Here is a 63,161-nt window from a genome sequence, read left to right on the forward strand (position 1 = left end):
CTGGTCTGCTTAAGACGTTCCAGCAGGCAGCTGGTAAAGTGTTTTCCCCTAATGACTACAGAGATATGCCATTCCCCTGTTTGTACATAGCACTGTCAATACCCGCTGGCAGCCTCTTGATCTCCAGACCTTTGGGTGCCCCTGCTCACTGCAGAGAGAGGATTTGGGGCCTGGGAATCCAGGGACATCTGAATGCCTGCCGGGACAGAGGGGTTTGTGGGGATGCTTTCCTTAGCAACCCCAGGAAAACCAAGCAAACATCATTGTATAGGACACAAGGGAAGCTGGCTGGGTATTGGTGGTTAAAATGTAAAATGCTATCCCAAAATGGCTTCCCCTCACTTGCCCAAATTCAGGTTCATACTAGAATAAATAATAACAGAAATAATAAAAAAGAACCCACAAACTGAGCAATGAAACAGGGAAAATAAGGGAAGAGGATGTGAAAAGTGCTGATCAAACGCTGAAGCAAAACATCAATGAAGGGGGAAGTGAGATCCCTCATGACTGCTACCCAGGAAGGTGTCCTCCTTCTTTCCTCAGGGACCTCCCTTCAGTGTGAGGTTTGTCACAGCATAGGAAAAAGCTGCTCTGGCCCCATGAAAACCTGTAGTGGCGGTGAAGATACCTGCGGCATCATTCTGCACGAGGTCACGATAGGTAGGTGAGTCGTCCACTATGGCTGTGTGCCAGCGCAGCTTTTGGAGTGGGGCTTGGCGATGGGTCTCTCTCGCTACCTCTGTCACTGGCCTTATGGTGAGTCCTTGGGTAAGCTGTTCATTTTCCTTTTCACTGACAGAGGACCCAGAGATCAAGATGGTCTGGGGTGGGAAAAGCTCTCTATTCCTCTATATCTTGAGCAGCAGTTTCCTACTGGGAGGGCTTGGTTCTTAGTTGTGGAGGGGAGGACCTAGGCAGAATATTGGGAGGAGACATTGGCTTTTAATTCTGGCTAAGGTGAATAAGTAGTTGCGTCGAGAGGCTGGACCGTGAGGGACACAAGGCTGCTGGCATCTAGCACTGAGGGTGCACTGACCATGGGTGGAGGGAGAAACTGGCCTGCATCTGACTCCGTTCCTCGAGCAGGGAAGGGGACACCAGGCAGCCTGGTGGCACCACCAGGGCTGAGCTATCACCATGTCCCCATGGTTGATAAGCCAAAGATGGGTGCTGAGCCCTGACACAACTGCACACTTGGTTGTGTAAGTGGCACGTCCTCGGTCATTGCCCAGCTTCAGTAACGTGACTGTTGGCTTTTAGACTGGAGTTTATCTCATATCCTACCACCTTTGGTGCTGGCAGCTCCAGTGCCTGTCTTCCCCCTGCTTGTGCAAAGCGACCTTTCCTCCTCACAGCGCTGGCGGGGCCTCACTAGACTGCAACGTAACTGGTCTGCACCCCGTTACACCTTTTGGGTTTGGTTCATGGCAAAGACTAGTCTGTGTCAGGATGCTTGTGGCTGCGATAGACTGTGTGCTCTGCGGACTGTGCACGAAGCAGCATGGGCTGTGGGTCAGAGGCGCGTGGGTCACTCCATAAGTTCTGCGGCTGAGGCATTCTTCTGCAACAAGGCCAGCTGGCTGTGAGGAGTCGTGCTCTCCTCCTGCCTTTAAGCACGACGTGGAGAAGGAGAAATTCCTCACTAGTGGCTCAGATGTGATGGCACCCTCGTTCCTTGAGGGGATCACCAGGATCACCGGTGCTGCTTTTGGGGTGGCTCCACCGTCCCCAGACCCTTCTCAGGCCTCAGGACGGCTGCTTAGCAGTTGCTAATAGAAACTAATAGGAGGGGAAGGGAGTTACCTTGTGGTTAACAACTTGGTGCTGCCTTCCACTTCATTACAGGGGGGATGGCAATCCCTTCGTCCATCAAGTCCTGCCTGCCATCCAGCATTTGCCAGCTTGGCCCTATCACCATGAACTACGGGAAGGTAAAAGCAAGGAGCCACTTGGCTTGCTGCACAGGCAACGACTGTCGAACAATCTCTGTCTCGCGTAAGCTCCCTTTTTCCTTATACCCCGTCCCCTCTCTGTCTGCCCCGACGTGAGGTGAGGCTTTCCAGGCTAAGCCATCACCGGGCTCGTTCCTCTCCTTCCCTCGTTAAAACCAATTATGGCCCATCTCCTTCCTTCCAGTGCCGCCAGAGGACAACGTGCCCAATGGATACCAGTGTCCCGCCTGCTACAGCGTGGACTCCTTTCAGTGCGGTAACGAAATCGTAAACTGCACTGGATCCGAAACCCAGTGCGTTGACCTTGCTGGGTTAATGAATTCTGGTAACTGCCTTTTATTTGGGGCTGTCTTTCATCTTTTTGGTTAAGTGGGTGAAACCAGTCTAAGATGAAGCATCACAGAGAAATTAAAATGGGCAAAAAATGTGAAGGAAAAAAAGAGGAAGAGACACGGAACTGAAAAGGAACATGCTTAAAGCTGATAAAAAGGCAGGGGTGTTTTTTTCTTCTTCCTTCCCCATCATGTGTGGATAACTGTTGGGATTCGTCATAGCCTGGCATAACTGAGGTCAAGAGCAGAACTGGGCTCCTGAAGCAATCTGATACCTGGGCATGTAATAAATCTGATCAAGACCCTGAACCTGCTGGCCCTAGCTAGGATGCACGAGGATGAATCTGGATCTAAGCCAGTTGCCTACTTAGTGGAGGTTCAGGTGAAACTAATACAGAGTCATTGGCTTTCTCATGAGGTGACGCTGGCCACTGGGGACAAGACACTGTTTGTTGTAGTGGTGCCTCTGCTCCTAGAGAGCCAGGGGCAGGTCCCTCACCATGAACATTGCAGCTGAGCTTTTGGGGTACCCAAAGATCTTCCCTGTGAGGGAACTCCAGCCTTTGAACGGCTGGGGTCACCAGCAGCACATAACGCTCTCCTTCAGAAATCTTTTTCCCACCTCAGGAGCCATAATTAGAGAGAGGAAAGTAGACAGCAAGCTCCCTGGTCACTCCCCTTTCCTCCGCTGCTGCAGGTAAAAGATTTCCATGTTTCATGGCAGTCCCACCTGTGCTCCAGCAAGCAGGAAAAATAATGTGGAAATTAAGGGCAGCAGCACCTGCTGTAGAAGCAGACTGGAAAAAAATTGTCTTGTGTATGATTATGGATGAAGTTTCTCTGAGTTGATAATGTTGCCAGGTGATGATATGATGCCTGAAGGTCTTTGCTATACACTTTATAGATGTGTTGTCCAAACCCTGAATTAGAAGGTGTTTCACAGAGACAAAGTGAAGGAAAACAAGCATTTTTTTAGTCACAGCAATGGAAATAGAGTGGTGCAATTAATTCAGTGTACCACTGAAATAAAAAATGCTCCTAACTTGATTTGATTGACCGGCCACTGTAAATAGAGGAGACCTGTGCGATGTGATGAGCTATGCAGAGGAAACAGCAGTGTAGGGGAGCAAAGGAAGGTGAGGAACTAATGAAACACCCTTGTAAGTTATTTGTATTTGAGATAAGAACGTCCAGCAGAATATTCCAGACCTCCATAGCCTGTGCAGCAGAGAAACATGAGTAGCGTGAGCAAAAGCAAGCAACGGGAGCAAGAATATCTGAATGGGGAGTTAGGCACCCAGCATCTTCTCAGGTCTCCTTCTCAGGTAGCTGCTCCAGTGCTGGTAAAGGACAAGTTCAGGTTTCAGGCTCTCCCTCAGTGGGCATGTGAGTAGGGTTTCTCTGTTGGTTTGGCTAAATCCTGTAAGGCCTTAGATAATGGACTTATCTGAATAAATGGCTCAGCCTGTAATGTCTTTGAGACTTCTCACCCCCATGTCAAATTTGGCTGAGAGGTAGTCATCCAGTTCAAACGTGATGAGAGGGTCAGAGAGAGAAGGAGACAGTGAACACTTGGAGTACTGTCACACAGCCCTGGTTTCTTTGGGAAGCTAGGCAAGGTTTGAATCTTCAAATGACAGAAAGAAAACTATTTAAAAGTTTTTCAATTTTTAAATTTTAAATGTTTAGATTTAAAAAAAATCATCTTTGTTCAGCAGAAAGAAAGAAAAGACAAACCCTAAACCCTTTGTATTTCAAGTCAACCAAGGTGACCTTGCTGCTTCTTCAAATTCATTCAGGGGATGGGAACAGACAGGAATGGGTTGGTGGGTTTGGAGCCAACTAGATGTAAGGAACGGGCAGTTCTTGTGGTGGAAATGGGGATCTCATTGGCCAGGGAGTGAATAGGTATGGAGATTGATTCCCCTGATGCATGGTATGTACTTCTCCTGTGTAGGTGGACTGTCTCTGAAAGCCGCCATGAAGGGTTGCACCACCATTTCTGAATGCAGTATTGTAGGAGATGGAAAAAACAATCTGGGGATGATGGACATAAAGTTAAGGCGGTTCCAGTGCAAACCAGCTTCTGTCTTGGCCAGAGTGAGTTCTGGGTTTGCCCCTCCAGACACCCTCTTCCTCCCTGTCCTGTCAGGATTCATCTTGGAGAAGGTACTTTTCTGACTTTCTCTAGTACTGGGTTAAGCAAAGCTCACGACAAACTCCAGCAGTGGTTTGCACTGAGTCCTACTTGCTGTGGCTTCTCCTGTGTGGGGAGTTTGTTTTCAGATTAGCTCTCCTTTTATAATTTCACAGAATAAAGACGGTACTTACACTTCTTTTGTTTCCTCATTGATTTAATCTTATTTAAAGCTTCATAGGTTCAATTGTGGTTGGTTTCACGTTACATTCTCTGAGTGCTTTGTCTATACTGGGACCAGGGGAGACTGCACGAGGTGCCATACACTGCACAGGCAACAGGAGCTCTCAAGACAGCCTTAGAGTCTACAACCACTATCTCAGGATAAGCGATAAGTTTTAAAGCCACTTTTTCAGGCTCCCGAAAGGACTGGAGGTGAGTTCCTGGGAGGTTCGCTCTGGTTAGAGAGGTAGCTTGCCCCTTTTCCCCTCCCTTGTATCCTATTTGTCCATGGTGGGAGGAATCCCTCAGCTCAGAGGGCTGCTTGTGGCCTTTGGGCAGCCCTGAAGCAGTCTCCATTTCAGAGAAGAGTCAGTGACCCTTTGCTACAAGCAAACTGCTCCTGGCAAGAACCTTTCTCCTTGTGGTTGTTCTTCTTGCCTTACCAGACACTCTCCCTTTCTATCTTAGGTTTCATGATTATCTGGAATAAATGTTTACCTTAGGAAGGTTTAATTTCATAAAACAGGCAGTTTTCTATGGTGACAGACTGCTGGGAGTCCAAGTAATGGGAAGCTTTAGCCCAATGCCTATTTCCCTTCTGTTGGCAAAACTACACCCATAGCTGGCGTGGCCTCCTCTCTTCTACATTCACCACCACCTGTCTATTCTGCTCCAGCCACAGCCTGCCCTAATGGGTCTCCTCAGGCTGGTCCCACACAAAGGCACTGAAGAAAAACAACACATCGGGCAGCATCGCCATACCTGGGAGGTAGTATGGGATGTGGGCAAAAGGAAAGCAGTGGGAGCTCTGGGAGATGCTGGGTTGTAGAGTGTAGAAGGGGTGTTAGCAAACTTCAGTGTTTCACTATGCATCTGTTCCCAGATGAGTGGCCCATTTTTGGAAGAGACTACAGGATTATTAAGTGATGTGCATGATTGTGTCTGTCCTTAATAGCCCTGACTCATAGTGCAAGTGTGCAGTGCTTCAGACATGGAGGTACAGTGATCAAGCAATGCAATTTTATCTCCTAGTTCAATGCTGTGGCAGAAAGCACTATGGAAAGCCTTGGCTGCTGAAACCAGACCATAATGTGTGGCAGTAGTGAGATGACTACGCCTCCATATGTACGCATGAATATATATGTGATCAGCTTTTAACTTGCAGCATGGGGACTGAATGTTCTTGTAATTTCTATCTCCCCCAGACTTCCTTTTCTACCTAAACAGGCTGAAACTCCTTTCTTCCTAATATTCCCACCAAATTATTTGGGAGAGAATTTCACATTATCTATTATAATAAAAGGGTGTGGGTCTGAGAATGAAAATTAATTTTTGGGGTGGGGAGTGAACTGATAATACAGATTTAATTCAGGAAAAAGAGTCTGGTTAGGCTCAGTTAATTATTTGCAGAGGCTGCAATTACAGTCTGGATGTAAGAGAGGGAATACAGCTCCCCCTTCATGGTGTAGCAATAGACTGATACTGCAGCGACCCACTCGTTCAGCATTTTTCCAGATCTGATAACACCCTGGAATTAAAAAAATTCTCTACCTATACAAGTACATTATCCTTGAACACATATCCTGCACGTTCATGCAGAACATTACATTATTGTCCGTGGCACCCCCATGGCAGATCTCGATCCGCTTTGATGGCTCAACCCTTCACTTTCTGTTTGTTCCACTTTGACCTGTGATGTTATCAGGTTGGAAAAGCTAAATGGGTTTGTTCAGCCTGGTCAAGACTTGGGTGAGACACGTCCAGAGAGCCATGGTGCTGGAGTGGTATTTAGGGGAGGACAAGGAGGAGAAAAGCAGACAGCAAATGTTTCTGACAATGGTTTGTGGTGCAGAGAGGAGAAGCAGCTCAATTTTTACCTCTAATTCAATGTGGTGGCAAAAAAAAGCTGTTGCAATCTGTGGCTGTATAAATGGGGGAGTGACGAGTGGAAACAACCCTGCATCTTTATGACTGATACACTAATACTTGGTCCAGTTCCAGCATCCACATTTTTACAGGCTATTAAAAATGGAAAGCGTGAAATAAAATGCCTTACAGTGAAAGTCTTCAGGAGCATAAACCTGTGATTTTACTAAAAAGAAGATAGAGGGGTGGCTTGTTTACAGGCTATAAACACACTTATATGGAAATGATAAGATCTTAAAGGACTCTTTCATACACAAGAGCGCAGCAGAAACCTGACAAATCCGAAGGAGAGAAAGTCACACCATCACTGTGCACAGACTGCAGCCATTAGAGCAAAGGGGTCATCAGCTTTTGATGTCTGCAAATGCAGCATCCAGAAATGGATGCTTTAGTTGCAGACAGGTTATAGGCAGTTCAGGTAGAGCTGGTAGAAACGTGATAGACCGGGGTATGGAGGAAGGTGATGAGATGATGAGCCCTTCTGATCTCAAATCTGGCTCCTGGGGAGGGAGATGATGCTGGAGTGTGTTCAGATAAAAGCAACAAAAAAGACAGAAAAAAACCTCGTGGCGCCAATTTACAAAACCAAATCAAACAATGGGATCTCAGTGTCTTGAGCCAGGAGTGATGAATGAGCAACACTTGCCTCTAAGTATCTGCAGGGTGTGAACACCAGAGGAGGGGGCATCTCCAGCGATTCCCTGTAAAACAGCCACCGTGGTGAACATGGGAAGTCCCATTGCTCTGAGGGTTTAATCGAGGATATGCAGCAGGGAGCAGCTCTGAGCTCATAGGCATGTTGGGGAGGGGCAAGGAGAGATGTGGCCAAAACCCATCATAGCAAATGGAATGACTCCTGTTGATTTTAATGGGCTTTGAACCAGGCCTTAGACACCATACTGGGTTGTTTCCATCTGCAGTTTCTCCTTATAATATATACAAACCCTACTCCCACACAGACGCACACACGTAGACATGTAAATACCAGATCCTCCCTTAGATCTTGCAGACACTTCAGCTACCAGGTATGCGAGATACAGACGCTCGCAGCCCTGGGTGTCTGGATGCTGCCTTCCTTACCCGCAATGCCTACCATGTCAACAACAGCTTTGATCTCCCCCTTCATATAGCGAAGACGACTCAGACCATTGTCTTCTCTCCCCAGAGAGTGGAAAATTAGCCATCTCCTGCCATTCCCTCTCTCTCGTCTGAAGTTTCGATTCTTTCCCAAAACGCTCAGCTGGCCAGAAAGCCTGGTGGCAGCCAAAAACCTGTCGGTGATCTGAGATAGGGAGATGGACGTGCAGGAATTTTGCCCAAGAGGCTGGTGATTTTGTAGGGTGAGGGAAGGTGAGGATTTGAGCTGTCATTTGGTGGACGCAGCCCTGAGCTCTGTGGGTAGACTGGGGAGGAGCAAGGCAGGAGAAGCTGGGGAGAAGGGGCTGTGTCTCTGTGCAGCCATGCACCACACAAGGCAGTTCTTATCAGGTACTAAAACCCCTCGGCTCCTGCTTCCCAGCATATCTGGAGCTGGGAATGGTTTTACTTCCACTTTTTGGGAAGTGTTCTTGCCCCCAGCAGTTTCACACTCGGGACACTGGGACACAGTTTATCTGGCCAGAGCATGGCCTGGGGTTGTGTTTGCAATGGAAAGCAAAGTTGTTGCTGTGTTTCTTTTATATAATGACCAGGGCTCTTATAAGGAAGTTTGTCCAGCACCCTGGACCAGCAGGTCCAGTAGGTATTTTGGGGATTACACTTCTTCAAGGGCAAACTGAAGACAAACAGCGAGTGAAGAAGCAATCTTTCTTGCAGACAGGAAGAACATGTGTCCTGCTGCATACCAGAGACTAAACAACTTTTCCTGCCTCTTTCAGGAAAGGACAGCAGGACTGGGGCCATCTGACCAAATGTGGGCTTCTGCAATGGGTAGGTGTCTCCATCTGAGCATGTTATCAAACTCCTGAGGTGACTGAGTCAATACAGCCCTCAGAGATCAGGTTCCCCGGTTCTAATCACACTGCAGGTTCCCATTTGTACTGAGAGGCCCATCACTGACAGAGGCACCTCCACTGTAGACACATAAAGTTAGGTGGAGAGGATCACATCCCCAGGGTCCTGTCTTTTCCTTGGAGAACATATTTTACCTTAAAGCTGTGGAGCACAGAGAGCAAATGTTCCACAGCCCACTGCACTAAGGAATAGGCTAACCTTCTGTCAAAAGCTGCATGGTCTCATATCCTAACTCCTTGGACACCTCTACTGGATAAAAACCTGCTGTTCCCAAACCTTCACACCTATTTGGTCTTCTCTGGACTGCATATTGTGAAGAACAGCATTTGGTCCCAAACTTTATTGCTGCCACATGGAAGAAGCATTTCTCCCTCCCTATATATATCCAAACTGTGGTAGACACTTTGTTCTCACGCGGAGCTCTCATGCAGATGAGTGAATGAAAATAAAATTCACCGCTGCACCTATCTTGGAATCACCTAACAAATCACAAAGCTATGGCTCAATGTGCAGATGGAGATCAGTGACAAATTGTGTCCCGCAGGGGTCTGTATTGGGACCAGTACTGTTTAGTATCTGTCTTCATCAATGACGTAGACAGTGGGATCAAGTGCACACTCAGCAGGTTTGCAGATGACACCAAGCTGACTGGTGCGGTCGACACACCTGAGGGACGGGATGCCATCCAGAGGGACCTGGGCAAGCTCGAGAAGTGGGCCTGTGTGAACCTCATGAGGTTCAACAAGGCCAAGTGCAAAGTCCCCCCGGTACCAATACGGGGGACAAAGGGATTGAGAGCAGCCCTGCTGAGAAGGACTTGGGGGTACTGGTGGGTGAAAAGCTGGACATGAGCCGACAATGTGTGCTCGCAGCCCGGAAGGCCAACCGTATCTTGGGCTGCATCAAAAGAAATGTGGCCAGCAGGTCGAGGGAGGTGATTCTGCCCCTCTACTCTGCTCTGGTGAGACTCCACCTGCAGTACTGCGTCCAGGTCTGGAACCCTCAGCACAAGAAAGAAACGGACCTGTTGGAGCGGGTCCAGAGGAAGGCCATGAAAATGAACATGGGGATGGAATGACTCTCCTATGAAGAAAGGCTGAGAGAGTTGGGGTTGTTCAGCCTGGAGAAGAGAAGGCTCTCGGGAGACCTTATTGCGGCCTTTCAATACTTCAAGGGGGCTTATAAGAAAGATGGGGACAGACTTTTTAGTAGGGCCTCTTGCAGCAGGACAAGGGGGAATGGTTTTAAACTAAAAGAGGCTGGATTCAGAGCAGACAGAAGGAAGACGGTTTTTACCATGAGGGTGGTGAAACACTGGAACAGGTTGCCCAGAGAGGTGGTAGATGCCCCATCCCTGCAAACACTCAAGGTCAGGTTGGACGGGGCTCTGAGCCACCTGAGCTAGTTGAAGATGTCCCTGCCCATGGCAGGGGGGTTGGACTAGATGACCTTTAAAGGTCCCTTCCAACCCAAACTATTCTATGATTCTATTTTATGATTCTATACCTCTAAGACTTACCAGTTAGTAGGATGAGAACAGATGTGCAAGTCAGTGCTGGGACTGGATACTTGGTTGCTGCCACTGGAGACACAGTTGTTCTGTTTTAGGACGTTGCAGATCACAGGAAAGGAAGGTTTCCTTCCACAGTTCACTGCCTCCCACGGTCACACCTCATGTCTGATTTCGTCTCCAGGGAACAAGCTCTTAGGCCTCCTGCCCAGAAACCTGTGTTGTTGCAGCAATGAATTCAGATTTTCTGCTCCAGAAGAATCAGGTAGGGAATATCAGATCATAGCACACGTTTTCCAAGCAGGTTTCTGCTGGAGACCTCCTGGGATAGTGTGGCTTGCCAGAGAAAACATGAAAACTGTTGGCAGTTGATTTCCAAAAGAGTAGCTGGTTGCAGGTATTGCGCTCTGTGGAGGTTGAAGGGGGCTGCGAGGTTACAACTCTAGGAAACTACAAAGCCCGTTGTGGCCGCCAGATGAGGACCCATCTTGTAGGGTTTGTTGGATCAAAAGGGGTTGATGCAATTTGGGAAGTAGCTTGTCACAGCCTATGCAAAATGTCTGGCTGTAAGCTCGGATTCAGTGGAGGAGCTTGTTCAAGCTGTAGGAGCTGATTCCCCTCTGGAGAGGTGGGAGCTTTAGCAGGTAGTGTTGCAGGATGCTAACCTATAGTATCAGTGTGAGGCTCAGCATATGCTTAAGAAGTCAGGCTTTTAATATGTGGTTAAGTTCCCTTACAATGTGTCTGTGAAATGATGGATTTAAGACATTTTAATTGGTTGATTTCCCCCCTGCTTTTTCTTTTCTATGTTGGTGAGTGCATGGCCTAGTACTCGCATACAGTGACAGTGGTCTGACACACAGCGTTGCTGGCCAGAAGATTTCGAGAAGTGTGACGCAGTCTCCCTGGTCTGACTGTAGCTGTGGCTTGATTTATCTGCCTTGTGGTCTCGAACCTTTATGGTTCACTCAAGAAATTTGCAGACATGAGTGTGGAAAACTCTTTTTTCCGAAATGGGAGCTGAGATCCTCAATATTTGCATGATAGCAAGAGGGGTGCGATAAGAAATTCATTATAGTATTACGAGATCCGTCAGATTACAGGAACTGACCATAATGCAAATTACTCACCAGAGCTGCTATAAGCTGCCAAAACTGCTAACAACTACCATGTGCCATGAATGGCTCCAGACTGAAAGCACATGGTGCTTAGGACACTAATGATCTGCAGGAAATATAAAAGCAACGTACAGTAGAAGCAGACCTGGTCATTAACCAACGTCATTCAAGTGTTACCAAGTGATTAACCAACGTCATTCCCCATTTCCAGCTTCTCTTCCCTCCAGTTTTGTGTAGAAATTCCTGCCCGTGGGCTCTGTTCACATCGCCTAGTGGGAAAGGTTAAAAGGTAAGCCATGACAGATAGGGGCTGTCAGGAAACTCCTGGTTTACATCCAGATGGCTGAAGTTCAGTCCCTGCGGAAAACCCAACCAGTCTGGACCAGACCCAAATGGTACATCTAGCATATGTCTTTCTCACTCATTTTTCACGAAGAATTATTCTTGCTCCCTGTGTTTCATGGCCAGTTAAGCAAGAAGGATGGTGACCCAGGCTGTCCAGAGGGAGACTCCCATGCTGTTCAGGATAGTCCTGAGCAGGAGAAGGGGAAGGACTGACTGGGGATTAGAAGTTACTGGGCTCTGTGAGGCACATTCCCAGTAGATATATCCATCCTCTTCCCTGCCTATACCCAGCCTGGCACCCTGGTCGTGGCAGTTCCTCTCTCCGCAGCCCATCTGGGGCACATGAGGAACTGCTCAGCGCTCCCTTTTCTGTAATTTACAGGAAGATGGTGTCTGCCTGGTGGTCTGTGGGGCCTGCTGGAGCACCGCAGCTATTTCTGGCACAGGCTCTTCCTTCCCCTGCATCTAGAGATCCTGCTGCCGCGGTCCCAGCTCTGGAGCAAACCCTCAGTGGCTGAGCTGCACTGCCACAAAACCTCCAAACCCACATCAGCCCAGCTTTTCAGCTCTCCAATGCCTCAACACAACCCCTGGGAAAGAGCCGGAGTGAGGAGGGCTGGTTTAAAATCCAGGCAGTTATGTTGGCATAGGGTTCCTAATTGAAATGAAAGCTGACTGGCAGCTCAATATGGGGAAATAATGGGCAGGATAACTCTAAGAGAAGCAGCGAAGAGAAAAATAGAAAAATTTCTTTTTTTTTCCAAAAAGATGCTTTTCTTTTGTTTTTGTTGGCAAATCTATGGGAAGGTTCATCCCTCTGTTTCTCGTCCTGTTTTGTGTCAGCACCTCCCTACCCATGTGGTTTTTAGCTGACTGCAACAAGGAGTACAGCTTTCTCAAGGAGGATTCTCTGGGAGGACATAGGCTGGCACCAGATTCACCTTTTCCCTCTGCATTTTGGCTTTTGGGTTTCAATAACGGCTCGAGTTCTTCATCAAGACAGGAGGCCCATGAAGAAATTCAAAGAAAGAAATTGAGCTTTGATGCCCTGAACCGGACTATTCACCTCCTAGCTATTTTATAGATAGGCCTCAGTGACAGAAATGAAAATGAGTAAAATAACTGGAAAAAAATTCACTGGCAGGGGCAAACACATGACATAAATCTGGAAAAAATCAAAATTTCAAACAAAAAATCAGCCTGGCAGACAGAATATTTTCTGTCGTGGACTACGCAGTTGGCAGATCTTGATGCCACATGCTGAAGGTGCTAAAGGTCCCTTCCCTATCCTTATTCTGCTTTTTCTTATTGTGCCCTGGATCAGTGCAGCAAAGGACTGTAATGGTAGCTGCAGCAGATGCAGAGGGTGCAGCTTTCTAACATCATTTTGGCTATCTCCTCTTCCAGCACTTCACAGAGTTGCTTTTCAAAAGACAAATGTTCAACACCTTTAGGAAAAAACATAGTATCCAGAAAAATAGAGATGGAGGAACCCCAGGAATCATCAAAAACCACCCTTTTGCAGTGCTGCAAGTTGCAGTTCCTCTGGATTCACTGGGTTTCTCTGGTGCTTTTCCAGAGAGTTGTCGGCCAGGGAAACCGGAGTTCCCAGGGGATCAGGTGGGCTCTCGAATGGGGCCACGCTATACCTCCAGTGAGGCTGCAATCTCTTTGTCCCTTGTGGAGATAAATTCCCCAGCCCAGTGCCCACTCAGTTACTCACGAGCAAGGTGATTTCCATTTCTCTCAGCTGTGTCCTTTCCTTGCTTAGGAGCACGCACAATTTAGCAGGCAGTTAGAGGCTGTCTTTCAGCCTCGATTTTATTACTGCATTTCTTTTTTCTTTCTCCCTCTCTCTCTTTGGCCTTTCTGGTAATTACTCACACTTGCTTAAAATTAGCTTGAAAGGGACTTTAGTGGGCCCAGCAGATCTTCTACAGGTTGCAGCAAGCGTGATCTCACACTTGCACTGTATCCCTAATGGATTCCTATTGATATCTGCAGGCTATCCTGTGCTAAATTAGTGTGTAAAGTCCACAGTAGTGCCATTTGCCAGTATTTTTAAACCTAATTACCTAGGGAAACGAAGCTTTGCGTTTACTTTTTCCCCTCTATTTGTTTCCTCTTCCCCCACTATGTCCCCAAAAAGCTTTTAAACCAATAGTATGATTTCTACCATATTTTTCATCTACTAAAAGATCTCCAAGATTTGAATTTGCTCACAGTTTTGTGAAAACTGGCAGCTGGATAGAGCAGAAAGATCCATGTTATTGCTGCTCCCTGCTCCCTCCCCACAAGCCAAAGGCAGAGTTCAGCACAATATACAATATATACCCTGCGGTGCTGCTGCCTGTTGGCCAAGGAGCACTTATATCCTGGCTAACGAAGCGATGCAGATATAGCTCCAAGCCAGCCAGCCACAGCACAGGACCCAGATCTCCAGCCAAACTAGTAGCAGATTCTGGAAGGAGTATCATGGTGGAGGAGATTGGAGGGGAAACTGTAGGAAAGCACACCTTATTAACTCCATCAGTCACAGAACAACTTATTTTTAATAGTGTCTTTTCCCCACAAGGCTAGGAATAGTTTCCTTTTCTTCTCCCTTTCCAGACATAATTCCCGTGTCCTTAGCAGCTTCGTCAGCTCTGGATTCTTAGATGCCGCATTTGGTGCATGCAGCCCAGTGCCAAAAGCAGTCATAGGCCACAGAGAAAAGCCATAAAATTGGAGAAGCTGCTGGTTGGCAGGAGCTGTAATGAATTTACAGGAATGGAGGCAGGGGAGGAATCTGGCTTCCACAGAGGTGCTGTAAATGTCCCCTCCACTACTGGAGCTGATCCCCCACCTCCTTTTGCTGTTGTCTCTGGCTCCCATTGGAATCACTGCTTATCCACAAACTGGGACATAGGCGGAAAACCAGAGGATTAGCAAGAGGAGAGTGGACACGTTTTGAAAGGCTAACAGCGTGACCCTCCCTGGCATCGGATGCTGAACTACTTTGAATATCTGACTGCTACTTTTGTGCCCAAATGGCAATTGATCAGTTTGAGAAATCTGCTCCAGCTCTGCGTACTGGGCAGCTGGGAAATTATTTTCCTTTATTTGCTTCCTTTGGGTTTACCCAGATGTTGCTGCACACCCTTAGGAGATTCCATTTATTTCCTCTTGAGGGCATGGTGCAGCGTGTCAGCAGAAGGCATGCGGCTGTATTCCTTGTACAGCAGGTGAGTTTGCTTTGCAATCCTCAGGTCTGTCGGTCATTGTGGATGAGACTGGGGGAAGTCCTGGGCAGGACACAAAGGTAAGAGGACAGTACCTGGAGTTGAATGTACATCCAGTGGGGAGGGGTAATACTGCTCTCTGTTGTAACTGTAAAGCAGAAGATGAATCTTTTTTTCCTTTCTTCCACAGCAGAAAGTCTTGCTGTGTTGCTTGCTGTTTTGCACTGCCTTCAGTTTAAGCAAATAAAATAGGTTTTGATGCACCTGCTGACCAAAAAAGACTCTTCCTCTGGGCTGCTTGCTAGAATATGTGATGGGGATAAGAGGGTATTTCCAGAAAACCTTCAGAGGGTTGTCTCAAGTCGCAATGTACTATTGTGACTGGGAGGGACCTTGGAAACCGTCAAAGCTCAATGGATCAGTCAGGGGCACAGTATTGTTTGACCAACTCTTATGATTTTATTGCAAGTTTAGTTTTTTAAAAAAACAGGTTTTTTAATCTGATATGTGAAAATAGGTAGAAACATATGGGCATTTGCATCTTTCTTGACTTTCTTGGTTGCTTTCTCCTACATCGAAGATGAATCTGAAACCAGCAGGATGCCTCCGTTTTCTTGCAGTCTGTCTGTGCAGTCTGTCTGTGGTGGGCCTCTAACAAAGACATCCCTCCCACTTTTTCTTCCCCATATTCCCATTCCCCCCTGCCTATTTTAGAAAGGAGGGGCTGGAATTGTGTTCTCCTTGTCCTTGGAAAATCAGGAATACTTGTTGGAGTCTGTTACATATAGTAGAGATGACTGGAAGTCATAGGAAAAAAAAAAACCCAAAATCTGAAATACTAACCTCCAACCCAAGTAACACTTTCCATTGTTGAATAATGTCTTAAAACGGGTAAACACTCAGTCAGCTGCTGTGAGCACATCTCGGTGAAGAACACAGTGGTGAACCACCCCGTGAAGAGTGGAGGAGAAGGCTGAAAATTATGTTTTAAAGCCACGGTGGTTGAAAAGTTTTGAATTCCCGCACTACACTTTCCTATCAGAAAGTGAAATGATCTCAGAATGAACATTTTTCTTGGGTAAAAATTTATTTCAGCAGAAGTTGGGTATGGGAAAATTTAAACTAAGTAACTTTGTTGGGTCAGCTTGATAGTAAAATCTGGGTCGATTCAAGCCTCCACATCTTCTAAGAATCATTTCAGGCTGTTCTTGTCTCTGTTGCTACTTATCAGCTGGGCTTCTTGCATGAGTGACATGTCACTGTGGTTTCTATCTCTGCCTGGATGGTGGCAGTGAGTTTTGGGAGATGAGGAGGCTTCCAAGACACTTTTTGGGCTTTTCAGGTGTTTTCAGTGATGCTCAGCCTCACCCTCGCACAGACAGGGAGGTTGTAGAGTTAAAGCAGATAGAGATCAGGAAACACCTGGGGATAATGTGATGAGCATGGCAGTGAGAAACATGTTTCTCTCTTTCTTTCCAAGCCGTGGCTTTTGTTGGAGAGGTGTTTCCAGCTGCACTTGGAGTTCTTCAGTCAGAATTACCTTCTCAAAGAAGGACTTTAAACCTGAATTGACTATAGGTAGGTGAAAGACAGTGAGCCAGTGCACTGCGCTGGGTGTAAGTGATCCCTTCCTCACCGGTTATTTCAGCTCACAGCTCTTTGAGAGGAATAAGAGTTTGTGAGAAAAGATCAATTTGGATAAATTAAGGGCTAAACTGACAGCCAAAGAAATGATGGGGGTACGTGTACGTGTGTGGGCACAAGCTGGGAGTAGGTGATATATTTGTTTAAGGTGCCTGGAAAAGGCCCAGCAGGAGCATTATGAATAGCTGCAGCTCTGCAGCTCTTACTACCTCGGTTGTTGATCGAAATTTTGGCTCCCGATGCCAACAGGTATCTGGAGGCTGGTGGCTGTTGTGAGAGTAACAGTTGTCCTATGCATCCTCAAATATGTAAACCGGCCGGGACAGACTTCAAGGGGAAGGATTTGTGTAGGGTTCACTCATGTCTTTGAAGTCACTGTCTGGAGAGGCTTTCTCGGCTCTGCTAGTGGCTGGCAATGAGTCTTGGGTTTCTGACAGCTTCTGTCATGCTACACTTAAAATATTGTTATGGGCAAAGATGAACACATTATATTCATACAGAGCCAAGAGCTTAATTAAAATCTTAACCTAATCAAGACATAATAAAGTTATTATGAGTCCAGTGGCAATAATACTAACACTTATAATCCAAATTAATACAGAAAAGCCTCATTAATAATAACACTCTTAAAACTGTTATAAAAGAAAACTTATTAATATCTAATCCTCTCCTCCAATGCTATCCTCACCTTCTGATGTCCCTTCTGAGTCTTGTGGTTGGTGGCACTGGCCTTCTCAAGCAGAGAAGTGGTGGGCTGTCTCTGTGAGTCATCAGTGTCCTGAGTTGTTCACCGGGAGAAGCACAACGTTCATGGTAGAGGTCCCTTCTTCCTCAGGGCTGGAGTCTGCTTGGGGCTATTTTTATGTTTTTTCTCATCACACTCTCTTTCCTTCTCAGTGGTTTCCAGGTAAAGTTTGAAAGTTGCACAACAGCTTCCCCCAGCCTCAATTAACATAAAGGGCTATTTCTTGTTATGCAATGACTACCTACGATTGTCATTTTACCATATATGGTATCACAGAGATAAAGCTAGAACAGGTTACACAGAAATTACTTGACCACCAGCAATTGTTAAAGTAAACTAACACCAGTTCAGGTCAAGATAAGCCCGGAGACATCCTGAGATGCCAAAGCCTGTGGTCTTTCACTAACAGTTTCAAAAATTGTATTTACTGGGCTACAACAGGACCTCAGCAGATACAGAGCTTCAAATACTGTTGTATCCTGTGGCTGTGAGAGGAGGACCCCAGACACGAGAAGCCGTCACGCGTAGGGACCACAGGACCCTGTCTGGTGAGTCTGAGATCTGTGTTCATAAATGGTCATTTTAGTGTTGCTCCTCTCACCTGTCCCAGCAGTGTAATGGAGCTGACATCAATGGTGTCACTCATGGGTAGGGCAGAAACTGCACCTGCTGACATGAACATCATTGCTAATTTTCCCAGGTGAGTCTCACCGCTACAGGTGCTGAGAACTGGTGGGATGTTTTTATGTCCCAGAATGCAAAGAGCTTTTGCCTATTCCTGGTTCTCTTCATTTTTTTTTTCCCATCACATGTTTGGTCTGGTGAGGATGTACCGTCTTTGGGACACCGCTACTCAGTACTACCAGGTACTGAGAACTGGTGGGATATTTTTATGTCCCAGAATGCAAAGAGCTTTTGCCTATTCCTGGTTCTCTTCATTTTTTTTTTCCCATCACATGTTTGGTCTGGTGAGGATGTACCGTCTTTGGGACAAGAACTATATTCCTTTTTCTTTTCTTTCTTCTTTCTTTGACATATGTTTGCGACTTTGTCTTCAACTTTTAGTCTCAGAGATGTGTGGAGAGAATCAATGCAGCTGATATTTCTCCCAAGGTGTTTGTAATGAGCAATGCTGGCAAGCTTCCCCTTGGGAATGATGAGCAGAGACTCAGGGCTCATTTCAATCCCAGAAAGAGTTTTTGCCCCTCCATATGAAAATATAAGCCAGATGCAAATAATTTTTTTTGGTTTTTAATACACCTTTCCTGTGCCTTATACGATGCTTGTCTACAGCGCTAGGCCCACTGCAGCTGGTGGTTCAGCTTAGAGATGCTGAAGGTGTCTGAGCGGGTCGGTGTGCACTTGCTTTTCCCCAGGGTGTCAGTCCTTCTGTTCCCAGGACAGGAGAGGATGCGAGTCCCACACAGCAGCGGTTTCCCGAAGGCAGGAGTGGTGCTGCCACCTCTTGGAGCTGGGAATAAGGGACGAGCCCAGCATGAGAGGCATTGCACTGGAAGAGACCAACGTGTGGGAAGCACGGCGTGGTCACGTCTTCATTTTGCTCATGCCTTTCCCCTGGTAAGCTGTGCTCTGGCGAAAGCCAAAGACTTGAAACAGGTGGGATTTATTTGTTCTTATCTGGACCCTCAGCCAGCACAGGATCCATACCAACGTTTGGTTCTTCAAGGGTATTTTTTCAAGTCAGATTTTAAAGGGTGTATGTGATGTGTCTCTCTGCAGTTTCCAGGGGTGTCTGTACAGCAGTGCAATGAATGTCACCTTTCTGAAGCTTTTACTGCCTCTAAAATGCTATTAAAATGCTTCACTGCTATATGCATTACTGTAACTGCTCCGATAAATGGAGGGATGGAAACCAGGTTGTTTTAAAGTCACACTAAGATCTGACCCACTCTCTGCGTAACTAGCATCATTACTTCTCTTCCTCTCCTTTGCTATCTCAGTTCTTAAGTGGTGCTTATCAGCATAATATCTATGTGCTATCTAGGAATGCATTAAGCAACAGCTGTTACATGTTTAGTTCTCATCCTGCTCATGGGGGGAAAATACGTGTAATTAAATTGTTTTATTTGAAATCCTCATTGCACCGAGTCAGTCTCTCCCTTGCTTTTTCACAGAAAAGCACATGCGGACACACACGTAGAGCTCTCCTTTTATGCTTGTGGAGGTAGACCAGAAGGTAGAGAGGTTTATGATGGCTTTTAGCTCTGGGGAAATTTTGCTCCCCAGCATGTGGCTGGCCCCACACTGACTCTTGCTCCTGCACAGAGGGACAGAGTTCATTACTGCTCAAAGGAGCCAAAGGAGAGGCACTGTCAAGGGCAGCCTTGATCCTGATGCCACAGGCTCTTTTAGATAGTTTAGGCTCCTGCTACCAAGATCTTTGAAAACAGGGAGCGAAGGTGATTTGCTGTTCTCTGGGAATGCGGCGGCAGCTGATGCTGTTGCTCGTAGCAGCCCAGGCCTCAGAGGGAGCCTACCATGGTCAAGCCTGTCCGTGTCCATCTCAGCATTGAGTTATTTTGGGCGTAATGGCTCAGAGTGGTACATTTGAGACAGAGAAGGGAAGGCTCCTTCCCTCACTAGCACATCGTCTGCTCCAGTGGGAGCAGCAGCAAATATTAGTGGCAGTTTCAAATTGGGAAGAGCAAAAGACAGATTTGGAGGTGCTGGACTCAGACTCTATGAGGAGTGTAGGTGACCTTCTCGCTGCTCGAGTTAATCCATGATTCTCTGTGATCTGTTCAGCAACAGGAGGTGATGGTTCATTGCAATATGTAGCAGTAGGAGATAGAGTCTGACAACACCAGGACTGACAAAGCCAGCAAACCAGGCTGGAGAGCTCCTGAAGACTGCTCGGGGGTGCACAGGAGCATGTTCAATAAACAAGAGGTCTCTAGAATCATCTGCTCTCCTGGTTGTCAAGAGGGGACCAGATGGACCCAGACGGGATTCAGGAGCTGGTTTCTAAACCTCTCTCTAGTACTTTCTGTACTGTGGGGCTCTCCTTGGCCAGCTGGAGGAGGCTGCTGACCTTTGCTGTTCAGGTCACCACCAACTGTGAAGGTCATGGAGCTGTCCATGAGTTTGCTGGTCCACCCTCTATTGAACTACTTCATCTGATTCCAATCAGATTAATCTCATGATCTCAGGAACATCTCATGGTACTCAGGAATGGCCTATAAACATGCACAGGTGGGATACTCACTTGGGGGAAATGCTGGTGAATAAGGAGTAGAGGATCTGGCTTTCACTGGGACGGAATAGGGCTGAAGTTGGGCAACACGGGGTCTGGCTCCGCTTGTGAGTCATGTCTATATGGCACTCAACTGGGCTGGACAGAGAACGTACATCCAGGTCTGCGAGTGCTCCAAGGATTAAAGCATGGGGACTTGGTGGCAAGGCAGAGAGTGCTGCAGGAGCCCAGCAGGGATTCATTTCTCAGACAATCCCACACGGCATGTAGGGTTGATCTGCTTTTCCTAATCATAAACAGAAGCCAGTGCAAACACAAAGCAATGTGAGTGGCACTGCTCATCAGCTGTGCAAGGCTTGGAGCTGGAAATGGACATGGCATGCTCGGACTCACGAGTGCTCGAAGCTGATTTGAGTTTGGCTCAGTGAGAGCTAAACCGGCACTTGGCTGGAGCTGAAGACCACACTTGATGGGCATCACCTTATGGGATGACGCAGCAGCACTTCGAGGGGACAATACATGCCAGCAGAGAGAGTCACATGGGGGTCTTCCTCCAGCACCCAAAGCCACAGCAGCAAAAGGTGTTTCCTAGGGTATATTGTGGCTTCTCCGGTGTGCTAACACACAGAGCTCATGGGGCATATGCTCACCGGTTTGTAACAGATGCAAAAATCTCTTTGTACATCCTCCTTGCTACAATTCACATTGGCACAGATGGTTATTACAGCAGTACCTCTAGGCTCTGCCTGACTGTGCCGGACCTACACAACTGCATTAGGAGAGTCAGTCCTTGTTCCAGAGAGCTTATTACAACCAATTTGAAAAGGGTGATATGGAGATAGAAGGCAGATCCTCTGCCCAGGTATGGATTCTCCATCAGCTGCCTTTACAGTAGTAGAGAGAACGAAGGATGTATTTATTATTCAGGCAGGTAAAAGTATCTCAGTCATAGAGTGATTGCTCCTTCACTGCACTGTGTTTGTGTGTGTAAACATGTCTACTTTGTGTGTTTCTTTCAGACTCAAACACAAAATCTGTGCAAATAACACCAAGGCACTTTCCAGTCAAACTTGTCTAAATGTTTCCTAGTGCCAGCAGACCGGTTCTGCCTCGCAAACGGCAAGGTGGTCTTTGCAGCTGACTCGTATACGTGAAATGTTGTCCCCATCTTTGCCTCTGGACACGGCCTGGTTTCCCAGTCAGTGTCAGATGTAGACGATGCAGGTCTTGGGCTGGGACCCTGCCATGACACAAGGCTAATGAGGCGTGCTCTGTTTTGATTAACAATAAGGCATGGATGGTCAGGGTGACTGAATGAGTGGCCAAGTCTCCATGGCACAAGGGGATTTTAAATTTAGGGCTAGACAGGTTGGCATTTAGATTGCCCATGTCCACATTTGCATGTGAAACTGGCTGCTATGCAGTCATTTAAAGCCATTCAAGTGTCTGCCTGGTAAATAAATGTGGTGTGGAGGCATGCTGACACTGAGCACTCCTCTCTGGAGTCATGAAGAGAGTCCTGGAGCCAGGAGCTTCGCCAGGAGCTGGTCTTCCCTGCTACAATGGCCAGAAGACCCTGCATGCTGATGGAGGAGTGCACCTCCAGTTTTGTGAGACGTTGCTGCGTGCAGTCTGGGAGAACTCGCCGCCTTTCCCAGAGTGGGGCACAGGCGTGGGACTGCTCCTGGGCCTAGCTCCTGTGGGAGGGTGGGCTCTGTCCTGGACCCCCCAAATGCATGCATGGTGGAAACAGCAATTCTGAGGGACAGCATAGGAGGCATCACCTCACCTGTTGCCACCCAAAGTGCAACAGTGGCAGGCAGCACCTCTCCCTGTTGATTCCTTCCCACCCATCTTCCTGTGAGACTCAAAGCAAAAGCTGTCTGGCACGACCTACAGCTCCCAGCGCATAGCAGAGGGTCTGGGAGCCACCACGTGTGGCCCTGTGCTTTTGCCTCCCATTGCCCTGCTGCACGAGCCGTATCAAGGTGAGTCTGGGCACAGGGGCCTCCTACTTCCCAGCCTTTCCCCCTTGGCTCCCTGGTTTTTGTCCTAGACTCTTTTTTTTTTTTTTACCCCTGCCCATTTGGGGTGGTTGAAATGGGAGCTGAGTGGAAAGCTGCCCTGCTGTGAAGGTCCTTGCCTGGCCTCAGGACAGAGCTCAGAGCAGGGACCCATCCTGCGGTAGAGGGGCAGCCAAGACCTGTGTGCTGAGCTGTTGCACATACAATGCATGATACTAATGCTGTGGGATGTCTGCAGTCTGGCTGTCTGCTTCTAGCTGGGGCTGAAGGCACCACCTCTGATTTACAAGCACTCTGTGCCCCGGGACCTGTTGCTGACAGCAGGACTCCTGTCTTGATCTGCAGATCTCTAACTATTAAGTTGTGTTGGTCCTAAATGCTGAGGTACTCTGCCCCAGCTCCTGAAAGATCGGGGCATATATAAATTTGCTGGATCAGTCACATTTGGTGTCCCTCCTCGGCATCAGGCTACCCCACGACTGTGCCAGCAGGTTGGTTGGAGAGCAGCTGTGGAAGGAATATGCAAAACATTTTTCAAAGGGCCTTCATTTGCTCTCCAATGATGATATGAAAAAGATGTTTCATTAAAACACGTTTTATTAAAGGGGAGGAGGGTGTGAGTAGGGATTGGACTGGAACAGGGTAGCGGGGCAGATAACTATAATGCAAGAAAGTGGCCCATGGCACATTTTAGTCAATCATTTACGGAAACCATGAAATGATACCGTATGAATGCTGGAGAGGGAATACAACAGCCGATTTTGTGGCATTTTCTGTACACAGCCATTGACTGATGCTCCACTGACTCATTCACATGGCATTTTCCCAGATCTGATAATATCCTGGACTCTGAGCAACTCTCCCAGCTATGCAGATTTTTTTTTTTTCTCCTCAAACATATTTCATGCACCTTTGTGCATAACATAACATTGCTGTATGTGTAACTGCCTATTCTAGATCTCTATCCACTGTTTCTATCCTTTGCTTACGTTTGCCTCGGTATATGATCCTATCAGGTGCTGAAAGCTAAGCAGGACTGATCCGGCAGGACAGGTCAGCGCCTGAAAGGGAAACCTCTGATTAGAGCTGAGTGCTACAGCAAGTGGTGACAGCACCTGGGGAGGGATGTGCTCCTTTCAGACAGACAGCTGGTTGGATGGGACACTGGGTGTGGGAGCACCGTCTTTGTTATATATTTAACTTGTGGTCATCCAAGTCAAGGCACCAGCTGACGCTGTAGATGTTTCCACAGGACTTGCAGTTTCTTTCACGTTCTGGGTCGTCAGCAGGCAGGGAGAAATTCATGGGCATTGGGGCTGCTTTCGCCAAAGGATATATCTTCATTCAAAGAAATAGATGGGTATTGAGTTTATGTTGTCTCTTATGAGTTAGCTAATATATACATATAGACAAAGCACTTTAGACTTTGACCCTGGGTTACAGAGTAGGGTCAGTCTGTTGAGAACTTAAAGGTGATTATGATTTATTAACCTCCGTTTCTCTGTGTTGATCGATCTTGTTATCCTGTTAGCAAGTGTGAATCAACAAATGCAAATTATGAACATGTTGTTTTCCTCGGTGCTGACAACCTAGAACAAAACATGTTTTTGTCACTGCAGGCTCATATCTCGCTCTGCGCAGATGCTGATCAGGGCAGGATGTCTTCCATCAGGCCGTTGCCTACGGGTACAAGGCATTTGTGATGGATTATTTTGGCGGTGCTTCCAAACAAGTCGGAGTCCAAAAAACATGGGGTAGTTGTATGACAGAAATAACAACTAACCAGAACTTATCCAAAGCTCTTGAACAAACACATGCTTTGAGAGTCCAGCTGCAGTCCAAGAAGATTGTTATGAAGCTAGGCATCTATCTTCCCCACATACAACAAACGTGCTGTATCCCACAAAATTGTGGGTCCTAAGATTTCCGGGCACCACCAGCATAAGGGAATGGGTGGTTGGATGGGACATGGCAAACCCCATGGCACTTGCAAGGGAGTGAGGCCCTGCTCCGAGACTCCTTTCCCCAGACCACAACTCGCACGTTGACCAGACTGACCAGGAGGGAGGAAGGTCCGAGCCCGCACCCTGGGCACAGCGGAGGGAGCCCGTCGGGGGTCCTGCAACACTCCCATGGCTCTGGCACTTCTTTTTGTCCCCCAAGCCCTTGCTGACAGTGTTGTGTGACCGCGGTGTGGTGGTGCTGCACCCAAAGCTGCCGTGCAGAAGGGACAAGTGCAGGAGGGGAGATGGTGCCTGCACAGGGGAGGGGGCAGGGGAGCGGCAAGCAGGCTCTCTGCTCTGTTAGCTCGCTTTCTCCCGTGAAGCACTGTACAAACAGCAGAGGCAATAAAATATAAGATGAACAAGACAAAGTCAGTTATTTGCTGCCCTAAAGCAGGGTGCGATTGTTCCCCATGGCGAGTTTTCAAGTGCCTTTTGCTTCTAGTCTGCTTTTAAGTGACGCATGTGATGTGGCTTCCTCCAGCTCCTGGGGGGAAGGAGAAGGGAGACTCAACCACAGTGCAATAGATCTCACTCTTCTAAAACTTTTGCTGTATCTAAAATACCATTGAATTGCTGCACTGCTGTGGGCAGTGCTCTGGTGAGCAGAGGGAGCCATTCTGCTGGCTTGACCTGTTGTGCATATGAAGGACATTCCTACCCGCTCTTCTGAGCACTTGCCTCACCAGTTGTGAAGTGGAACCTGAGACATGTATGTCCCTGGCTGTCCTGGGACTGGGAGAGGTCACTATCTGCATTGCACAGAGGAAGAGAGAGCAACGAGGAGGTGGATGACTTAGGATGACCCAGGAGCTGATGGCACTTCCAGCACTAAGCTGGGGCAGGTGTTTTAGCAAGGATCATGCAGCATCCTGTGAGCAGTTGCAAATGTCTCCTCTGCCCACCCCAAGCTGCTTCTGAATGAAGTGTCTTGTTCACCCCCTGTAGATGGGGTACTGGGCAGGGAGGAGAGGTGGCTGCTCAGGAGTCACACTGGTGAGCAGCAGAGCTGGGAATATATTTCAAGTGTCCTCATGTCATCTCAGGACAACTGAGCAATTCAAGAACATGTTAGTAAAGGCTACTAGTCTCCTGTTCCTGTGACTGAAGTGGTGGACATCCTATTCCACTGGACACCACAGTCAGCCAGGCAGTGTTCACTGAGACAGACTGGACCCATGGAGGAGATCCTAGGTGTGATGGGAGAAGAGTGTGTGAACAGAATAAATGTATTTCCCTGGAAGCATTTTACAGTCTCCAACAATTCACAGCTCAGGAACCACTTGTGATAGAGGGGTGTCCATGTTTAATAGCCATTGGTGGATTTTACCTCCATAAATTTGTATAAACATCTTCAGATCCCTTTTTAGCACCCACAGCATCCTGTGTCAAGGACTTCTAGAGACGAATGACACACCCCAGTGCATGAAAAGCAGTTTGAACTTATTGTTCAGCAGACTCAGGGTGAGCAAAGCCAGGTGAGCAAAGCGACACATTTCCTGATAGACTCTACCACTTGGACTGGCTGCTCCTGTAGATGAGAGCTCCAACCAGGCACTTGCTGTGCCTAATGCTGTAGTCTGACACATGCATGAAGATTTCACGTGCAAAAATCGGTATCTATAGCCTCACAGACCTGTTGTGATTTGTGCATACGTTGCTCTTACGGCAAAGCCTGGAGGCTGTGTTGTGATAAGAGGCCCATTGTAAATACACCCTGAGGCAGTTCCAGAGAGTTCTAACCGGTTCGCATCGTGAGCGGGGAACAGACCCTTTGCCATTCTCATGAGATTATAAATTGATGTTTTGACCTCGAGGAGGTTCCTATGAAGTCAAAATTGAGAAGGTGGTTGCAGCAGTTGTAGTCGTGTGGCTGATATGGAATGTGTGTGTCTGTGTAAAAACAAACATAGGGACAATAAAGACGAGTGACAATATTTAGTATTTGGGATAGGAACATCTGCACTGCTAGTGATGGTTGATGTTTGGTGGCCTGTGCTTTGGAAAATAAACTGCATGTTGGTGCTTTGCTTAACATGGGCTGATTTGTGAAGTTGCCACTTCTCTCATGCAGGACTTGTGCTGGGAAACTACATGAGCAAGGAAAACTGCCTCTTGTTCAGGTGACACCAGCAGATGGATTTTCAGCTTCTGTAGGTTTCTCTAGGTCAATGGCTTTTCACATAGGAACTCTTAGGATCGGAATGACCGGGGAGCCATCCAGACCCACCATACCTGGCCCCTCTTTCCTGTCTCCCCAAACCCCACAGAAGAAGCCAAAGGGGCTGGGGGGACATGAGGGTGATGGGGTCTGGCCCATGCTGGAACAAATCTCCACCCCCACTGAAATGCCTGTAGGGCTCCCTGGGGCCCTAGGAGAGGCTGAGCAGCCTCCAAGGGGATTTGCACATGTGTCTGCAAGGAATCTGTGGCATCTTCTCCCCGCCGCGATAGCTGGAGCTTATCGGGGGTTTCCTTTGGATGCCTTCACGTCCGCGCTAGCAGCAGCCCTCTGGGCTGGGGTGGGTCGGCTCTGAGAAAGCTGCCCCAGCCACCTGCATCCCGGCCTTTCCCTCCCCTGTGGAGAGAGCAAGGACAAATCCCATGTGACAGTCATTGCTCACCATTGGTGTGAGTCATGCCAGGTCTTTGGACGCCCCATGGCAGGTGTGATACGAGAGAACATGGTCGTGTGACTGACAACTGGGGTTTGAGTAATTCTTTGATTATACGTAAGGGCAATGATTAGTGTCACCGGTTGGTTCCTCACCCCACAAAATATCTGTATCACAGCTAGCAGTGAAGATCGTCCGCCTATGGGTTTAGCATCATCTCTTTAGGGGTTTATAGGTGTAGCTTATGAGAGTGGCCTGTATGGATGCAGCCCACCCTCAAACATCTGGTGGCTGTGAAGGACTGTGTTGACTATTGGCTCAGCCTTGCTCCAGCAGCGCAGAGGGAGCAGGCACGGCTGTGTTCGTGTCATCACCCCCTGCTCTGGTTTTGCTTTTTGGGTCTGTTAACACAGGCTTGTGCCTTTTTGATGCTGCTTAGGGGGATGCTGGGCTGGTGGGTCCCACAGACTGTCCTGGACTGGAGCATCTGGGGGAGGGATGAGGCAGAGGAGACGGCATGAATTGAAGCGTGAGGAGTTTTGTTGGTAGCACTATTTGGAAGAGTGAACTCACTGTGTCCTGAGGGGAGGACACAGCCACGCTGTGCTGTCTCTTGGGTGCAGTCAGAGGCAGGGAAACGTTCAGATCAGCATGCTGGCTCCATCAGACTCTGCGACTTCAGGACCTCATTGAGCTCACCCAGTATCTCCTCCCCAGCCTGCAGCTTTTCCCCTTTAATCTCTCCTTTCAGAGTGTGGGTGCTCACACTCCTCCAGGAGAAAGCCTGGCTCCTCTTATCTCCAGGGTGACGATGTCCTGTGAGCCCTGAGGTTTCCCTGGCTTTCACCTTATCTGTGGATTGAAAGCAGACCTGAGCAGGCAGCTCAAAGCTCGGCGGGAGCGTTTGCACCCACAGAGCGTGCTGCTCTCTACCTGGGTCTGGGGGAGCCCTGCAGCGGGGTCCCGGGGCAGGCGGGGGATGCTCCCACACACAGGGGTACGGTGGGAGCCTGGCCCTGAGCAGGTCAGGAGAATAAGATGCTCATGGGTCAGGGATGGGGCAGAGAATGGGGCATGACAGGAGATGAAGAGCTGGCAGGACCACAGTGGAAATCCCACAGGTACCCCAAGTGTCTTGCGGGACCTGAGGTGCCCCTGTGCCTCTGTTTCTCTCTCTGTTAAATGCCCTATACATGTGCATGGGGGAGACTTTCCAGGGCTTTGCCCAGATGGAAGCCAGCAAGGTGCCTCAAAAACCACCACACTTTGCTGCATATAAAAATGACCTGATTCTGTCTGGAAAGCCAGAGAGAGGGCAGGAAGGGAGGGTGGCCCAGCGTGAGGTGGGTAGGTCCCCGGCTGGGGGACCCCAGGCGCCCTCCGCTTTGTTGCCCAACAATGGGGCCAGCGCCACCCCAGGCAACCCCTTCCTGGACTGCCCTGCTTTCTCCCTGATGAGCAATAAAAGCCATGTAATTCTTCTCCTGCTGACACCACCGTCTCCGGATTACCTCCGGCTGAGCGAGCTTTAGCAGTCTGGGGCAGGGAGGCACCATGCCCCCGGGGAGCAAAGCGGAGAGCTGCAGACCAGGGCAGGATCCCACCATCGTGCCACCACATCCCTCCATCGGTCCCTCCAGCTCCCACTTCTGCCTAGCACGGTAAGAGCTAGCCTGGTTTCACTGGAAAGGAGCAGGTGCGGGTGATGTCCCTTTGGCCAGCTTCAGGGCAAGGGGCGATGGTGTGCAGGGTGAGCTGAAAGGCCGTGGAGCATGGTGTCCTCAGAATGGGGAGGTGGGTAACCGTACGGAGAGCAAAGCCATCTGCTGAGAGACAAATACGTGGCTTGGTGCAACTGGCTTGGTGCCTGCCATCCGTAAAGGAGAGGAGGAGATAAACCATGAGCGTTAGATGTGAGACCATGGGATGCGGGTACTCTGGAGTACATCAAGTGGGGTCTGTCCTGGTCAGCTAAGGTCATACCAGTGCTGTACTGGTCTCTCGGATCTGGCCTCGCTTCCTAATGGGGCCTGGAGATGTCTTGGTCCATGTTCCTTTAGTCTGATGGAGGAGCAAGCTGTCCCCATCCTCGGTGAGGAGCTCCTCTGCTGTGCTGTCTGCTCATGCTCCTCTCAGCCTCTGGGGAGAAGTTAATGCTCCACCAGCAGGGCTGAAACTAATGGAGTGGCAATGTTCCAGCTGTTGATTAGCACAATTAAGAGATAAATGAGCTCCCGGGTGCAGAGGAAACACGTGCACTGTCAAACTGAATTAGAGAAGTTATTCCTTGCAGAAGCATGACTGCCCTGGAGTCCCTGGGAGCTCAACCTTCCCAGGGCTGCTCTAGCAGGACCCGGGGGGGTTGTTCCCCTGGCTCTTCAGTATCATGGGTATCAACACCAGCACAGCTAGTAGACCTTGACTGTGCCAGAATTTTCCTCTCCAAACTGAGGCCTTTATTACTAGTGCTGAAAGCGCACCTGCCTTAGGGAAGAAATGGGTTTGGTTTAGCAGGTGGTTGCTTAATATGCAGTGGAAAACACGGTAAAATCATTGTAGGGTCAATGTTGAGTGAAGTTTCAACCTGTGAGCAAGTCAAGGTAAACATCAGGAGGCAGTGCAAAGCTAAGCGCGAGCAGCTAACGCTCTTCTAACAAATCTTACAGGAAAACTTTATGGGATAGCACCCGTAAGAAATGAGTTAACTCATGACTGTGATGGGGTAATGCTGGCACATGAACAAATGGCCTCAAGAATTCGGCTGGAAATTAGAAGAAAGTCTCTAATCTCCAGAGCAGCAAGTTCTGGTAACAGGCAGGAGGAGTTGGGGCAAAAAGCACTTATCCCTAAAATGGAGACTGGTCTGGTCACAAAAGGGATGTGGAGTGGCTCCTTATGCTAGTAGGGCACTGTATTTGGTGACCCCAGAGATCCTCGTCAGCCCTGCAGGTAAATGAAGCCATGCAAGTATGAACAGCTCATGTTGGGCAACCGGCAAATCTTCGTGCTCCAGCCCTTGGCTGACTCACATGGTTGGTTGGGCTTGCTCAAGATCACCACATCTGGATGCAGGGAGGAAGGGCAGTCCAGCTCACCTGGCAGTAGATACCTCCACGTGGGCGTGCACGCTGGAGCCGATCACTCCACGTTCTGGTGCAGACACTGGAGGGAAACTGCCAGCATCCAGCGTGACTCATAGGTCTGGCCTCAGATGCTTATTTTAGGTGGGGATGAACTGCCCTTTGGAGCTGGCTGTTTTTCTCTTCTGATTATAAAGTGGAGGGTGACAGGCGCAGGCTCACACATTTTGGTTGTGTGTGCTGTCAGAGCAGTGGTGCTCTGCCCCATAGGACTCATAGAAAGGTGTTTGTTGTTGTTGTTACACTCCTTGAACATTGGCAGATCACCTTTCTTTAATGTATAAAAATGCTCGGGGGAACCCTAAAACTAAAGGGTTCTCACATTTTCAGCAGCCAACAGAGGAACCCATCTGAACACTTTTAAGGGAGAAATTAATGTCTCAGTGCCATCTTGTGGAACGATCTGTGTAAAAGGACAAGCGGCGCCAGTGATCCATGATGCCATTCTAGGAGCATGCTGGAGTTTTAGGGAATTTGGTGGTAATATCAGGGATTATGCTGCAAATATTATCACCAAACCAAAGGTTTCTATTGCAAACTGGGATTGCCTTTTTCCCTGAGAAGACTGCAAGTCCACGGGAGCCCGGTGTTCCCAGAAAATACCTGTCCATTTTTCAGCCCAGATCAGAATATGAAGTTGCCTATAGATAATGCTTGAACACAGGAGATGAAGCCTTTCAGAAACACAGCAGCTTTCTTGTTTGCCCACAAGGTAGGAATACACTTGGAAGGTTTGCTGAGATCTAGGAGTGAAAAACGAAGTTGTAGGTCCAGTTGTGGGGGATACTGACCCACTCACACCTCGTCCATCTGAGAAAGGCTGTGAGCTCTCCAACACACGCTGATGCCAGGACCTCAGCTTTACATGTCAGCTGGAAGTTACCAAGTCCAGAAGAAACTCAAGGCTCTTGCCACCACCCTGACCTGGTGCTCCAGGGCCCTTGTTTGTGTGCTCCACCAATGAAGTGACCTGGAAAGATTTATCGGCCACCTTTTCTGTGCTACAGCATGGCTTACACACTCATAGGACAAAAAACCTTCCCACCTAGAAATATGCTGTAGGAACACCCTTGCCAGCAGCGTGATAATCATCCATGATGATTAGATGGTCCTTAGTATCACAGACAGACTAGTAAATTACTGCATATTTAGCCAGGTGTTCACTGAGGTCAATAGCCAATCTGTCACTGGAGGAGGGCTTACCCCAGTCCATAAAACCCTTCCCTGCCACAAGATAGACAACACTCTATGGAGCAGAGAGGAGAATCGGCTTCCCAGGTTCTTCCACACAGCTGCTCAGTGTCCTGTGGGTGAAAGAAAAGCTCATGAGCTTTTGCAACGCAGTAGTGCAGAGGGAGGCAACACCAGAGGCAGTGTGAGCAGAGCACTACGTCCCCATCGGGGCAGCTGCTGGTTACCTCTCCAGAGCTGTACATCGTGTCCCCTCCAGAGCCACACTGAGAAGCTGCAGCAGGTTGAGAGGAAGGCAAAGAAAACCAGCAAAGAACCAGACAAGGCTCACAGAAAAAGGTCTTGGGTGTTCAGTGATTAAGCAAAGGTATTAAAACCTTTTCACAGTGGAGAGGTAAGAGCACCTGGTGAGCAGGGAGATAAGCAGAAGGAATCAGGAGATGGAGGAGGAATCAGGACGGTGAGGGTTGTGCTCTGGCAACCAGATGAGATTGAAGGTCTCTGGGGACCATTGCTAAGACTGGTCTCTCCTTGCCCCACGAGAGGCCAGACTGGAGGGGTGGCAGGGAGACTCTCCACTAGTGTGATGGGAGCTGCAGACACAGGTGCATTCAGCAAGAGCAAATATTCAACCTGAAGCAACGCTCAAGGCATTGCGCTCTTCCCAGCTGCAGACAGCGGTGCACACCAGCTCCAGGCAGAGCATCCTCACCACAGGCTGGCCATCCAAATAGTCCTGCAAAGTGCAGGCAAACGGTCCTAATCCTACCTGTTAAAAAAAAAAATGGCACCAAACCACCAGCCAGTGGGTTACAATGCAGAGCAGAGCCAAAATTCAGTTCCTGTGGAAAAGGTAACGGAGAAAGACAGGCTTTAGGAGCACACCAAGGCTACTTCAGCTCCACTGCTCTGGAGATAGGCTGCTCCTAGGCAGAGGCACAGCGTTTGCAACGCCCCCGGAGCAGAAATATTGCATCCTTACCATACAGTTTTAAAAGGATGGCATGTGTGTGTGGGAAGACTTTGAAGCTAGTTGCTACTTTATTGGCTTGTTCATCGTTAACCAAATGAATGGAAGTGTCTGGGGGTGAAGGGAGGGTGCCAAGTTTCAAAGGGTAACTTAACTCAGAGCAATGAAGTGTGCTGTCACAACAGGAGCTTCCGCGGCTGCAGGCTGGAGCTGGAGAGCAAAATGCTGGAGAAGATTCAGAAGGCGCTCACGATTCGTAGCAGCACCATCAGGGAGCTGCTGGCAGAAGCCCTGGGGATGTTCATCCTCATGGTAAGGAGGAGACGGGCCCAGACGTGCGTGTCTGTGCATGTGCGTGTGTTGGTGTGTGTGCAGGGCAGGTGAGAGGGTAAGCGTTTGCAGCAGCAATTTGTAAGGTCAGCGCTTTCCTGCCACATCCTCAGGGTTGCTCAGCAGCTGGTTGCTGCTGCTCACCCCTCTGCTCTGGTGGGGCAGCAGCTTCCCATCAGGTAGACCATCCATCAAAAACCTTCTGGAGGAAAAAAGCAATGTGGAGGGTGGGAGGTGGGCGCTGGGAGAGGGTGAAGCAGGTGGGGAAGAACTGCTGTTTCAGTTCTCTTCTAGGAGAAAAAGGAGGAAGAGTCTGGGAATGAAACCAAAGAGCAATGTCTGGTCAGATGGGGCAATGCAACGCTTGTGCCAACCCCCCGAAAGATCCCATGCAGCGGGTTGAGGCTTTCCTTCCTGCTGTGCCAGAGGCTGGGGGGTCCTCACAGGTTTGGGGACTCCTCTACCACTGACAGCCTCTGTGAAATGAGAACAGCATTCACCCAGCGTTTGCCAGGGTAGTGAGCACCTGTAAACTGGCCGGAGCCACAACCCACCATTAGAAAATGTAAACAGGGTGCAAAGCATGCCAGGATTTCGCTTTTCGTTTTCTTACGCTGGCAAATGAATAGTACTTATCCAAATCATACAGAAACTTCCCCCTTGCTTGAGGGATCTGTTTCACGCAGAAAAAGCGAAGCGGTTTTGAGCTTTTGGGCTGCTTCAGAGGTGTTTGGGGAGAGGGCGAGGAAGGCTTTGCAGTCAGAATTGATCCCTGGTGGGGGTGAGGTGACCTCCAGGACCAGAGCCTTCGTCTGTTGGACCAACGTAGCAAAATGAGATCCTCCTTTTGAAGGAGTCCAGTAGCTGTCTGTGCCAACCTGGGCTTAGCCTGGGCTGACACACTTAGGACTGGACAGAGGCTGACATGGAAGGACTGGGGATAACCCAAATAATTTGTACTTGGAGATTTGCACAGGAGGAAGATAAGATTTGTGTAAGCATGGGGACCTTTTGACACAGCTATCTGTACAGCTAAAGGTGCTTTTTTTCAAGGCAACAAGAGCACGTGCAAAGAATACTTGCTTTTTATCACATCTTATTGCACATCCAGCTCCTTGAAGTTCATTCCTTACGACACAGGTAGTTGGAAGTCAGAATACAGACATCTGTGCCTCCTCAGCAGGAGCTGAGCAAACCATTTTCCTTTTCCATTCCCTTTGTGTTTTGGTGGTGAAAATTCCCAAGTGATAAAGATCAAGTTCAGGGGTGTCCTGCCAGGGCTATCTCTGGGAAGCAGCGTGAGAAGGAGACTTTCCTCTGCACTCTGACAGTCCAAGGCAGATTTTGGAGCCTGCAGCTCACGTTGGCTCTTCCCTCACTGATCCCCACGAGGGAATAGAGTAGGAGGAGGGACACTGCACATGGACCCCCATCAAGGGCTGACCGCAAACAGGATAGAATCATAGAATAGTTTGGGTTGGAAGGGACCTTTAAAGGTCATCTAGTCCAACCCCCCTGCCATGGGCAGGGACATCTTCAACTAGCTCAGGTGGCTCAGAGCCCTGTCCAACCTGACCTTGAGTGTTTGCAGGGATGGGGCATCTACCACCTCTCTGGGCAACCTGTTCCAGGGTTTCACCACCCTCATGGTAAAAACCGTCTTCCTTCTGTCTGCTCTGAATGCAGCTTCTTTTAGTTTAAAACCATTCCCCCTTGTCCTGCTGCAAGAGGCCCTACTAAAAAGTTTTCTGCCATCTTTCTTATAAGCTCCCTTGAAGTACTGAAAGGCCGCAATAAGGTCTCCCGAGAGCCTTCTCTTCTCCAGGCTGAACAACCCCAACTCTCTTGGCCTTTCCTCATAGGAGAGGCGTTCCATCCCCATGTTCATTTTCATGGCCCTCCTCTGGACCCTCTCCAACAGGTCCGTTTCTTTCTTGTGCTGAGGGTTCCAGAGCTGGACACAGTACTCCAGGTGGGGTCTCACCAGAGCAGAGTAGAGGGGCAGAACCATCTCTCTGAACCCGCTGGCCATGCTGCTTTTGATGCAGCCCAGGATAAGGTTGGCCTTCTGGGCTGCATCTGATTCTATGCTGGATTCTATGCATCCAGCAGCCGAAAGTAGCATCCAGCATCCAACTGTTCAATAGCCCCCTGGCCCTCACTGCAACCGGGAATGTGCTGGATGCATCTCTGGGATGCCTGGATGGCTGTTATTTGGGTGATAGCACTCAGCCAGGGCCTCCTGCTTTAGCTGACAGGCAATGTTCATAAAGCAGGGAACCGGGCAGCGGGAGTAAACAGCACAAGGAGTAGGGAGGTAGGGGAAAAAAAGGCTATTTTGGGACTGTGAGAACAGAGGAAGAGACCAGAGGTTTGGATCTGTGCTGAAAAACAGATTCTCTGGCCTGTCCTGTGTTTTTTTGAGGATAGTGCTGTTCAGCTGCAACAGCCCTGTCTCCTGCCCTGCACCCCTCTCTCTGCACCTGCGTGCTGTCCTGCAAAACCTGTGCTTATGCATTCGCCTTCTCTTGGATGTGGCTTTGGAAAAGCTCAGAGATGAGTAGGAAAAGTTTTCATAAGGGCATTGCAGATGCTGGGGGACATCCCAGACACTGCTTTCTGGGGCTTTTGCTGAGGCAGACTGAGAGAAGGGCTCGCACCGTGCAGGCTGTAGCTCCGTGCAGAGCACAGACTGTGGTCTGCGTATACGAGAGAGATAAGAACAGTCTCTCTGGGGAACGGGAGATTTTGGTGATGTCTGAAAGGGAAGAGGGAGAGCAGACGCACAACATAAAATTTGTATCCAGGCAGAGCAGCCAATAAAGATCCAAGTCAAAACAGGACAGGCCAGAGCAGAAGTTTAAATGCTGGAGAACATACTGACTTTTTTGTCTTGGAGGCACATGTCACCCCAGGTAAACATCGGTGCAATCCAAGGAACAGGATACACTCTCCAAGCCCTAAGTGGTTTGCGAGGCAGAGACCTCAAGAGAAGCTTTGTCCTTCTCCAGATTTCAGTGTAAGAGCTGTGCAAAGAACTGGTTTTTCCACCCGCTGACCACATTAAAAAAGTGAAATAGAATTTACTTTCAAGCCAAAGCAATTTCTTGAATATGTCTTTTCCTGCTGGAGAGTGTTTACTTTTCTTTTAAATTTTTTTCCCAGTTCCCCTTTAGTCACTAAAAAAATATTGAGACTTTGGCTGTTTTCAAATTGAAAGTATACGTGTTGAAAGAAAAAGTCAAACCAGAATTTCCTTCCTTGTTTTTTGCTGGAGTAAGTTACCAAAATTAGAGTCGAGTTTGGCAAATAGCTATGTGTTGCCCAAACTACATTTTTAGTCAATAAATTGCACACCAGGAAAAGAAAGACAACAAGAATTTGCCCACCCTCCTTCCATCCGGCTTGGGCGCCGCCTCCGGGCGGTCTGCGGTGATGGTCCTCTGGCTCATGTCCCTGGCTTCAGGTGCAGACACCCTTGCCATGGCTGCGTGAGTGATCCCGACTGAGCCCGGGACCTCGGTGCAGGTGTCTGGGGTTTGTCTCCCTTGTACCCAACCCAGACCAGAGTGTCTGGTTTGGTGTGATGGTCACAAATGAGGAATAATCCAGTTATCCATTCAATTTTTGCAGAGGAGGGTCATTCTCCTGACCATAGAGTCTTCCTTAGAGTCTTCCTGTCTTTGGGAGTGTATTAGTATTGCAGAAAAAGGAGCAAAGCAGCTCAGTCCACCACTGCAATAACAGTACTTTTAACACTCCTTTCTCTCTTTCTTTTTCCATGCACTAGGTCTTTGGCTTGTCTTCTGTGGCACAAGTGGTATTAGGAAGAGGAGACTTTGGGCAGCATCTGAGCATCAATTTGGGATTTGGCATTGGTGTTACCTTGGGCATCCATGCGGCCGGAGGAATCTCTGGTGAGCAGGACACTTGAGCATAGGACATCTCTATGTCCCATAAAGGCTACGTGTGTCAGAGGCAGCAGGAGTGGGTTGTGGGGGCGCGGGTGATGGCATGGCAAGGCAGAGCAGTGCCCTCACCAGAAAAAAAGGCAGTCCTAGGGTCCCCAAACAAGAAGAGCAGAGCAGGTCTGGTGACCGTAACCAGAGTAAGCCTCGTGACCCAGTGATCACAGCCAAGTCTGCAGGGGGGAGGCAAGTCTAAGGTCAAGCCAAGGAGTCGCGATGGCGCGGCAAGATCAGGAGAAGCAGGAGACAAGGCAGGCACATACCTACAGTATGCTGACCCCAAACGCATGTCCTGAGCTGAGACAGGGGCAAGCGGGACAGGGAGAGCGGCGGAGGTTTGGCCATCCCCTCCTGTTGCGGTCAGCAGAGCCAGGTTTCAGCAGTGCCCCCGTTAGACGCTTGGGATATGCCATCATGGCCCAAGGAGACAAGGAGCTCTGAAAACTTGCTGCCAATCTGACCCATGGGGAAGTAAATCATTTATTGCAAAGGAGAGCTTACTGCTGATGTTGCAACAAGGAATGGTATGCAAATTTTCTCCTTATCATCCACACCCATGCGCACACACCCCACGCGAACTCAGGAGGTGGTGTTTCAGGGCCATGGGGTGGTATCTCTCACATGACAGAGCATTACCTTTGCCTTGTGCAATTTCTGCATTCATTAGCACCAAGAGAAGAGATTAAGGGCTCTAGTGGGCAGAAGATTAAAGCAAGTCCTTGCTCTTGAATTGCTGGAGCAGAGAGATGTCCAAGGCTGGGGCTGGCTTGGAAAGGAAAATTTTTCCATGTGAGCAGTCAGCTCTTGGTCTCCCTGTCCTTTTGGAGCTGGTGGAGAGATCCTGGGGAAAGTGGGCTGAGGAAAGTAGGTCCCTGCAGTCCCAGGTGACATTTGAGATGGAGCTGATCTGCTGAGGGCTGGGAGGTGGGAGGAAAGGTCTCAGCTCAGCCAGCAACAGGCTGGCTCCGGGGCCAGCTTCAGGGCTTCTTGGCATTGTGATTTGCCTTCATTTGTGTCACAAGATGCTTCTTGTGATCTCTGAAATGGCTGGTCATGCCTGCAAAGGATCAGAGGATCGAAGAAAAAGCGGTCTCCCTCTATTTCAGTTGTGGTTGTGGGACTGTAGCAGGCAATACATGCACTTTCACTTCATTCTGTCCTGTACTTTGATGAGATGATGTGTGTCTGGCTCTTACCCCTTTCTGAGTCTGGAGTAGGAAAAGGCCACTAAGGTTGGAGCATTTACTAACCCCCAAAGTTTACATCTACTAGGCAGGAAAAAGCAAATATTTCCTTTGGACTCATGGGGAGATGAGGCCTGGAGAACAAACATGGTTTGCACTGAGGCCACCAAACCTGGATCCACTTAATCTTTCTCCAAAAGCACCATTGTGACACCAACCTCCTCCACAGAAAGCATTCCCTCAAAACAGGGAAAACTGGTCTTGCACTGTATGAAAGCCACGTACTAAAAGATGTAAGGAAATGCAGTCCAAGATTACAAACTCCGTGAGGGAAGGACAGGGTCCGCTCCACACTAGTGGGAGCAATCATGGTCTGGCCAGGATTGACCATCCTGGTAACCCCTTCTCAATGCAGTGACACCTAAGAGCTAATCTGAGTCCCTGCTGACAGCCCTGAGGAGGATTTGCTTTGCAGACAAGAAGACATGGGGCATCAGTGGCTGATTTTGCAGTTTGTTTCCTTGGTGTCTCGTGCCTTACCTGCCAGATGTACTAAGGGCCCGCAGCTCCCATCAGCTGGGGTGCTCAGCTCTGCCAGGATGAGGCCCTCCTTGTCTATCAGATATTTTCAGAAGGCCTTGCGATTGTTTGGGTTAAGATTTGCCTCACCTACCTGTAACCATATAAAAGGTGGGTGATAAGTCCAAGTTCTGGGCTCCCTTTAAGTTGAATAGAGAGAAACTCATACAGAGGGAAACTCATTCCGTGCCAAGAGAGGTGTCTCTGACAGGTGAGATGACTGAGGCAGCCTGTGGTCTACAGAGAGTAAAGCAGAGGTTGTCTGATTTTTAGAGGACTAAAGCTAGGAGCTCTCTACCCTGAATCATTCAGCTGCCCCGGGAAAACGGGTCAGTTTTGAGTCTGTGCAGGAGGGAGACCCTGCCTTGGGAGAGTCTTGGTGTTCTGGAGCAAGGTCTGGGTGGTTACTGTGGGGCGTGGGGCACCCTCCAAAACAGCTGCATCAGGGTCAAGACCACTCTCTTCTGCTGTGATTTTGCAGGAGCTCATCTGAATGCCGCCATCACCCTCACACACTGCATTTTAGGAAACCTTCCCTGGAGAAAGCTCCCAGCTTATCTGATCGGCCAGTTCCTGGGCTCCTTTACGGCAGCAGCCACCGTCTTTGGCCTCTACTATGGTATGGTTGTGTCTTTATTACAGGAGTTGCTGTGGGCCCTTCAGTCTTAACTCACAGTTCGTCAAAAATATTTCCTTTTATAATACCCAGCATGATGTTTGGGTGAGGAGGGCGAGCTCCTGGCTTGTGGGACAGACGTTCATAGCTCAAGGCCAGAGCAAGGCTCAGATATCTCTGGGAAGGATGTGCAGTTCCTGCAGCTCAGGGCATTCCCACTGCCAAAGCCGGTCCTCAACTCAAGGCCAGTAGCTACATTTTGTTTCCAGGGTCTGCAAGGGCTTGAGTTAGATGGACTACCATGTCTTAGGTACAGCTGGAGCTCTGGGGGACTCTGTTGGTCTGTGGAAAACAGGACAGTAATCATCTGTGGTTTTGAGTTGTGAGCTGAGGACCCACCACCCATGGGCTCCAGCATGTCTCAGTCTCCAAGGGGCAGAGGGATGGAGGCCTCCAGCATATCCAGAGCATCCAGCCTGCTCCAGGCTCCTGGAGCAGGGGCAGGGAGCTGGGTAGGCATAAGGAAGCAACTGCAGACCAAAGTCTGCGGGTAACAGGTATCGGTGAGATCATGCCCTGCGAGGGGTGTGTCACCTTCATCATATCTCCCATCGCTTCTCTTCCCCTTGGTGTCTGTGCTGGCTGCAATGGGTGGACTTGCGTACGTGCCATGTGGGATGAACTCTGTGCTAACTTCCCTAATTCCCATTTCTCCTAGATGCTCTGTACAACTACACCAAGGGGAACTTTACAGTGACGGGACCAACTGCCACGGCGTCGATCTTCTCCACTTACCCCTCTCCCTGTGTATCCCTGCTGGGGGGTTTCTTCACAGAGGTCAGTGGGGACTGCTGTGGTGTGCTAGGAGGAGGGGGGCGGTAACGGGTGCTACCGCAGGTCTGCTACAGGGGACTTACAGCCCTACACGCGCAGACACAATCACAACCTCTACTCCCAGGAGCCCACCATCCAGGCAGGTGCCTGACAGGTAGGGTCCAAGGCACCTTGGTGGCTGAGCAAGCCTAAAAGGTAACACCTGCAGGCTGCTCCGCAGCTTGGCCCAAGTGCCCTCCAAACACCTTCTCTGCACGCAGCCCAAGCAATGGGAAGTGAGGAGCTGAGCTGTATCAGGAACTATCTCCTTTGGGCTCTGGGCACTTCCCTGAACTGTTCTTCCCCTTTTTGGATCCTTCAGCCGCTCCATGCTCCCAGGCAGCTCTGCTGGCTGCCCCTCACTGGCACGGAGGGCCCAGGACTGTCTTCACATGAACACAATCTGTCTGGATTGAACCTCTAGGGTTTGAACAGTCCAATTTAGACTGTGTACGGTTGATTCCCAGCATACAGCACAACGTCCAGATGCCCAGAAATAGGAAGGGGATGCTTCAGGGGACGTGGAGTACTGGGACACTGGAGAAGGAAGATTCACTTCCAACTCAAATCTGAGGAAGCCTGTGCTTTTGTCTCTGAGCTGACAAAACTCTTGCCTGAGCTTGAAGAGGAGGATGGTGAGAGCTGGAGAGCCTACAAGTGGGGACCTGATCACTCAGCCTCCTGAGTGAGGGAAGCATGCAGTGTCCTTGCTGCACAAGAAAGCAAATGACAGTGACAGTGCATTGCCAAGAGTTTCTGCTTTTGCGGCATCTCTGGAAGCAGTCCAAGGCTCTCCAGCTGCATTTTCTGAAGCAGAAAGAGACAGGAGTCATCACCTCTATTCAAACCACAGTTCCTGACACCTTGGGCGCTGCAGATCTACAAATGCCAGCTACGTACTGTCACAGACAGGAGATTCGGTTTCCCAGATGAGAATCCAGTCTCTGCTTTTAAGCCTGAAAGGGCTAATGCAACAGGCTATATAAAACATCACTCCCTCTAGGGAGGATCAGATTTGTCTTGTTAGCAGTTTGTTATGGCTTTGGCTCTGTTAGATGAAATGTACTTAAAATAACCTATGTCCCTAACTTGAAAGCTGGAGGGAGACGACAGTGCTGAGAAGTTTGTATCAGTCCTAGAGCATTTTTGTGATGAGGCGGAGACGTTTTTGCTGGGAAATGAGTCAAGACTTTTCTTCAGTCCACCTGTGAGGAGGGAATAACATTGGGGTCCTCCCTGACTTGACCAGACCATGAATCCCACCTGCTCTTCCATTCTGGGAAGTCTCTTCCTCTCTGCTGAGCAGGATCCTTCTGCCTTCCCCATTCTCTCTTGACCTGTTCCCCCTTTCCTGCTCCCACAGTTTATGGCAACGGCGATGCTGCTCCTGGGTATTCTGATCATCCATGACGAGAAAAACAACGCAGCCCTGAAAGGCACGCAGGCCCTGCTCACGGGTATCCTGGTCCTGGGCATCGGCCTGGGGATGGGGATGAACACAGGCTATGCCATAAACCCTTCCCGGGACCTGCCCCCCAGGGTCTTCACGGCAATTGCTGGCTGGGGAATGGATGTATTCACGTGAGTGACCAGTTTTACTTTTACACTGCTCAGCTCGCAAGGAGAGGAGATAAGCCCAAGACAAAATGGTCATGAAGCCTTTTTCTTTGGACCAAGTGATGGTATCACTGCAGAGTGTGTTCTCCATTCTCAGAGAGCAAGGGTTGTGCGTAGAGGAGGCCCATGCATTATGTACACAAAATTTGGGGTACACTAATTCTCCAGCATGGGATTCATCTTGACATTCAGATACCTCAGTTTGGGCACCAAATAGCTGGAGATCTAGCTGGTTAGAGTAGTGACTGGAGAGCCAGAGAGCGATTCAGCTCACCTGAAAGCAGGCACTTACAGCTGGATTTCTGCATAGCTCTCCTAAATTTAGATGTCTGAATCTGGAGATGAAACCCTGCCTTCCCCTATCTAGTAAGATGGTGACATGCTATGGCTTTTCCCATAGTGAGGGCATTAGCAGACTCTCCTGTCTCAGCTGCTCATTTTCATTAAATTTCCAGAAAATATCTTTGAGAGCTTGGTAGAGGAGGTGCAGATGTTGTTGGAAATGGGGAGGGAAAAAGGGTGTGTGTGTGTGTCTGCCTGTCTGACAGTCACACTCATCAGGATCATGCAGACTATTTCTGTAGGAGAACAAGAAACCTGCAGACAGCGCAGAGCGACTTTCCCAGGCCGGTGGGGAAAAGGACCCTCCCTCCAGCATTTACGCTGGCGGAGAGAGAATTTGATTAAGCCAGTTGTAGGGCCCAGTATGTGAAGTGGGGCTAGAGACCTCTGCTCACACAGCTCACTCCTGCCCCAGCAGTCTCAGCTCACCTCACCCTGTTCGTCTGGCTCACCGGTTGCCTCTTCTGTGTTTCATTTTAGGGCTGGACATTACTGGTGGTGGGTCCCACTCACAGCTCCGATTCTGGGAAGTCTTGCTGGTGTTTTCATCCACAAACTCTTCATTGATTTTCACAACCAACCTGTCCCAGAAAGTGGAAATGAGAAAGGACAGCCAGTGGTGGAGACTTCTACGCTGTGATGGCCACATGCTCTGAGGAAAGGGCCTGACAGCAAAGCCTATGTGGACGTATGGACTGACTGCCAAAGGGTAACGAAGTGGGTAAGGGCACATGCAATGGTGCTGCCAGAGGACACTGTTTCTTCACCTGCAGGGAGAATGCAGGGACTAGTCTCAATAAATGAGGGACTAGTCTTCAATAAGCCTACTCTGCTTAACCAGACAAACTGGGCCTCTGAGACACTGGGCAGACCTGGGTAGGGCTAGACCTGCCTGTGACCCGAAAAAACTATTCAATCTCTCGTGTAAAAATCTACCAAAAAAAAATCATCACAATCCAGAGAAAAGCAAAGCAGAGCTGCAAGATTCCAGATACCTGTATGTTCATAGAAGTCAAAATACAGGATCCAACAGTGGCAGAAACAGCTGCGTAGCTCAAGATGGGATTAGCTAAAAGACACTATAACCCATCCCTTCTCAGTGAGAGATTCTCCACTGCATTAAAAAAACCACCAAACAATCCAGCCTGCACCCTGCTCTTACCATACATCCTCGTGCATCTGCTCCCAAAAACATCTTCAAACACCCAATCACTCTGGAGGAAAATACTCAAATCTTTATTAAAATACTATTAAGCACTTACAGGGTGGCTTCAACTTTCTGAAGGCCATACAAATACTCGTGAAAGCCTCACAACATCCCTGTGAGGTAGGTTTGTCTTATGTAATTATGTGACTGTTTTATAAATAAAAGATGATGATGTTTCAATAATCTTATTTAAGTGCTTATTTGAAGATGGTGATTTTGATTTCCCTGCTTAGGCACAAAATGTGTTCGTTGCTACCATGTGTTTCCAGCACATCTAAGAAGACAGAATGGCATAGAAAAATAATGGAAACAATCAGGTGTAACTGAAAACCAGCAGTGAATGGGTTAAAGTGCAGTTCTAACCTGAACACTTACAGTATAGAAAATAACATCAGGGGCTTCTAAGGCTGTAGGATCTCAGCGGCCCCTGGTCAGATCCTGCCCAATTGAAAAGTGTCGAAGGCTGTTTGAATGGCCAGCTTTGCAAATGAATGTGTGACAAACCAAGGGGTCCTCCTGGCTTATGGGTCTCTTACACTTAACACCACTGACTCGGGAAGGACATCACACAGACGTCACTATCGGAAAAGATACGGCACAAAGGCCAAAAAGTGGTCTGGGCTGTAGAGCAAGTGACGAGGACAATGCAGAGACCTGGAAGCCCCAGGTCCCTTTGTACCATGAATCTCAGAGCAGAAGTTGGAAGGAGCACAGGGAAGTGCGGAGTTTAATTCTGTCTGAAGCAGAAGATATTTCTTTGTTCTTTGGTTCCAGCCTGCTCCCATAGCATGCAAGGTCAGGACAGGTTTCTTTCAAAGGAGATGGCAGAAATATCTTCATACGCTGTATTTCAGCATGGGTCTATTGAAGTAATGGTGACTTATATTTTCTTTCATTTCACTGCTGTAGTTGCACAGGAACAAAAGCTTCCCTATAGAGCAGTGACATCAAGGGCTTCTTCATGCCCTCTGAAAAGTACATGCTGCAAGTAGCAGAAGGGAATAAAATCATTGTCTCAAGTTTTTTTCTCAGAGTCTCCAGGAACTATATCCCTCCCATGTAAAAGCACATCATGGCTATATTTCATGCAAATGCTGCAATGTGTTTTCCATGGGTACATCTATTCATGCACAAGGAACTTTGTCTGAACCACTGAGACTCTGCATCAGAGAACATCAAAGCTTATTGCAATTGCTGTCCAGGGTCAGATCTGGGGGTCTCACTTCCTTGAAGAATTCCCAGCTAGTGAGGATGTCTTGGAGGAGGTCATGCTTGTGTGACTCTTTTGGGAGCCTGCTGGCTGGGAGGGTGGTTTCTTTTTGATCACTGGAGTTTTGTTCTTGCTTTTAAATACCTTATTGGGGTCCAGCTTGTTCACAAAGGAATCGGCCTCTTCAGAGAGGAGAGCTGTGTTGATGGTTATGGGTTTATACATGTTAAACCATTGCTGAAAGGCATGATGGTGGAGAAGGAAGAGGTTACTATCAAACTGCAATTAGACATTTCCACCCTGTTCCACCTCACCCCTGAGACCTGATTTCGATCATACACCACTTATCAGTTTGCAGTTTACAGGACTGTGCAGAGTGCCTTGTGATAAAGATATACAAGGCACAGCTACAGCTACAGTCCTGGAACTGCCCCACATTCCAGACACAGAACAGGAGAACCAGACATAAACTTTACACTATCTTTCCTGCAGTGTAACTCCTATCAGGAGCAGCTCCTGATTTAAACTGCACGAGGAAATGCAAAGTGAGCGGAGGAGCGGATGAAACTAAACCACATTTATTTAGATTCAGAGAAGCAGAAAAGATTAAAAAAACCTTGGAATTTAAAAGTGCTTACAAATTGGAACCAAAGTAGCTGAACTTCTCAAAATATAGCCTCCCTCCCTCTCTTCACACATGAATAATGCAGGTTTTTTAACTCTTTACACAAAGGATTTTGTGTTTGTTCCTCTTCGGCCTGATTTTACATCTAGAAGTGACCACAATGACTTTTTTTTTGATTCCCAGATGCCACCACAATGTTATGCCCTGCAGTTCTCATCTCTTAGTGTTTTTCCTATCAGTTTTCCATTGATGAAGTCAGGAAATAAAACTGCAGGGGTTATGGTATTACACATCCCACTGAAACCAAAAGTGTTGAACAAGATAAACAAAAGATCAATACCAAAATGTAGATGGCAATCTATTCATGTACTGCTTAATGGAAAACCGTTTTAATATACCACCCCTGAAGACCTTTAAAAATGATAATGGTTAACAAATGGGGATTTTAACTAACAGAGGCTGCAAATGATTAGGGAATACATCAAAGATTTCACTAAGGTTTGTGAATATACTGAACAAAAATGTTCTAGCAGGAAAGTTACAGAAAGGCAGAGCACAGGCTAGAGTACCACGTACACAGCCTTGACTGATGAAGTAGAGCACGCTTAGGGACATGGTTTAGTAGGCATGGTGATGTTGAGTTGATGATTGGACTCAATGATCTTAGAGGTCTTTTCCAACCTTAATGATTCTATGATTCTATGATTCTATGAAATACTGAGGAGCTGGATCCTGCTGTCCTACCTTGGCCTGGGGGCTGACCCCATAGCTGGTGAAGGCGTACTGCCACTGTGGGAGACCCAGGTGGGTAATGAGCAGGCGGTAGTAGGCCGTGAAGGTTTTGGTGAGGAAATGCCAATACAGAGCTCTGTCCAGGAACCATATCTCTGTGTCTGGGGAGACAACTAGAACAAAACAAACACAAATTATACTGTTGCTTTGCAGTGATAAGATCAACTCCTGGCCATTGTCAGGTGGGAGACACAACATACTTATCAGAAAGGCTGCAGCTTCTAAAAGGCAGCATCCCTGACGAACATAGATGATTATCCAGAGGCAATGTGGTTTAACGGTTAGAGGATGGGGACTGAAAAGGACTTGGTTCTGCTCCCAGCCTTACTAAAAATACTCATGCAATAGCCATTATATTCATTTTCCCCACCGTAAAATGGATGCAGTGCTATTCCTTCCCAACATGGGACTGATGTTGTACACGGAACATGCTCAGACATCAGCAACTTTGTAGTGTAAGTTCAAAGTACAATTATGGCAAACATTTATCTACCCCACAAAGTAAAAAGCAACTAACTCAATTGTCAGTCACCTGGATTACTGAATAGAGTCCAGAGTCTGGAAGCCATGGGAGTGTGTGCTGCCAACAAAAACACATTTTGCAAAATCTTTCCACAGTGATCAAATATTTCTCTGGTGGCGACATCCTTGAGCATAAAAAGAAGTGATTTTACTTGGAAAAACACTGGGAGACACTGAACATTGCCAATTAAACACACTGTCCCCTGTGCTGACATCAACACCTGTAAACAACGCTCCCTCCCCTTGCTCAGGTTATCCACTGCATGTGCTGAAATCGCTAAGATTGGAAGGCAAGAGGACAAGTGAGAAGTTTCTGCCTTGGGAGTTGTAGTCACGCCCAATGAAAGACACAAGATAACAACCGAAGGGTTTTCTTAAGAATAGGTATATCACAATTGCACACCCCGATAGAGTGAACATACAGGTATACACATACACCTAGTGACCTGTGCACTGTGTCAAATGACAACTACTGTACAAATGACTTGGGTATTTCACTAATCCCTGACTGATAGCAGCTTTCTGTGTATCTGTCAGAAAGAAAAGCTCAGCTCACATCTTTCACTCTCCTGTTCAACCCTTCCTGCCAAATTTTGACCTAGTTAGCACCCGGAGGCTCTGCATCCATGCACAAGGTGGAAGAACCAGTCTAAGCCTGTCTCAATCAGCAAAGGACTTTTTTCACCATCCACCCTTTGCTTCTAAACAGCATTACACCCTTTCTCATCAAAATGTAAGGGAATTGTTCCGAGACATGCGAGTAACCAGAGCTATGTTAGTGGCTGAGCTCTAGCCTTCTGCATTATTTCAACATGATTGTCTGTAGGTCATTTGTGAATGCTTTCCTGTTTCAGTATGCAAGTATGCTATGCATGCAGAAATCATGAGTTATAACTCAGATTCAAACACTGAAAGGAGGGAAAATGTTAGCTCCTGTTAAGTCTCTGTAAGGTTTAGGCCCCGACTTCAGTGGAGACAGGATGTCCCAGTAAATGTTCATCTACAAATTGCAAAGAAGATCAGAAATGTAAGATGATTCTACACATCCACAACAAGAGATGGCTAACTTTGCTCTTTTCAGTCTTACCTGGTTTAGCGTGCTTATAAACAAGACAAACTTTCCCATTCCCATTGCATGGGTCTAATTCAAAGATTAGACTACGAGAATCAAAGTGTGGCTTCTCTGGTTTGTCTCCATTACCTGAAAACAGAAAAAAAATCTTCATGAAACATGACTGTGACTCAGCTGCAGAGAGTCAATCTATTGATACTTATTAATAAATCAGCTGAGGAAGAACTGAATCAAACTATTATATTTATACTTCTTGGAAAGGATTAAGTGCCCTGTATTTAAAAAAAAAAAAGTGAGAAAAATTTTCATCTGTGGTAGGAAAACAAACCACGGAGTCAAAATCTGACGGCTGAAAAAAGACATCAAGCTGCCCTCTAGTCCTTCCCTGGCATAAAGCAAAATCAGCTTTATAGATGTCACTCCTGAGAGGCGTTTGTCTAATCTTTTCTTAAAGTCCTCCAGTGTTGGAGATGCCACAGTCTCCAGACAGTCAACCCAAATCCATCGTTATCACTTAGAAGTTTTCCTCATGTGGATCCTGAATCTTCCTTGCTGCAATTGAAGCCCATTACTTCTGTTCTACCCACCTTTTCTTTTTTGCCCTCCTTTCCTTTTTATCTAAGGAGGACAGGGAGAACAGTTTATTCTTTTTCTCGTGACCGAAGACTTTGATGGACTTGGAGACATATACATTTCTTCATACATTCCAGTGTGACATCAGCGTCCTTCTCAACAGCCACATGTTCTGACTGATACCCAACTTCTGACCCACAACCACCACATAGCCTTTCTACAGGACCATTTTGAGATCGTGTAGATGGAAGTTCTTGTAGAATATAATTTTGAATTCTAATGCTGCTGAGGAAGAAGGGGGACACAAGAGCTGTACTCTTAAGAAGAGCTTTCCATGAAAGTCAGGATGAGAACACTGGTGGGGATGTAGCTTTTTCTCAGTGTACCTTGTAATTGCATCAGTGGAGGTCTGAGTGGCTAAATGGAAGCAGAATTTGGCCCATTTCATTACAATGGCTAGAAGATCAGGACTGCAGTCAAGCTGGAATGTGCAAAAATAAACTTTCAGCCACATGTAGAAGCTACAAGAGCTATGGAGATTCAGAGATAAGACTGAAATCAAATAACAATGTTTTAAAGAGTCAGCATGACACCTGCCTCTGTTCTTATCTTCTTACTTCTTCCAGTCTGTTAAACTGTATGAGCTCTGAGAAAAAGAGTGGGCTTTTTTTCTTCTTCTCTCCAAACTGCAGGATACCCAGCATTTTTAGGCAGTCTGGAAACACACATTTTCCAGTGCCACCTCACACTTACATGTATTTACCAGAGTTATTTTTCCAATTCCAAAGAGTATATCCAGCTGTCTTTTCACTACCAAGACAAAAACTGTTATCTTTTGTTCATATAACACCATAAGCACACAAAGACTTTAGAAGCTGAATCACTGGAGGAAGCCTCAGTTAAAAATTTAAATAGGGAAAAGGCAGAACAGGAGGGCTGCCAGGCTATTAAAAGAGTATGCAAATAATACTAGCAACTGGCAGCATTAACAATCCCCATGAGATTCACAGCATACAAGTCTACCTCTCAAGGATGTAGGGGACTAACAGGACATACAGTAGGTCCGGTGCAGGAGACAAAGAAAACCACATCTACTTGGAGTGACCTTTTCTGTTGCTGTATCCATGTGCTATATGCTAACATTACCCTAACAGAGCAAAAGGGATGAGACAGAGCACATTTGCTACCCTGTTAACAGGACCTTACCTTCCTCGTCTGTGTCATCTTCCAGGTCAGCAAGAGTTGGTGCATTAGGCAGAGTGTACATAGAGGAACTGCCAAGCCGACACAGCTTTGAGACACTATTAATCACCATGGAGCCCAGGGGCATTGGGGTATCTGCAATAAGACTGATCGTTAATCACATCCGGTGTCAGGAAAGCAGAGGAGGTACTTCTTTTCCTCCACAAAGCAACTCGACCTCTTCTAAAACACAGACGGGGAGAAGAGACGGGTATACCCAGCAGGCCTGGACACTTAACCAAGTGAGGCTCCAGCGGAACAAAAATTAGGCTTTTTCAAAAACACAATCACACTTACAGGCGATGCGACACCATCTCAGAGCTGTGCAGGTATGAGAAGTACACTGCTGGCTATGCCTGTTCTGCAGCTGTTAGCCCAGTCCTGTGAAACTGGCTATTAAAAATCCTGGCTAGCTACAGCCACCTCCTCAAAACTCTTTTCCCTGCTGCTGTCCTTCCTACCAGAAACCACCCCACCCATTCCAGCTTATGGGGCAGCTCGTCCTCTTCCACCCCATGTACTTGCTCAGGGTGCATCCTCTCGGTTCCCACACCAACACAGGATTTTATTAGTGTGTCAACATGTGGGTGTTCCTGAATGAATGCTTGAGGACTTGTCTCTCCTTCTGAGGACTAGTACTATTACCAGACATCACATCAACGAGCACCCTGTTCAGCCACATGCCAGTGTGAAGGACCTCAGAAGGCACTACTGGATGTTTGCTCAAACAAGACAGTTATGTGAGCTGCCTTGGTTTCTTGAACACAAGACTATTCAGAGGTCACAACACACTAAATCCCACTTGAAACACGATGGGACGCAGTGCAGGTGCTACAGCCCTTATGTCAACTGTCTCTGAAATGAAATTCCACTTCCTGAGGAAAACCCTATATCTGACACCCATCTCCAGAAGCGAGCAGTGTCCACAGCCCAAGTTGACAACCTCACTTGAAGGCAACAAGAGCCAGGATAATAGTTGCAGGGCTCCAGTGCAAAGTGAATGAACTGCCTGATTCTTACCAAACAAGGATGGTTAATAAAGCTCGGTCCTATTCTCACCTCCACCACTGACTCCAGAAATAACTCCAGTGAATGGACTTTAGCTGATGGAAAGCAGAATCAGGCTCGGCACGTACATATACTTTTTAATGAGAAAGAGGCGTTATCAGAGGGTGACTCTTCCTACTGCTTTATGATAGGATAATGTGCTACAACTGCTTCTCTCTCTGTGAACTACAGAGGCAGTCTAGGTACAAGATTTAAACTACATACCTAAACCTGAGTCTAAACAGATGGCCAGTGTATTACAGAATGGTATTTATGTCATGAAGACCTGTTTGGTTTCTAGCCAGTGTTCAGTGTACACGTCTCTTCTGTGGAAGTCCAGCACATGCAAGCAATGGGCTTTGCTCTGTTGCATCAGGAAGGGACCTTTGATGTGCAGTCATATTTTTTTCCTCACCAGGACATCTCTAAAACAGTCTACGATCCCATGCAGAGCTGCACTCGCTTATTAATTCAGAGGTCAGTTTTCTGTAGTCTCTGATCAAGCTGCCTAGCAGAAACAAACTACTTTATTTTTTTGCAAGTTAAGGAATGGTGCTAATTTTTCATTCAAAATGACTTGGTGCATGTGTTTTTGCTCAGACTAATGCAGGATGCTGACAGATGTGTATTGACTGTGCAGAAGGTAAGTCTGAAATTAAAGAGATTCTGCAAAGGAAAGACTGGCTGCAATGAAATGAGGATATCAGTGGAGAGCAATACATGGACTCACCATCAGTCTTCACACTCCAGGTCATCTGGAAGCCATCGGTCATCAGATAGAAGTTCTTTAAATCCTCTGGCAATATGCAGGAGTTTTTCTGCAAATCACAATCACAGTATTACAGGCAAATGCAGAACGTGCCTCAAACTCAAAGAGCAACTGAATATTGGTACAAAAATATTTGTCACCAAATGGTTTCCTCAACCCCAAGATGACTCAAATCAGCTCAAATACCTCATCCTAAAACCTTGAGAGAAAACTGCATATTTCTCGGGTCTATGCTACTGTATTAACAAAGATGACTTGGGAAAATTTCACAATGAGCAGTCAGTCATCACAAGATTGTTACAGGATTGTTCCCCAACTGAGACGACATATCATCCTTTGACACTAACAGCCACTCCAAGATCACATATATAAGAACAATCAGCTTTTTCATATATATGGCTTACAAGACTAGAGTTTTGCTTTAAGTGAAATCAGACTAAACCTGCCTGTTCCACTAACGCATGTATAATATTAGCACAAGGACTCTCTTCTTCTGAGGGACTTCAGTTCCAAGTAGGTGAGAGAAGCACAGACTCAATGGTTGCACATAATCAAGCAGGTTTGACATTTCACTTAACAAACAGTATGTGTGCAAATACACAGAGTCAGTCTCACAAACCTGCTGGTCTGGCTTCATCCCACCAAACTTCTTCAGCACTTGGCTGGGGCTCCTAAGCCTGCTTCCTTCTGAGCCAACAGCGAAAGAAGCAACTACAGCGAGCTGGTGAGAGTGCTTCTAAGAACCAGGACCCTTCTCCTATTCCTATCTTGGTTGTGGAAGAAGCCTTTCTTAACTTAGACTTTTCAGCTAAGCAACAAATATGAGGAAGGAAGGATAAAGGCTTAATCCTCAGAACAACAAGAAACCCAAAGAGCTATAGGCAATTGCAGGCACTGCTCCTGGTGACAGGACTGGGTCCAGACCAGTGACCCTCCGTTCCTGTTGATGTGTCAAGAACACAAAATGAAACAGTACAGAAGCCTGTCAGTTTTAAGAAGACAAGCAACACCCATGATTAAAGGAGTTATCTGTTGTTTTGTTTGTAATTGTTTTAGAGAAAAAGATTGAAGTGAGTTTGCATTTAAAGTATCGTCAAACTCAAGACTCCAAAAGAATAAGACCCCAAAACTCAGGATAGTCTCCGATGATGCATGTTCCACAACCTCTGTGTTGACCTGGCCAAGGGCTGCACCACCCTCCTTGTGAAAAAGTTTTCCTAATTGCAGTCTGAACCTCCAAGTTGCAACTTGTGGTCATTCTCCCTTTTCAGTTCCATGTGCTTTTAAATCTGCTCAGGAACAAAGACACGAATAAGCCCCTTGAGGGTCAAGCTTTGTCATTAAACCAGGAGGAGAGACAATTTCTTCTTTAAAATGTTGATCTGAGACCTGTTTATAATCACAGGACTCCAGGAGCTACATCTTACAGGAAAAATGGACAAATAATGTGAGATTTGCAACATAGCAAGTCTGATAATTCAAGTACTTTTGTGACAGGATTTTCAGCCTTTCCTAAAAAAGGTGTATTTCTTTCATTCAGCCAGTTTCAAAGACATGCTCTTGGACATGGCCTGCTCTTTGTGCAATGAGTTTGACACTCAAAGCAACAAAAGAGAGAATTACAAACTTTAAGAACATTTATAGGTCAGTAGTGCTCTCCGTCCTATAGGCTCACCCTGCCACAGATCAAGATGTTATTCAGGTAGGTATTCACAGCCTGGCCTCGGAGGCCTGGGTGGATTTTGGAGCAGTTACAGAATTGCTTTGAAGAAAGCAGACGAGTCAGATGTTAACAGCTTTCCAATATTGTGCCTCTGCTGGAAGCAGCTACTAGAAAATGTAACATTCAAAGTCTCATAAAATAAAGGAAGAATATTCTGGTAACCAGTAGCTAAGGAAAAGAAACATGCACATGCAGTTCATGTAGCTCTGGTTCACTTGGGGCACAAATTTGTAACATCTGCAGAGATGCTGATCAGATTCTTCCCCATGTCTCCAACTTGTGCATATCCAGTTATCTGCTCTGATGTTGCCTCAATACCTCTATCCAGGAGGAGCTACCTGCCAGCTGTGCATCCAGCTGCAACTGATGGATCCAATCCATCAGTGACTGGCACGAGCAAGGGAAGGTGCTGGCCTCCTCCTGTCCAATTCCCCTCCCTCCCCTAGAACGAGGGCAGCCCTTCTGCCTATTAAAGCTTTATTCACAGTCACTTTCTTTGAGTTGTTACAGTCCCTGTCCCCTAAACTGTGGTGTATACGCTGTGCAGGACCCTCTAACCCACCCACAACCTTCACTCCTGCGTGTTAACTTACTTTCTAAGCATATCCACTTATGCCAACAGACTGCTACTGACAAGTCCCAGATATTAATGGCTTTGCAGCTTGCAACAGGGCAGGTCACTTCACTTGCCCCGTCAGCAGCCTGGTTGCTAGCACAGTGCTTTCCTAATCCAGGTAGGGGAAATCTTCGGAGGCAACAGGTATTAAAGCAGAGAATCTGATACTGTAGCAACTTTGTTTTGAGGAGAATTTATCGTCCTTTGATAAGAGCCTGGTGATGGGTGAGGCCCTGGTGGTAAGTTTCAGGAGATTACTAAACCACATGGACATATCTGAAGTTCTTCAAATGCCTTGAACAAACACACCTTCTTCTGTGGGTTCTTCTCAGTCCTAAATATTTACAATTTCATGCTGTGCTTTTACCACTTCCAATTTCAAGCTGTAGCTGTAAGCACAGTGACTGGGTTTAAAACTATGAAGGAAGAAAATATGACAGACCTGCTACAAAGCCTCAGAAGAGTGTAAATGTTTACACAGCACTTTCAGTCCACTTCAACCCCCCTAATTTTAAGTAATCTACCCCAGCAGTAAAAATACATATGGGAACAGCTTTTTTGACTTCAGTGGGTGTTATCTTCTAAGCAGGAGAACCAGATCCATTGGGATGACAAAATCTAAGATTTTAGAACTTCCACCGTAGTATCCAGTGAAATACTAGCACAAACTGGGCACAGCCCAATTTAACAAGCATAGCTGATTAAGACAAGGAAAAAAATCACATCTGGATAGGCCTTCAGCTCTGAATCCTCCTTTTCTTGATGGAAAGATCAACATGTGCATGTTTCTCCAAATGATTGCCCTCTCCACTTCATTTTAGGATTCTCCTAACCATGTCCCTTTGCACGACTTTCCAAATGATGGTGCAAAATACATGGGTGGAAAATGTTGTTACCAGAGCAAATCTAGGGTCTATAGGGAAAGGCCTCTATATAGAAAGCTTCACGAATATTCTGTGATTCTATATCCATCTCTCCCATCTGACGGAAAGGATTGACTAATTTGTCATATTATGCTTAGCCACAAGATCCTATGACTTCAAAACAGTGGTCTTCTGACAGCAGAGTCAGAGAAACAAACTGCTACTACATATTAAAAATGGCTTCTCAAGCTCTGTACTCCCCCTGCTCAACTGGTCGTTTCCAGGGTTGTGATCTCCAGACTCATAAAATACGATATTCCTAATAACGTGCCAGAAGTGGCTTAACCACAGCCCTGGCAAGCAGCTGTTTTCACTCCAGTCATCTGGTTACACTCATCAGCTCATAAAACAAAATATCCCAAGTGCCCAATATGGTGTGTGAGGTCTATTTCTTTTGTTTATTGTCTATAATATCCCCAAATAGTCTCCCAAGAAAGCACAGTCCATTGAGGAAAGAGAAGAATATTAGAACCAGGGTAGCCTTGCTGCCAAGACCTGATCAGTGCTGGATCCAGAGCTAAAACACTGACACATGGCAATTCACTTAAAGTACTGTTGTACCAATGCCTCCCAAGCAAATATACTAAAGAAATGGACAGCAATCAAAGCATATCGCTTTAGAGAGACTTCTCTAAAAAACTGAATGAGTTTTATCCAACTTCTGGGGAGAAAAGGAAGGGTTTTATGTCACTTCTCACACTTCCACGTAGCAGAGCACATCAGCAGCCACCTTTCTCTCTCCCTAATGTCATGTTGTTTCATGACTGGTCTGCCCTAGCTGCCAATGAATGCAGAAGATGTTAATTTATGTAAGATACTGAGACATTCTTGTTGCACCTTTTGTAAATCTGATCTGGGGGGACTCCCAGGAGATCACCTTGCTTGGACTTCCTGCCCCAAAAGGCATGGGACTGGGGTAGACCCGTCCCCCGTGGCAGAGAACAGGATTTGGCCATTCTCTTGAGGACGGTGTTGTGTAGCCAATTTCTAATCAGCATATTATAAGGCCCCACAGGAGGGGCATGCTGTGTCAGAAGCACTATCCACCTCCCAAAAGTCCTCCAGCCTCTCCCCCGTTATGCAGCTTGAAGAAATATATCTTTCCTCATGCACTGGTTCTGCTGGATCCACTTCCCTGCCTCTCCCACGGTCAGGGCCACAAGGCAGGTTCAGGATGGGCAGGTCCTGTGCTCCTGGGGATCAGGGATGGCAGGCTCGCCTAATGCTGAGGGAGGACATTACAAGGAGGATGGCAAGAAGGACCCTTGTGGATGCGCACGCCTGCATGCATACTTTTGAGTCAAAAAAAGGTATGGTAGAAGCAACAAGGAAGACTTCTAGAATAGCCAGAAACCACTACCGCATTTCCGACTGAGATTTACATGCAGAGAGAGTTTCTAAATTGTTTGGCAGCCTAAGACAGTCCACAACAGGAAAGCACCAGACTGCTTGAGGGCTTTTTTATGGTTTTATTACAGAAAAATAAATCTTTGTAGACAAAGTGCGTAAGGAGAAACAACAAATTTCGCATGTAGAGTTGTAGAATATCAATGCTCCAGCAACGTGATGGGCAGGGATCACTTACAGCCAGCCAGGGGCAGTTCAGACACTGCTAACAAGCCAATTAGAGGAACAGGCAAAATGACCCCCTTCATTTTGCTTGGCCTGCTGCGGTGCTGAGCCCTGGCACCTCCAGCTCCCCCTAACAGAATGCAATTTTCTATTTTTTGAAAACCAAAACAATGATGTGAGTGACTTATTTCTCTTCTGCTTGAGGCAAAAAGGAAATGTGGATCAGACGTCATCACTGCAGATACCAGAGTGCCTCCTAGCAATGTTTTAGTATAACACCTACCTTTAAAAACTGCACGTGGAGGGGAGCAGGGCAGTTGCCAGTCTAATTTTAGGAGTGGGAATGGGGTCATAGGACAATATACAGTTATTAGCAGTGGTGTTCCAGTGATCTGGTAACTCTGTCTCTACTTCCCCTTCTGTTGCTTGTCTCACTTCCTTGGGGAAAAGATAACACCTTGGTAGGTCTAAATAACAGGAAAGGTGAAAAAATTATTTGTTTTTATTAAAATATTTTGAACTGCTTGAAAGTTTTGGGGAAGTGATGCTACCCATGCAAACACTTGACAATCATACACCTTAAATATTTTTGCGAGTTTGCTGATTTCCAATAAAATATTCAGGGTTGATATCAGGTTTGATTTCCTGAAGTGTAAGACTTAACAGCTCTTTCTACCCCTACAGAAAGACTTGGAAAAAATCTCTTCCGCTCTCCTACTGTCTTACTGCGCTGTCTCCTGTCATGAAGCTCACCTTCCCCTGCAAAACCTCATGGCAGCTAATAGACATTCAACAAGTTGATCTAAGATTTTAAAACTTCCATCGTAGTATCCAGTTAAGTACTAGCACAAACGGGGCACAGCCCAATTTAACAAACACAGCTGATGGAGAGAAAAACAAATGCACATTGCCAGCATTACTAGAATATGATTTTAATAATTCATAATTTAAAAAAAGGTTGATTTTCTTTTCAGAGTTTCTAAATACCATAGATTTTCTCTCAGCAGAAATACCTTTCAATTGCAAAACTGAAATAGGACTGGAAAATTGCTTCTAGAAAAAAATGTAAAAAAAAAAAAAATCTTAAGAATAGAGCTTTTATTTGGTGAGTCTCAATGAAAAGAGAGGGTTTTTTTGAAAAAGAATGTAATTTTGGGAATAGTTGGACCAGTTTTCCTTACATCACACAAAAAGCCCTTCAAATACTTTCATAACCAAGGACGTAGAGGGGAGTTAAAAATATAGACTGTGATAAGATCTTGTTAAAATCTAAACTATGGAGAAATGATTACATGCATAAGTATTGCCACCTAGTGGCTACGAAAAAAAAAAGAACAGTGATAAAAGTGAACATTGGGTACACATAAACTTGCATTCAAATTCAAGCAGGATGAGTTTGAGGAAAAGTGAGGTGCAAGTTCATCCTGGAAGGGCCTGTGAAGTGCTGAGTCCTTTGCACTTAATCATCACTGCAGGACATACTGCACTTGCGTGGACTGTGTTAGATATCAGACTTCATCCCCAAAGGAAAAAAAGGAAAAAGAAAATAGTTATCTTTTAATTGGAGAAGGGAGATTTCAGGTTTTGTCAATGCAACTGGAACCAAAAGCAAAGAAATAGATAGCGAAGTCCTTCACCATTAGCAGTCCAGCTCAACTGTATCTACTTAATCTTCACCATTTACTTCCACAATTAACTTAGTCCATCACCGGGAGTGGGGGAGCTGAAGTTTTGTTTTGACATCTTTGGAGTGAAGTGCTTTGGCTACAGCATTTCAAAGTTTGGCTTTACAGGAATAGCTCAATTTTGAAAAAAACCCAATTTAGTTCGGAGGAGTAGCAGCACCTGAAAATGAGAGCAATACCGTGTTCAGGAGAAGCAGTCCTCTCCACTCAACAGAAGAATGAGCGAATGTCACTCTGCTGCTCCCAGACCTGAGCTGGCTCACAGTCAGGGTGCCTCAGACTTTCCAGCCCAGTTAATCCGACACCTGAACAACAGCTATAGGAAATCAGGAATCAGTTCACACGAACCTGAAAAACCGGACATTTCTGCCTGACCACAGTTGCTGGCTACTGTACAAGTTTCAGTAAATAACACAGGTTTACATCACATACATTCTCACCTAGATTTATAAATTCTTGATAAATATCACTAATTGGGATAGGGTGTTATCAAAACTAGTGCAAGATTTTTCCCTACTGTTTAGGAAAAACTGTAAATGGCAAGGCGTCATCAAAGGGGAAGTTATTTTACGTAGTGGTAACAAGCGCAGTCTCTGGGAACCTGTGCGTTATGGCATAGCCAGGGTTGGAGCAGAGGGAGCATGATTCACTCAACTCCATCCTCTGCCATGCCCCTTTCCAAAGGCAAGTCAGCTTCTACTGTCCCTTCCCCAGATATGAGTGATACCTAGAAAGCAGTTATTCTCCCATGGTCATGGGATTGATAAACACATGCATATTCAAAAAGGGGACCAAAAATGCCATCTCTGCCCACCAGAGTCACACGATAGTATTCAGGAGCCCTTTGGTCACACACTCTGATGCACTGAGGTCAGTGGAGTCAAGGTAGCATGCGTCCTTCACAGTCTTCTAGAACAGGCAACAGGACATGCCTTAGCCAAAAGATTGGGTTGGTCAGCCAAAGGGGAGGTGGAAGAAGGGCCATGATAAATGGAAGTGAATAGCTGAGACTGAAAAGAGAAATAGATAACTGGAACGAACTGGGTGGCTCAGTGGTATTTTCCAGCTTGAGGTCTTTAGTATCCATGAAAAATAAAGAGCTTCTTCATTTTGTTTGAAAGGGAGTTGGAAAATGGTTTCAGACCTGAGTCAGAACAATGTTTGTTCTCCACTGAGTCACCACTGTTGCTGCCTACTACAGTTATGTGATTTCTTCTTAGAGTTGTCTTCTGAATATACCCACACTGATGAAGTTTCTCTAACAGATCAGGTGCATGTGACAGCCTAAAAGACAGAGTAATACCCGATTAAAAAAAAAAAAGAATCTGTTTAGGCTCCACTGTGCATCAAACTTGGTAACCGATTGCCTCACAGACGAACACAAGGTAGCCACTGCATTTGACATTATCCAAGGGCTGCTGTACATTCAGACTGACCTCACTGGAGTATTATCACGAAAATACTCACTTGCTCCCATGAAATGATTGTGTGGTGTTCAGCTGGCTCCTTTTCCACAAATGTCACCTCAGCAACTCCTGGAGAAGTCTCTAAAATGAAGAGAGGAGCATGTCTGCAGCTGGCACGGGTGACATCAAGCACCGAGAACCAGGCAATTTTGCAAGTTAACCTGACTTACAGCTGGGGAAAAGGCATTAATGACTGCAAGCACTGTGCCGGTGACTGAGCAGTTGCTTTCTTTTTTGTGTGTAACTGTACTCAGCATGTCTTGGCATGAGGATGCCTAGTGCTGCACATGATGCCATCCTTTGACAGTTTTTACAGATATATATACACATATACACACACGCACACATTTTGTATTCAAGGTGTGATCTTTTGCAGAGGATTCATGGAAAAATCAACCGTGGGTTCCTGGGCAAACTCTAAAAGAGAGATTAATCTTTCTTTGTAAGCATGCCCTGTGGTTTCAGTTGGGTAGGATATTCTCAGCTTGACACAAGATGTTGTGCAGTGTTGCTGTGAATTGCTAACAACGGTATTCCACAAAGACGGGCACACTTCAGCGCTGGATTCAGTGGCTCTGAACAGACGCAGAATCTGATCCTGCCGAAGGGACCTGCATGAGCAAACATCAGTTCTCTGGAATCCCAGCTGGACACATGCAAATTTGTAACGAGCACTGAGCTCATCATTTATAAAAATCATCTGAGTATTTTATGGGAAAGAATGCTATATAAATGCAAGATACTAATCTACATGGTGCTATCCTTGCAGGTGTGTGATGGCAGAACAGACTCCCTTGCACTTATTATTTTATAATGTTTTACTTCATCTACAGCCAACTGAAATAGTTCCCACTGACTTCATTCACTTTGGATCAGGTCCAGAAAGACTACTAATTTGTTGTGGGAATTGCAAGCCCAGCACACAGGGCTGTGGACTAGAAGTGATCACTATGCAGGGCTTACAAGACCGGCTCTGCTGTGAAAGTATTGGCTCCCAAAGCAGTCACACATATTATAATTGCCTTCTGGTAAAACATACACAGTGCACTAGACAGGAAAGGCAAGCACCAGAGAGCTTTGGTTTGTTTTTATCTCCAGCGCTGGGCTTTTAATTCTAGCAACAGTGTTGCCCTTGCCTGTTCTGCTGGTGGAAGAGCAGCACTCAGTTTCAGGAAGTCTAAACTTCACTTTAATTGGAAGTGTTGATTGTTATATTGACAGATAATTTAAAAGACAAAACATAGCACCAGAAAACCAAACTCCAAGTTAAAGACAGAAAAAAGAAAAAAATATAAAATCATAGCAGGTCACCTAGGTAATCTGTCTGGCCAATGCAGGGCCCCAACATACAGAAGACTCTGATGTTCCGCCAAGTTTCACTTCAAATAGGTGGATGCAAGGCAGGGGGATCTGTCTCTTGCTCAAATATAAGCCGTCCATATGTATTCTGCTTCTAAAGAAGTGTGTGGAATCAATGATCTAACTGGTCTTTTCCATTTAAGCTATGCAAGCCTTATGACAAGTTAAGAGATTATAATAACAGAGTAATTGTTATTTCTGTGATCAAAGAAAACAGCATGGATGTTTAATTCATCATGCACAACAGCTCGGCTGGGATGACGGAAGATTAAATATCGTATCAGTCAAACAAGATGCCTAGGAATGAGAGAACTGCAACTTCTAAAGAGGTCTGAACCAAATCCAAGATCAAAAGAAAGAGAAATTCCATCTTAAAAGCCTGAATGTTATATTAAAAATATCCTGTGGGTAAACTGATGACCATGTTTTACAGAAATGTATAGGTATGGACGGGAGTTCCATTAAACATTAATGAGGAAAAGAAGTCATCTGCCATGGATTGCTTTTTCTTCCAGACGGAAGAAATAAAGAAGCCACCCAGGTTAGACAAAAGATAGAGGATAAAGCTTAAGAGACTCCTCCCTATTAACTATTCTGAATCAAGATTACAGTAAACTCTGTCCTATTTTTAGGACATTTCTTCTGGAAGCTTCCAAAAATGCTTTGCAGTATTAATCAGAAAGAGTCGATGTAATGGTCTGACACAAAGCTGAAGCAGGAAATCACAGCATTATCAGTCCTTACAGTACTGCTAATATTGCCTATAAGTTGGATAAATTCTCAGCATCTTTTTAAAATATCTGGATAGTTACATTCTTATCTAATAAAGACTGTAAATAGTGAAGTATGGTCCTGCTCTGGGCAGTCCAGAACAGCTAACACCTCCCGTTCAGATTTAGTTGTGAGCAATCAACCTTTCTGGAATTTGCTATTAGTCATAGAACTTCAGCAAAATGAATCATACTGGCAATGGTAAACATGCCTCTCTTTCTTCCTCAAATTATAACCTCTATAATGCTTGTGAGAAATCTCCCACCTTGTAGGGACTTCCACAGACACTACAAGTTAAAAAAACCAAACCAACCCCCTCCCACTCCAACCTCATATATAGAATTTGTTTAAAGGAGGGTTTTTGAAATGGTGCCATGAACATCTGTTCATAAAGGTATTGGAAAATTGGGCCTCAAGCTCCCATATACTGTACGTGCAAAATTTTCTTGCTTAAAAGGCGTATGTTGAGTTTCATTATGTGATCATTTCTATCTCCCGAAAAAAATCTTTCACAAACTCAACAGAATTAAAAGCTTATTACTGCTTTTATGTTATGGTAGGCAGGAAAGTGTCCACTGGCTTCATGAGACTTCCCAAAAGAAGATTTAAAATAAGATAGTTTCTAGTGCTGCAAACTAGATGTAAGGCATCTTTCTGAATGAGATACCTTTGTTATTTGAAAGAAACAAACAGTGAACAGATTGGAAGTGTTTCCCAATTAGTTCAGCAATTCTAATTAATATGGTGGCATAATTTACATACTTTGGACTACTTCACTGCGAAAAAAATGCGCAAAATTCCCAGAAGGAGTGGAGAGACAGAGAAAAGAGCCAGAGTAAAACATCACTGCAATGGACTGGGGTGCGCATTGCTATATTGCACAATACAAGTTGTCAGAGATAGAGACAGAAAAACAAAAAAACCCAAATACAAACCAGGAAACACGTATCATGTGAAAGGGATGCTACAGGACTTTCAGAGCCAAACCTGCACTACCATGTCTTGCTGGTGCAAATAACACACCTACCCCAAACAGTTTATACGGCAACATTAATTTTGTACGTACTTACATCATGCAGATCTCATACATCTGAGCCTGGGTGGTGAAAATGTGGGTAGGGCTAGTAATTTTTTAAAAAGAGCTATTTCAAAGAAGCATTTGCCATGACGGTTGATCATCAGTAGTTTCACCTTTTTAATGCTCTCACAGAGTAGAATGATAATGTTATCCTGACCTCACAGCCGGAAAACACAAAAAAACCAAATAACAAAACCCCCCAGGAAGTCCAATAAAAAGTCATTAAGAGAACGCTGAACAAAGACTGAGTATGAAATCCTGTCCTCACTGAAGCCCACAGCAAGAATTTTGCCCTGATTTTTTAATCTCGTCTGTCTGAACAGATACCTAAAAACATGTGCAATTAGCGATACACTTAGGTTACCAGATGAAACTCACTATCCTGCAATACAGCAGCTTGGTGAGCTAATTTCAGTGGTCACTTTTGGCTTTGAAATTCATAGGAAGAGGTTCTGGAACTGCAATTTGTAATGTTGTCATACGCAAGGCTTGGGATATACGTATTGCTTTCCAGCCATACAAATATGACAGTTCTGTGCCCCAAACTGCTGACAGATGAAAGGTCTGATGCTAAAATCCTTTACACATGCAAATACTTTCACCAATTCCTGTGATTCTACTGCCATGAGTAAAGTTTTGCCTGAGAAGCCTAACTTTTAAGATGTTGAATCCCTTGTACTCCTACTGAACTTCAAAGGGTACTGCAGGGATGCAAGAAGGCTCGAGATCTGAGCAAAAAAACGGAGATGGCAAGCAGGACATGTCATGGAAGAAGTCCCAGGGTATGGGAATAAGCTGCAGGGTGACTGTTCATGGGGAGCTGATCCTGAGCAGATTCACAGATTAGCCTTCAGCATAACACCGCACCACGCTGAACTCCTTCCGTCGGGCACGCTACCTGCTGACCCTATGTTACAACAGAGGCTAAAAATTACGCACGGTTTTGAACAAAACGCCACTTTCTCTTTGATTTTTTTGAAACTGTAGGGCTCTCTCAAGCCGAGAGGTTCAGGATTTCTGCCGTCGATGCCACGGGCAGCACGGTGGCTCCCAACGCTGCAGGCGCCCGGGCCTTGCA

The 63,161-nt window shown here is 46.8% G+C and overlaps 3 protein-coding genes across 3 annotated transcripts in view; 2 read left to right on the plus strand and 1 right to left on the minus strand.

Moving 5' to 3' along the window:
• LOC104077192 (phospholipase A2 inhibitor 25 kDa subunit-like) overlaps positions 1–4,465 on the plus strand; it is a 5,182-nt gene extending 717 nt beyond the window's left edge. The window contains exons 2-5 of the mRNA XM_009578326.1: positions 544–660; positions 1,846–1,995; positions 2,137–2,277; positions 4,242–4,465. Coding sequence (XP_009576621.1) covers positions 544–660; positions 1,846–1,995; positions 2,137–2,277; positions 4,242–4,465 — 632 coding nt within the window. The remainder of the gene's footprint in view (positions 1–543; positions 661–1,845; positions 1,996–2,136; positions 2,278–4,241) is intronic.
• A 25,116-nt stretch (positions 4,466–29,581) lies between these two features.
• On the plus strand, positions 29,582–42,471 carry LOC104077196 (aquaporin-7-like). The gene is made up of 7 exons (XM_009578329.1): positions 29,582–29,621; positions 32,526–32,634; positions 36,443–36,569; positions 38,865–39,002; positions 39,718–39,836; positions 41,236–41,453; positions 42,312–42,471. Exons 2-7 carry the CDS (start codon positions 32,545–32,547, stop codon positions 42,469–42,471), a joined length of 852 nt encoding a protein of 283 aa, XP_009576624.1. The 5' UTR covers positions 29,582–29,621; positions 32,526–32,544.
• Positions 42,472–44,148: 1,677 nt separating this feature from the next.
• On the minus strand, positions 44,149–58,979 carry TPGS2 (tubulin polyglutamylase complex subunit 2; the record flags this gene model as incomplete). Its single annotated transcript, XM_009578327.1, has 6 exons — positions 44,149–44,485; positions 45,618–45,778; positions 47,275–47,388; positions 49,039–49,170; positions 50,852–50,939; positions 58,877–58,979. Coding segments are annotated over 6 exons (826 nt in total), but the record flags the coding sequence as incomplete, so codon positions are not given.
• Positions 58,980–63,161: the final 4,182 nt, after the last annotated feature.

This window comes from Fulmarus glacialis, unplaced genomic scaffold (genome assembly GCF_000690835.1).
Source record: "Fulmarus glacialis isolate BGI_N327 unplaced genomic scaffold, ASM69083v1 scaffold6165, whole genome shotgun sequence".
Classification (NCBI taxonomy): Eukaryota; Metazoa; Chordata; class Aves; order Procellariiformes; family Procellariidae; genus Fulmarus; species Fulmarus glacialis.

Excerpts from the sequence above, each read along its gene's own strand:
- LOC104077196 (XM_009578329.1), top strand. The coding sequence starts at position 32,545 with ATGCTGGAGAAGATTCAGAAGGCGCTCACGATTCGTAGCAGCACCATC. Across the intron at positions 32,635-36,442 it reads TGGGGATGTTCATCCTCATG|GTCTTTGGCTTGTCTTCTGT; the intron begins GTAAGGAGGAGA and ends TCCATGCACTAG. Across the intron at positions 41,454-42,311 it reads TGGGGAATGGATGTATTCAC|GGCTGGACATTACTGGTGGT; the intron begins GTGAGTGACCAG and ends GTTTCATTTTAG.